We start from the raw sequence: 72,089 nt of genomic DNA, 5'->3' as shown, positions 1-72,089 counted from the left end.
TTTGTTGTTTTTTTAATGTTAATTTAACGTATTTAATGTTTGACCGTTTACGCAGAAGAATTTAAGTGCCTTATGATGATTTAAACAAAACATAAAAACCAGAAGAAATTCTTTCCAGGGGAATAAACGCTCCTTTCTGCCAAACGCCCTGAAGAAGAGAAAGAGAGAGATACAGAGAGAGAGAGCTGGGGAGGGAGAGAGGGAGAAAAGGGGGGACTGGGGGATACAAAGAGAGACAGAGAGCTGTAGAGGAAGAGAGGGAAAAAAGGTGGAGATGGTGAGAGCGAGAGAGAGACTGGGGGATACAGAGAGAGAGCTGGTGAGGGAGACAGGGAGAAAAGTGGGAGACGTGAGAGAGAGAAACAGGGTGAGGGACTGCGGGGGAACCACTTCCTCTTCCTGTCTGTCTCACAGTTTCTCCTGCTACTTCAGCTTCTTTCTTTCTTTCTTTCTTTCTTTCTTTCTTTCTTTCTTTCTTTCTTTCTTTCTGGTTTTTTGTTCTGTAACTTTCTTTCTTTCTTTCTTTCTTTCTTTCTTTCTTTCTGTTTCCTATCCTGTAACCTTCTTCTTTCTTTCTTTCTTTCTTTCTTTCTTTCTTTCTTTCTTTCTTTCTTTCTTTCTTTCTTTCTTTCTTTCTTTCTGTTTTTTATTCTGTAACTTTCTTTCTTTCTTTCTTTCTTTCTTTCTTTCTTTCTTTCTTTCTTTCTTTCTTTCTGTTTCCTATCCTGTATCCTTCTTTCTTTCGTTCCTTTTTCTTCTCACTAATTTTTTTCTTTCTCGCCCTGTGCCTGTAATTCTCGCGAGTGCTCGTGGGCGTTTGACGAGGCTTTGATGGGAAGATTTGAGGAATGTGCTGCAGATTAAACTGTACTCTCCATATGTGCAAAATGATGGAGACTAATTTGTACCCACCATCAACTCCCCAAACACCCCCATCACCCTTCCCACCCCATCACACCCCCTGGTCTTTTTCAGCTGGCCTCCAGATGACTGCAGCACAGACACACAGCGGAATCATGGGTGGTGCTGGTGGTTTAGTTTATCTATTAATAATAATCATAACGCTCCGTTTGGCTCATCTGTCACCGATGCCACCGCCGGCTTCAGCTAGTTCCTGTTTTTCTTTTCTCTTTCTTGAGACTAGCCTGGAAATCTGTCGGGTTTTAGATGTTCGCACGAAGCATTGAAATGCTGGTGGAGGAAAATATTAATGCGCATCATCAAGTCTTTCATGCTTTTTACGAATTCTATAGAAAGTGTTGTATTGTTGGTTTATTTTTCTTGAAACTAATGAAGTCTTGATGAATTCAAACCACAAGTAGACACTCGTGTCAATTTATTGTTGAATAATCAGTGTAACAGGACCCACCTGGGCAGGAAGAAGGTGTATGATGTTCATTTACATTTCTTCTTCTGAAATCTACATTATCATAACACTACTCCACCCTCCTCTCTCTTTCTTTCTTTCTTTCTTGTGTGTAGGTGATGCTTGTGCACTGAAAGACTTGGGACGGGTTCTGGTGCTACACAAGAAGATGGTCATGCCTTATGCCACCTACTCGAGGAAAAAGAAAGTCTTGAGCGAGGAGAAAGAGGTGGAGCAGTACGCAGGCCTGGTGGGCCAGAAGACTGCCGAGAAGATTCTCCTCTACCGCTCTTAGTTCATTCTCTTATTAAATAACCACTCGCATAATTTAGCCTTTAATTCCCTCCTTCCTGTGTGCATTTCTCTGTGTAAAGTGTGTTTTCTTCAGGCTTCAGGTGCTGTTCCGTAGAGATTCTGGTTAGTTATCTATAAAGCCTCGGTCTTTCCATCCTGTTTTATATCAAAGTTATAACTAATTATCCACATGTAATCGCACGTGTGTTGCATTATTTCACTGTAAATTTTAGCTGCTGCAGCTCTGCCTAAACACGTACACAGATTTGTCCCACACTGAAGAGTGTGACTGGGACAGTGTTAACAGCATGTTCACCACAATCCTGAGCTTCTAAAGACTCCGAAAGCTGACGTGTTTAAAAAAAAAAAACAGAAAAAATAACGTAGACTAAAATGTCCTTATGCCCTGCGTGCCATTCTGGAGGAACGATGTGGAATAATGCAGCGGATTGAAAGCTTTACACGTCCTCTAGATACGAAACGTAAAATATAAACAGCTGTGCTCGGTCCAAACTCATGCCGTCCATCATGTCACTGCTTTTTCTTTTGTATTCTACTGCACTCATTTCACACACCTGAATAAAAGCGTTCTGCTTGTTTGGTTGTTCTTTATGAATTCTTTTAGCAGAATATGAGGACACGAGTGAGAGCAGGAGCGATTTTTCTCCACAGTGAAACATCAGCCTGGGGGGTCCGTGTGTATCTGGGTCAGGTTCGTGTCAGTCGGTCGTGTGAGGTGGAGATGCCAGTAGGCCTGGGCTGAGCTCCAGCGCTCACCTGCTGACGCTAGCTGTACCGCCGCTGTAACTCTCGCAGCGGTCTTCGCCAGCACCCTCATTAAACTGTGGTTGAGGATCAGGCTGAAGCTGGGTGGCCTGGGTATTAAACCAAAAACAAACCAATGTTCTCCTAACCTTTCCATCACAATGGCATAGAGAAGATTTATTCCTCCTGACCTTAGCTAGTCTGACCTTATATAATTATATACCTTCTGGAAAATGAGCAGCTCTTGTAAATGAGGAATTCAATTGTTTTCCCATCCAGTGCTCCACTTAGAGTCGCTTACATTTTAGATTTACAAAAAAACCGAACTGTAAGTGCAATTTAATAGTGAATAAAAAATAAACATATACTGTGCCTTAGTGTGACTAAATATCTCATATTTCTGAATTACTGATGGTGCATTTTGTTTAATACACAGTCAGGGAATATAAAGTGACATTTTTGATAAAATAATCGAGTCCTCGTTAATCCAGTTTGTTTCATCAGAGTAACTTTCACAGCTCAGCGGTCGAATACTTGTGCAAGCAAGTTAATTTTTTTTCCAATGATAAAAAGTCATATTAAAACAACTGATTTAATCTTTTAGTGTCACTTTCAAATAAAACATCGAACCGAGTGAAATTCTAATGCACCATTTATAATTCAGTAATTACACAGAATTGCTCAGGTGTCTGAATACTTTTGCAGGGTGCTGCATGTGGCTGGTCAGATCATGAACAATAATAATGTAATGTTTAAGATGTGGAAAAATTCACCAGATCTCCATCCAGTTAAGCGTCTGTGGGACGTTCTGGACAAACATGTTCCATGGACTCATCAGTTAATGAAGGATCTGCTGCTGACGTCTTGGTGTCAGATACCACATCAGACCTTCAAAGGTTTTGTGGAGTCTAGGCACAAGAGGGATGTGATGTTATGGCTGATCGGTGTGTCTGTGTTACTCATTCCTCAAAGACAAATTGTCTCCGAGTTCAATAAGAAGAGATCCACAAAAATCTTTTCTTCATACTGAACTTCGTACAGATTTTATCACGCCGTAGTGTAGCATTTTATCCAAAACCAACCAACTGCTTCATCAGTCCTACTGATCAATAAAAGCAATTTCCAACTCTTTTTCTTTCAGCGTCTGTGCCAGCGTTGGGTTTGACTGAACCTGGCGCTTCACTGCTCCCCTGTAGTTCCTGTCATCCTGGGTTAGTCTCGCGCTCTTCTGGCAATGTTGCTTTGTGCCAACAGCCTGGAGAGGTTTTAGCCTGTAAAAACACCCCCTCCTGCTCCCTCCTCCATTTTACTGAGCATACAGACCTACACTGTCACTTACCCCAAAACAATTACTGTAATGTGCTCTAAATCGGCGCAGCCAAGCAATTTAGCGATGTAAAATACAAGCCAAAAAATGCTGTGTTTGTGTTTTGGGTAAATGGGCCTGATGGCTAGGATAATAATAAAGAAAAAGATAGAAATGTTTAAATGTAGGAATAAGCAGTGCATTTTTGAGTTTGCTGCAGAACTGCTGCTGTGATCATAAACACTGTCCTCATAACCCACGTCCTTTAACACACTCCGTTTAATTTTATAGTATAGAGTGAAATGATTTGCTGTATAATCCCCCTTTCCCATTTCACCTAGAAACCCTGAGAAGTTCTCTTTTTCACTCTGGATTTTTCCTCATGTGATATCAGTGTGGATTTTTTGTCTCGTGTACAGCAAGACGAATGTAAATCTAAAAGACGAGCAATGATGTGTTTTGTGAAACATGCAATATGAATATGAAGTGCACATGAAGGTGGTCCAGGCTGTGAGCAGGACCCACATGCTTTCAGCCAAACCACACTGGATGGTGAACTAATGTTAGTTTGTTAGCTGAGCTGAGTATCATGAGACATTTGACTTCTTGTGTTATAGCAAAGCCGCTACTAGTAGCTGGTTCTTGCTTTCAGGTGGGAATATTTAGGGGATGTGATGATTCCTCACAGCTCCTCACATTGCTGTCTGTCTGGAGTTTCACATGTTCTCCCCATGTTCTGCAAGTAGTAGGTTTCTTTTAATGCCCTTACGTGTGTGTGTGTGTGTGTGTGTGTGTGCGTGTGTGTGTGTGTGTGTTATCCTGGTGTCCTGATAAATCAGCTGTTTTGGATCTACATCATTGTATTTGCTCTTTTTCTCTCCCTCATTGTTGTTAGTTGCTATTTGTTTTCCTGACAGGCACCATGGAGGCATCTACAGTCAGTTTTTCCCACCTTGCAATGTGGAAAGTTCTAATCCACAACGCGAGCTAAACCGAATGCAGAAACAAGGCTGCACCTGTGGCAAAAAATGAGCTAAGTTAGCTTGCCATTATTAGCACAGTGCTGTATTTAAGTATCTTTACTAGCATAACTGTTCTCTAAAAACTTTACCAAAAAAGAAGACCCTCAGTTTAGTTTTTTACTTCTAATCAGGATCACTGGATCTTCTGATATCTGGTATATATTTTCCCCACTATTGTTGCTTGGCTCTTGTCATGTTTTTTTCTGAATGACTTTCCCCTGACCATTTGCTTGAACTTTAGTGTTCCACTGTATCCTGCGGATGCTGAGATCCTGAGCTCAAGCCAGTAGCCCAATTAAATACTGTGTGTACAGCAAACAAACCCCAACCACTGAACTCGGATTCATCGCCTCCACTGGGGTCAAACTGTGGACCAGAGGAGCCAGTGGTTGTTCTGTGGTGGTGTGGGTGATTTTTACCCTCTTCCAGTTCCCATCCTTTTCAGCCGAATGAGCTGCTGTGTTTGGTGAGCGAGTGCACGGTGCCGCATGGGGACTCAAACCCCCTCAGTACGGGGAAAGGAAACGGAGAGCATGAAATCGGATCGGAAAAGCCGGGTCTAAACTTTCAAACCAGATTATTGTGAGTGGACTCAATGATCTCTTTGATAACCAGAACTGTATGTGTAAGCTTAAGACCTAAATATTTTACAGGATCTATAACAGATTCCCAAAGTAAGGCCCAAGGTGATTAGTGATGGATTGTTCATCATTGATCATTCATAAACGTCTACTCTGGAAAAACATAAAAAAAATAAAAAGCAGCTTCATGTGTTTTATTAGAGAACTATTTTTTTGTATTATAGGAAATTAACGCTATCATCATTTTAATAAATTTAACTGTTTCTCAGTATACTAAAGAGCACGTTTTTCGATTTATTTATTATAAATGATGAAATCATAAGTGAGAAAACCATGAAAACTCTTTTTTAATTTTAATCTAATGTTTGTTACAATGCAACGTTTATATTTGGCCCCCGGGCATCAGTCCAGATTGGAAATAGAAAAGAATCTCCTCTGGTCCAGATTTTCCTCTTTATTTGATAAGATACAGTCATTCTGTCAGAGATCACTCCATGCATGTTCTCTCTCTTTTCCTTGTTAGAACTGAACAAACGTTCCTTTTATTCACTTCTGTTTATGAGCCTCGTCTCTGCTGTGGCCCGTGTGATCTCTCACTCAGTGTTTATCTGATCAATCACACAGCATTTAGTCTGCTCTCGTCACAGGGGCTGAAGGTAAACTCTCACAATGCCCACGCTTGTCTGTGTGTGTGTGTGTGTGTGTGTGTGTGTGTGTGTGTGTGTGTGTGTGTGTGTGTGTTTGTACAGTTACATACATGTTTGTACTGGCACCCAGGCAAAAAACCCAAGGATAATGTGAAGTGTGTGTGTGTGTGTGTGTATGTGTGTGTGTGTGTGTGTGTGTGTGTGTGTGTGTGTGTGTGTGTGTGTGTGTGTGTGTGTGAAAGAGTGTGAGATAATGCCTTGATTCAGCTGTGTGAGTTTTGTACCCTCTGACTCTATGATTTGATCAACATTTTACCCTTTCTGTGTGTGTGTGTGTGTGTGTGTGTGTGTGTGTGTGTGTGTGTGAGGCAGCGGAAGCTCCCAGGCTGGAGGAAGGGCATTGCTGTATTGTGTTCTGGGGCCCCTGCATTAGGCATATCATCGCTTAAATGCGTCTCTTTTCTCCTGGGGATTATCCTGTGGGACAGAGGGACGCCCTCCCTCGCTGAGCTCTGTCAAAAAGATTCTTCTTCCCGCTACGCTGTTGTGTGTGTGTGTGTGTGTGTGTGTGTGTGTTTTGTTTTGATGGAAGTGGTTGCTTAATGGTTCTGGGTTACGAATCAGAAGGTCAGGGTTTTAAGGCCCAACACTACCAAGCTTCCACTGTTGGGCCCTTGAGCAAGGCCCTTAACCTTTTCAGCTCCAGGGGGTGCTGTATCATGGCTGACCGTGCGCTCTGATATATGTGATAAATAAAATCCTCCTTTTTTTATATTTTCAGAGACAGGAATAGAGCAAAAAAAAAAGAAAACTCTTGCTTTTGAATTATTTTTTGTAAAAATCCCTCCATTATATGACCCCTGGTTCATCATTTTTTCATTTAAAACCCGTAAATATGCACTCTTACTTATTTAGCAGAATTATTTACAGCACATTTCTATCAACTTCATCCCACTTTTCTTTCTTCCTTTCGTCCTCCATCCTCTTGTATTCCTCTATCCTTTCTCCGGTCTCTCCAGTAAAGATGGATGAGATGGATATTCTCTTTGTCAGCTCACTCTATCTGAAGGTAAAAGATGCATAGCGCTGTCTTGACTGTAGCTCTGACATACGCACACGCCGCCTGGTTTTGCGTTAACGTTGTTCTGTGATTGACGCAAATATTGTTGTTCAGCTTGTATGTTTTACCTGAAAAGGCAACGTTTGATCAATTGGAAAGCTTTCCTGCTTGAACAGCATGCCAATAAAGACTCGTGCACTGAGAACAAATGATTCGTGATGCTTTGCAGTTGCAGCCTTTCACTTTGTGCACTGGGGGAAGTGGGGGGTCTGTGGTTATGACTATTAACTATTAAACTACAGATCAGATGGTTGTGGGTTCAAACTGCTACTACTGGACCCCTGAGACAGGCCCTTAACCCTCTCTGCTCTATCATGGCTTACTTTATATTATAATCCCAGCTGGGACACAAGAAATCCACTGTGCTGTTTTATGTGCAAAAGTTTGTGGACACCAACACCATAAAATTGGTATGTGACTCTTTAACATCTCATTCCACATTTAGTCCTTTAGTTTCTGTTATAATATCATTCACTCTTCTGGGAAGATGTACTCATTCAGCCACAATGGTGTGAGCAAAGAAAGTCTGGTAATGATATAAGTGAGAAGGTAAGGAGGCCTGGGGTGCAGTCAGCGTTCACTAGTGTTGGAGCTCTGTAGCAGGAGATCTTTCACATTTTACAACCCATGTAAAGCAGATCTACATGGAGCTGGCTTTGTGCACACATGTTCATGCTGGAACAGGTTCGGGTCTCCAGGTTCAAGTGAAGGAAGAATTTCATGCTGCTGCATCCAAAGATGTCTGTTACAATTGTGTGCCTTCTGGTTTATGGGAAAAGTTTGAGGAATAACCACATGTGGATGGAAAAATCAGGCGTCCCAATACTTTTGTTCAGATGGTGTATGTGAGACAACTCAAGGCTTTGTTTTGACGTTCTGTTCATTTTCGTTTTCTTAAATGGATTTATTTGTATTTCTAAGTATATAAAATGTGGCAATCAAATCAATGTTTTTTTGACAAACAGAAGTGTGTGTGTGTGTGTGTGTGTGTGTGTGTGTGTGTGTGTGTGTGTGTGTGTGTGTGTGTGTGTGTGTGTGTCCATCTCTCAGAATCCTGTTTATCCTAACACATGCATATCCACATCAGGATTAAAGCTCTAAATGGCGTGGTGTAAATGGTAAATGGTGGTTTGGATTTTCTCCAGGCCACATTAAAACCTTTTATTGCTTTTGTATGAACGGTAGCACTTTTAAAAATTATTATTATTATTTCTTTCTGATCTCTCACTCTTATCAAATTCACCTTCAAAATTCCCCTCTAGCAGTTGTTTCACTGTGTTGAAAGATGTAGTGGAATTCTCCTCCCTTACCTTTTCATAGTGAAGAAAAATTATTGCTCCTCCTAAAAAGCTTTCATATTAAAAACTCAGCTAGAGGTGAACGCATGCACTTTTCTGTTTTTCTCTTGAAAACAAAAAGACCATAACATGGATATTTTAAAAGCTTTAGATCTTCACCCCTGCCCTCTATAAGACGTATGTGCTGCTGTTGTTGTTGTTGAGCATATCCTCTGGCACGACATCCTGCAGAAAAAACCTGTATTTCTAAGGCCTGGCTGCAGCTCCACTGCACCAGTGTGATGTTTTAACATTCAGCAGTGAAACCAAATGATCCAGGAGGTCGTTGGTTCTAATTTGGTTAATATGTTTGTCTTTTTGCATGGTCACGGGAGCTTAGAAGAACAGCACACATACAACAGTGCAGTATTAAAAACCCTTTCTTTCTCACTTCTCTTTTTTCTCTCACTCAATTTTCCGCTGTTCATACCCCATTCGATGCTGTAAAATTGTCTAGTAAATAGTTTTTCCCCCTCACTAACGACCTGTAACAGCCTGTTGTTATCAAAAGCCGCTATTGTTCTAGGGTTGCTCTCGGTGCCTCTGTTTTCAGACGACCCAATTTTACTCTTACAGTATTTTATAAAGCATGAAAAACAGATGCAATAAAAAATAAATATATTATAATGCAAGTAAAATAATTGTAACTGGCTTAGTATAAATCTTGGACAAGATGTAGAACCCTATAAAAAAAAAAAGACTTAATTTTAACATTACACACTCAACATTTTTCAGTTCCTCCATAAACATCATTTTTATTTTTATTGTAATTTTTTTGTAGGAACGAGTCACTGGGAATGTTCACTACTGTATTCAATGTTTTTTAAGTCTTGTACAAAACTATTGCCAAGTAGGCACTTCAGACACACACACACACACACACACACACACACATACACACACACATTAACTGGCATTCGTTATTCGCTACACACAGCAACATCATAAAGCTTTGATGTGCTACAGACTCTCCACATGTCATTTATGTGTTTATATCATGTGACTTTGTGTGCATTTATTTTTTATACTTTTTTTAAAATACCTTTTCTATAATTTTATCTGTCAGGGTGTGGGCGTGCTCACGTGCCCTCTGCCCTGTTTAGGTCCTGAATAGTGCCATGTTATTTCTTGCCCAAGCAGAGCATGAAAACGTTTATTAAATAAATGAACAATCGTCTGTTCACAAGCCAAATCTCGCACCTCTACGTGCTTCAAAACCTCACGCATGGTAATTTCACTACTCGAATGAATTCTTGTTTTTCTGAGGATCCTTTTCACTTTTACTGGAAATATCTGCACTCTATCTCCATCATTATTCTTTCCTCCTTACACCTTTATTTAGATCTTTAAAGTACTTAAGACAAATCTTCTCTTCTTTACACCTGGAATGAGAGCTGTACCGGACGTGGACTAGGACATGCATTTTACTTGAATAATGCTGAATTCTCATCACATGTATCGCAGTGGAGCTCTGGAGGACGGCTTCACATGGACATCCTAAAGATATATGAGATTACTGCAGATGATTCCACTTCAAACCCTTGAAGATGACATTGGACTACGATTACATTCCAAGTGAACAGTTAATAACTAATAATAAATTTCATGGTTATAGAACACAATTATTTGTAATTTTCATTTGAAGGCTGGTTCCTCTTAAGGTTTCTTCCTCAGAAGTATTATTATTATTGGTTCAGTTAGTTCTATAGATATCTGCATGTTTTAGTTTTCTAGAATAAACATACAAATGTGTTATTTTACTTTATTTGCTGCATTAACTGATTCTATTTCACTTCTTTAGCATGGTTTTGTTTTTGCTATTGTTACGTACATTTCAAAAGCTAGTCAACTTCTAGCTAACAGTAAATTACAGGAGATTCTGCTTCTGATGACGTCCTGAGCAAAATCTAGTGTTTAATCACTTAACAAATGAGCAAAAAGAGATGTTTTCAGGAAAGTATTGAAAAGCCATTTTACTAAAGGTACTTTTCACATCACAAATACAAAACTATCTTCCATTAACTTTTAGTAATTCTTTTTTAAATACTTTCATTTTATTTGTCCTTAGGACACTTTTCATGACCACCTTTTAGAGAAAAGTTATTTATTTATTAGTTTTTCAAGCCAAAGTGCTGATGAAATCATAAATAAATGACCCCTTAACCACATTAAAGCGTAATGTCATAGTGAAATAATCTCTATTCACTCCAAACAGCACTCTAGACAAAAATATTACTGAATGTTTATTCGATGGAGCTCTTATTGTTCCGTGATCCTGCTTGTTATGAGAACTTAACGACTAAATCCAGCTCATGTTTATGCACCCAGACTCACACGTCATGGGAAAGTAGTCCTGAACAATATTTTCTAATAAGAACTTCATATTACTGAGATTATGAGTCAGTTTGTTTGGATTTGATTCTATAAAAGTTATGGGTTAATTTTCAGTGTAACGTTTTGTTGCAGGATCCACACGAGAGAATGAATTGATGTGAGTTATTATATAGAGGAGAAAAAACGGATTAATGATCTAAACTCCACTGACGCCAGAATGGTGAATTGATGTTCTGAGATGTTTCCACTCCATACAATCGTTTCTTTAATTAATTTATTGAGCACAATTTTAAGATATTTTATTATAAACCTAATTATTATAGGTATAAGACTTTTATGTCTGGGGTGCCGAAGCCTCATTCACAAATACACACTTAACATCTGGAAAATATGTTTATTTATTTGTTTGCTTTTCCAGGTGTTGCAGACAATTAACCAATCCCAGTTTTCAGGACCTGCACATTGGGGCAGGAATCTCTTTCTCACCAGGTTTTCTATATACACTGTAGTATATAATAATGGATGAGTAATGATTTCTAATCCTGTGGTCCACAGAGAAGAAGAAGATTTTAAATCAAAAGCCTGGTTCCTCTCAGGGTGACAGGATTATGACAATGGACAAACATCTCCATGTTTCATGTCACATGACTGTTAGCACTTAAATCCCATTCGTTGTTAATGAGCACATGTATGTAAGTCTTATCTCACAGTTCATTCATGGTCATCATTACTCACAGTTCAGGTTCTTGTTTCATCATCAAGGTATTTAGTGTTGTGTTTCTTTGTCTTGGTTTTGTGTGTTGCGCGGTTGCTAAAAAAAATCTGCATTACTTCTGTGTAAAGACGTCATGCTCTATTAAACCATGCCAGTGAAAGGCTCTGGGAAACCAGTGGTGCCTGTGAGGAATCATGGTTCCTCCATGTCCATCATGATCTCAGTGTTTAGACTGCATGGATATGGTCAAAAATGTACCACGTCTTCTTTTGGCTGTCCAGGAAATTAAAAACACAGAGTTCTGGAAAGTCCTGGAGAAGTTCTGAGAACTTCTTCTGTGGCTTTATAAAATACTTTAAGGGCTTCTTGTTTTGTGAAACATATATTCGCTCAGGAGGTGTAGGGTGAGTTCGATTGACAAGTTGTTTTGTATTATGGTAGAACCGTGAGAAAAATCTACCACAAAGAAGAATGAATAAAATACCACTGAAAATAAAACAGAGACAGGATGATTTCCAGGAATAAACCTGAGTGGTATCATGCTAAAGGGTCCAACAGTTGGGTTTTATTCGGTTTTCTGGCACACACTTGGGTTTGGAAATCACTAATATGAAACTTAAGCCAGTGCCGTATGATCGTCTGGTCTGTTTGCTTCAGTAGCTTTGGTTTATGAGTAAACAGGACGCTATGGTTATATTTCTGACCTGCAGCCCAGACGGACTTTAAACAACAGAGAATTTATTAATATCAGGGCAGATACATGTGAAGTCTCAATTCCTTTAGCGTTTTATTATTTTCCCACAAATTTCTCCAGAATTTACCTGCCAAATCCTTTTCCATACAACAGCTACTAACTTCCAAGACACGTGATGCCAACCAAGAGAATCTTGAAGAACTGCTGCTCGTGCTGCGTCACATGGCAGTGTAACACACTCAGTAAAGTGCTGTCTGCCATCTTATTTAAACTTCCTCTTTTGGCTTCCAGGAAATGATCGATGTTGCCAATGTATTCAATGTCTCCTGACAATGAGGCTTTATTAAGTGCACCAGTCCAGAATCTCTGTATCCTGTATGTACATGTAGATTACATGGTCTCGGTAGAGGCTCAATCCTGAACTTCTCATTTCACTTGGTTTGGATGGATGGATGGATGGATAGATGGATGAATGGATAGATAGATAGATAGATAGATAGATAGATAGATAGATAGATAGATAGATAGATAGATAGATAGATAGATAGATAGATAGATGTGTGTGTGTGTGTGTGTGTGTGTGTACATTTATCGCGTGTACATATATTTGCATATGCATTTGCACTTGTCAATTTGCATAATTGCTGGTAGATTCTGGTAGATGCTAAACTGCATTTTGTTGCTGTGTACTTGTACGATGCAATAACAATAATGTTTTATCTATCTATCTATCTATCTATCTATCTATCTATCTGTCTGTCTGTCTGTCTGTCTGTCTGTCTGTCTGTCTGTCTGTCTGTCTGTCTAAAAATGTATATGGGATATGTACAATGTACAATGTTTGTTCAAAAGTACAAACAGTACAAATGCAATACAGAGGATTTCTTTTTAATTTTATTTTATACTGTTGCTTCTAATTTTGAGTAAATCAGCACTTTGTAAAAGAGAACTCATCAGTAAAATGTGCTGACTTGAGTGCTGCATAGTGGATTAAATGACATTCAATCCTGCCTGAAGCATTTTTTCTCACTCCAAAACCCTGTTCATCAAAGAGATCTTAAATCATATGAAAAACTACACTCCCATTATATTCACATTCACCATAGTGGGGTCTAAACCATGGCATCTCGTAATCATGACCAAACCCTCAGTTCTCTCAGTACGATCGTCTCACTTTATGATGTGCTGTGGGTTCAGACCTAAAAATTAGAGTAGATTGATCCCAAACCCCTTTTCCGCTTTGGGGCTTGCATTCCACTTCCCCGGCATCTGCTTTTTTCTTTTTAGAAAGCAGCATATCGGAACTTCAAGGACCAGATTATGTGGGGATGAGTCTTGCTTTTGAGTGCGTGAGTGAGATGACTTAAGAAGCCTTCCAGCAGCTCACTCGCTGTGTTTTCCAAAGCAAAGCCTCGCGTGACAGACCTGCCAAGCTCAACAAACACTCTGCTCTGTACTGTTAGCCGTTCTTTTGTAAATAATGTTCAGATATGCCTCGATGGACCTCAGATTTTTTTCCTTGCACAAAATCAATTTCAATGCATAATAACCCTAAAACATTCAAACTTCTCCTTTTATATGGCGTTATTTCTCCGGCCGGATTTTCACGACCAAAGAGCTACACAGAGACGCCAAAAGTACCAAAAATAATTGTCTCACTTTCCCAGCAAACCTTTCTCTTTCGTGTGCCCATTTAAAGCTAATTTAAAGAGGTCAGTGTTAGTCCTAGCAGAAAAATCTTTTGCTGGCAGGCGAGCTTTCTCAGAAAATATTCTCCTCTTTGAGTAATAGAAACCTCAGCCACAAATCCTTGCCTTGGCCTAAATATTTGCTGAATGCACGAAAAAACAGTACGAGTCGAACAAAGTGAAAAGGGAGAGGGAAGAGGGGGAAAAAAGACACGGTGGCCTGCCATACAAATTAAATGCAGATTCTGTATATGACTTTTTTGTGTGCGTGTGTGTGTGTGTCATTAAAGGAGGGAAAAAAGCAAAGGATGAAAAATGGAGAGAAATAAACAGAGAGAAACTGGCAGGGGCCGATGTTTCACTTGGCGGCGAGTGGTGCAGTATGGTTACAGCCCAGCCATTACCCAGGAATTCTGAGTGAAGGAGGGAGGGAAAAAAAGTCCCTGACGCCTCTCTCTCTTTCTCTCTCTCCCTCTCCATCCCTCTCCCCCATTTTCCCTTCTCTTTTTCCATTCGTATCCAGAACTCAAAGGCGATTAAAAGGCGATTAGGATTCATTTACGAGACCTAAAAGAAACAGCCCACGATGCAGAAGGGGGACGTTTTCTGGGTGCGTGATCGAAAAACGCTTCTCCGAAACGCAGAAATCAGGGGCGAATGTAACACCACTGGCGCCGTTGCCAACGCTACGAACAAATGAATTCAAACTTTGATGCACATAGCTGAGGGCGATGCTGTGTTTTGATTCTGGTTTCTTTATATGATAATTGTATATATACTGTGCATTTTTCCCCCTCAGGATTTCCCTCCTGCTTTGGAGTATGATGAAGGCCTGCAGACTTTTAGATTTACTGTCGAGTAAACATGTCGTTGGGGGAAAAAAAACGATCAAATAGACGAAAACCGCATTTCGAGGCCCAGCCAGAACGGACTGACCCTTCTCCCTCGATCAGAAACACATGGGTACGGGTGTACCCGAGTCGCACATACTTACATACATGCTCAGATCTGTACAGATTAGGCTTCACAGAGGGTCATAAATCTCAAAGTTAACCCTCCTCCAGTAGCTCAAGCATGCCTTCCTTTTCTCCAGAACCTAATGTCATCATACTCCAAACTACTGGTAAGAAACACAGTCAGGAATGTGATTTATGTAAAACAAATGCACTAACTGTTTAATTAATAGGGTTCTTTGAAAAGTTATGGGTTTTTAAAAGCACCAGGTCCTACAAGGAACCATTGCAGGGAGTCTGGCCATAGGATTATCTTTAAAGAGTTCACTATTTTCTTCATATTAGTCAAAAACTATTGAGACAAGCTCATCATTGCATTTGTAGTGTAGAGATCGTACAGTAGCATGTAGCACATGCAGCTCAGTTGTTAATGTTCTGTGCTGGTCATCCAAAGACTGTAAGTGGAACACTGCTGATGCTCGAGTGAGACACTTAACCCTTGACCTCTCAGCCCTCAGTCTAAACTGTCTCAAGTACCAAGTTATCCAAGATAAAAATAAAAGCTGCCAGATGATGCTACTTGGTAACCTTTTTTATTGAGCAAATAAATAAAACTAGTGTGTTTTTCTATCAGAAAGTTTTCTATTTATTTATTTTGAAGAAGTGTGCAATAAAACACTATGTTATGGGTTCTAACTTCAAATAAACTCTTTAGGGTTTTAGATTCAACCCTTTATCCAAAAAAGTTGTAGAACTTGGGCACACGTTACTCATTTTCTCACTTAAATACGATTATCAACACTAAATCATTGTAAAATGTCTCATCGTTTGGTTTATTCCAACATCTTTAGCTTGATAATGACCTTGAAAATGAAATATGAAATCTCCTGATACCAAATTATTTTTCCCCCAAACCAGATTCAGATGCTGAATAATGCAGTACAGAAGCCACCACTCCCCAAACCTTGTGTTCAAAGTTTGTTCCCCTGAGCTGGTACCAGCTGTTAGCAGAAGAGATTAGCTCATCTCCTGTCAGCCGCTCTTAAGCCTTCTCTTCTATCACTTAATGGAGGTGTGCAGTGATGGAGTGATCCCGTTGGAGAGAGTCCAGACGTCCTGCATCCATCACTGCTATGTCTTTCCACCGCCTCGCCGTGTCTCGCGGTCTTGCTAAACCTTTTGATTTCATAAAAATACACCCGTAATGAATAAAGGGAAAAAAGCTGCAACCCTCTGTGCCTTTTTTATTAAGTATAGAAAACTCGCCTGACTTGATGATTTAGTTGCACATATTTTCTGGAAAGTAACATCCTTGATATTTGAAAGTGGAAAAGGATGAATGCTGAAATGAACAATCGAAGGATATTGGAATTAATAAAAGAGGTATAATGAGATATTGATGCTCATGGAACGCTTCAAGGCCTTGCATTAAGCTTAAAGCCACTTCTTAAATCCACTTATACTTCATAAAACGCCCATGCCTGTGACTTTGTGGCTGGCAGACCTATTGTTTTTACCCTCCCACAGCCAAAAGCTTTTCACAACAGTGGACAGCCTCAGCATCCGCGTGCCAAAGGCCTTGTGGCCCCAGTTTGGCTCCATTCAACTGTCCAATCTCATCAGAAAGCACATTTAACATGGTGCATTCTTCCTTTTCACTAGCGTATTGGGCCAGACAAGCCAGTTGACCGTCTAGTTTTGTTGTCTCGTCCTGGCACACAAGAGAATGAACTGAAAAAACAGGCAGAGTGCCCAGCGCTGTCGTTTGTGTTGGCCGTACTGGTGAGAAATGTCATGTACGGATAAGGATAACTGTAAACACTGCGAAATCTCATTTAGTGAGTCAGTGACTTTTTACACAAGACACACACCCTCTTTTCTTTTTTCTAAAGTGTTTATACATAAACCCCTGGTGGAAAATTGCTAAATAATAATATAAAATGTTAATAGTCATACCAGCAAATCATTGGTCGAGATGAAACAAATAGATAAAGTAACTTATGAGATTGGTTTTGTTTTTCTTGGAGGAGTTGAAAAGAGCTGAATTTTACATCACTTTAGTCAATATGATTTACATTTTTGCATACAAGAACACTATATTTATGTACATGTACAGTATATGTATATATGTGTATATATATATATATATATATATATATATATATATATATATATATATAAAATTTGTGTGTTCTAGCATTGTTCATTTCAGTAAAAGTGTCAGGGTTTGGCTGAATTCAGCACCAGAAGACTACATTTCCCATCAGCCACTGCTCTCCAGTGATTATTGTTCACACCTGGTTCAGATTTTCTGTTAATGAGCTCTAGCATTTAAATCACACCGTGCTTGTTGACTAGTTTTTTCTTTCTTGATCATTATTGTTGTTTGCCAATGGTGTTACAGAAGCTCTCAGAGTGCATTTGTTCCATTTAAAGCTTTATTTTTTTGCCATATTATTATGAGGAGTGTGCCTCTGGAAAATTTTAGTTGTTCCATTAAATCCATATGGAAATCTATGTAAAGATTTGAACACTCGGAGTGGCTGTGTCTTAAAGACCATGTATGTGAATGTGGGTGTTCTGCACATTGCAGTCAAATCCTTCTCATGCTCATTGATCTACTCAGCCATTGTTACAGAATGTACTGTTTTTGGAGAAAAAGATTCTGGAAGCTTACAGATCCAGAACAGGTCCAGAAGAGAACAATCTGTTCTGAAAAATCAGCTCTGTCTCTCATATCTATTTTCTCTCACTGTTATAGTGAACGCTTGAAGTCCTGCTTGTTAGCTGAAAATGTTCTGATTGGTCTGATTGGTTACTATCTAAAAACTGTACTTCTCTCCTGCCTAAAGGGTGACCTGATGTATCTGAACTGATATATGTGCATACATTTCCCAACAATATTCTACTGACTAAAATACTGAAATATTCCGGTCATGGCAACTCAGGAATCTCATGTTACGCAGCATTTATTTAATGATCATGTTGAATTTTTTTCTTCTTCCCCAACAAAATTTCTACACACTATAGGACACCAGGCAAAAAAAACAATAATCCTTTGTCCACTGTCATCTCCTCACGTCATTGTGATGATGATCTGAGGTGCGCTGTGGTGTTTTATTAATCGCCTGTCACTCGGTCTCAGTGACAGGCAGAAGAAGCGTGGGAATCAGTGAGGTGGGAAGATGAGGGTTTGCACAAGGCTGCAGTGGTGGGAGGAAGTTTTTATGTCTCAGATCCGGCAGATTTCTAGCACATCAGTCAGAGAGATGATGATGTTGATGATGATAATAAGCGCTGGGGAGAGGGGAGTCGATGTGTAGGAATCCCGTTGTTTGTCTCAGCCTTCCTGTGGATTCTGCATTGTCTCTCTCTCACACAGCGCATGTACGGAGATGGACTTGATTGGCAGCTCATGTAGCAGCGCTGCAATGAGAACAAAAGCGCATTAGCATTCTGATGGAGGGAATGTAACGAGACACAAAGGACTTTGGTGTTAAAATCATAGTTAATGAACTATCATGACGGAATTATTGAAATATGATGACTATCATAATGCAGTTCATGTGGAATTGAACCCTGACTTGTGTCACTGTCATTGTGGCAGATTTGATTTTAAAGCTAAAAGTCTGGAACTCAATCCAGAAGCAATCACTTATTAAACTAACGCGTTTGTAGTTTCAGTCTGATGTGATTTATATCCTTTTGCAGCTTTCACAAATTAGTGTTGCTTATTTGTAGGACTGTATGTTTTATCGATAGTAGTTTGATTATAGTTGTTTAAACGCTCAATCTTTTCCTGGACCTCTGTAGTCTTTTAATGTCTGATTGTGTAGCTGAGCCCAAACCAGATGGTTATTAAAGTGCACAGGACAGACTCCATGATGGCTGAGTAGAACTGTGTGAGCAGCTCCTGTGGTTGAACTTTTCAGTTGGCGAAGGAAGTACATCCTCTGTTGGAGCGACTGATGTGATGTGATTGTTCCACTTCAGACCCTGAAAGATGGTGGAACCTGAATGACTCCACTGCTGCCACGGTGCTGTTCATGTTATGACTGCACCACACAGCCGGCTGTTGAACCTTGCTTCTAAATTCATATTCCCCACCGTCGTTAATCAGGCCAATGACTGTAGTGCCGTCTGCAAACTTTAGGAGACAAAGGGTCTGTAGAGATGCAGTCATTGGTGAACAGGTAGAAGAGCAGCGGGGAGAGAACACACCCCTGGGGGGCACCAGTGTTGACAGTAAGGCTGATTGACATGAATTTCCCCAGTCTCACTAGCTGTTGCCTATCTGTCAGAAAGCTGGTGATCCACTGACAGGTGGAAATAGGAACCGAGAGCTGGGTTGGTTTGCAAACCAACTTTGTATCTTATTTTTTTGCACAACAATGAAAGCGACAACAATTTCCCAATGTCTGATTGATGTCTCAAAGTAGTTGCAATTTGATGAGAAATACATGTTTGATATAGCATCTTATAATTCTTTTTTATTAGAAATGATAAAAACCTTCTCCTCAATTTCCCTAGAAATTTTTAATTATCTGCAACATGTCCGACTTTAGGAATGGTTCAGTTAAAGCAAATAACATTTATGTGAATTCTGCATGAAATCTACTGAAATCTCAGGCTTCTTCTGTAGGTTCTGTTCTTATATTACACACAGTATATCTGTAGTATAAACACGTATACAGTGTCTTTCTCCTCATTATTTATTTTATTATATTTAATTCATAAAAATGAATTATGACTAGCCTGGATAACTGATGATGTTTTTAATTTTTGTCTCTGTTTGTGTCCCCGAGTTCGATCCTCTGCTGGGATTCGTTTCATGTCTGGCCCAGTGTGTGAGCTTGTCTGAGCTCGACTGTCCTCCTCTGATTATACCTACTTTCCTTCTTATTTATTTGAGAAGGTTTACTCAGCTCATGATCCAAGAATCACTGGAAAAAAAAGAAAAACACATTACAGAAATTCTATTGGTTTTCACTACAAATACCATTAAACACCAACAGCTGTTAACTATTCAAACTGTTTTCCTGTTGGTGTCCAGTAAATCGCAACATGTCTGTCGAAGATGTTCTATTGGTCTTTAATGGTATCAGACATATCAATAACAAATTACCAGTAGAGACCACAGAGCCACATGTTACATTTCCATTTAAACCATTACAATACTATGATGGTTTCTATTGGTCGATTTTTTATTTCAGCAGGGATGAGATTACGTAAAAAAACGAATAGTTTTTTACATTTCTTTTATTCTTATATTAAATGTTATTTATGTATTATTTTCTCCCTATATACTGTGTAAAGCCCAACACAGTTCCATAACAGAAATTAGAAACGACAGGTTTCTTGGAATCGCAGCACGATGTTCGAGTGAAACCAGTTCACCTCTGCACCAACACAATTTACAAGAAACACAATAAAAACAAAAGTATGTGACTTTAATAGTATTGTTGTAAATGATACTTTATTGTATCTGCGAAACAAAACAGATCCTTGTTTACTTCGATCTCAGTTTTCATATCAGATTCATTTTATTTTACAGATGAAATAATCACTGTTCACGTTTCAGGATTGCTGTTAAAAATGCAAACCTTCTTACTGCATTCATATCAATATATATCTTTTCCAGGCCTGGAAAGTGATAAATGACGATTTAAATGTTTGATAGGTGGCTTTTCTGGGCTTCCACTCTCCATTATTCTCCATTTGGTGGTGAAATCCTGTGGAAAATTGGACAAACAGAGGTTCAGCGTAAAGAGAACTGTGGACGGGGCACATTCCAGGGGAAAGCTGTGTAAATCCCGTGCATTGATTGGAGGCAGGGGGGAACCTCCTGACCCTGAGAATACATTAGCAGATTAAGCAGGCAGAGTCTCCCAGGCTGGTGGAGCTCCTATTCATGGTAGGTTTTAGTTTGGGACCCTGGTGTCACTAATCTGTGAGCCAGATATTTGTGGAGGTGTGAAATGGAGTCCAAACTTAAAAGAACGTAAAGAACTGGCCGAAAGCATCCTGTGAGTTTAAGCAAGCTGGATTTTTTGTGTGGGAATTTAGAAACGGCAACATGTGCGCTTGTGCAATAAAAAAAAAAATTGTATAAGAACAATTGGTCATCTGTGTACAAATTTCGTAACGTTGTGACTGGCGAATGGGTTGTGGCTCCATGGGACGGGGTTTTATCTCTGAGCAGCTGGAGAAGCCCTGCTGCTGGTAATAAAGAGTCTTATCAGGCGTTGCATTAACATCCAGCCCATTTTCCTGCAGTTGATTATCTAAACGTTTAGCTCATTTATCAGGACACAGGTTACATTTTACAGTCTGGCAGCAGCAGGTCAGTTTCTGGAGCTTTTCCACCTTCTTGTCAGTACACACAGGTTCATATGTCTTGCAGCCTGCAGTGGTAGTGGAAGATTTGCTCGTGCTTACAGACTATCAATAGATCGTCTGGTCACGCCTCCTCACAATTGATTAAGAGACGTGTCCTTTGAAGCTGGGAAATTCAGGCTGTCGGTTAGATGCTTTATTTGTCGACTCCCGGATCTTTGACTTTATTGTATCCTCACACAGTTCTCCAGGTCTAATCCGACCAAGCTAAACTCCTTACAAACACTCCTCACCCGGATCCTCGCTCTCATTTCCCCCCTCGTCTCTGTAGCCAAGACAGTTTTAATAGGGATTAAGGGGAATACTTCGCTCAAAAAGGCGCTAATGTCTGTAGAATGAGAGAAAGCCAATCATACCTATGTAGATATGATCTTAGTTAGGTGGTTTCTTTTGGTAGGCAAAATATTTTGGATAAAACTCATCTTGGATGGACTTTTGGCACTTTGTTTACCAGTGCATGGAGTTCTGTAAGCAGAACAAAACAATGAATATTAATACATTATTATGTACATGTGAATCTCACATGGAAAACTGTTATGGCATATTTTTATGTAAAAGCTTCTTATGCTCTCAGAAACAATGATAAAGTTCAGTAAAACTCGCATCTCGCATGTGGTTTGCTGCCTAAACAGTCATATGAATTACTGGAAACCAAAATCTACCATTAGTATAGGAAACAGGCAGAACATCAGAATCTTTTTCTGAATTTATCTCAACATGTTTTCTCTAATTAGATGGAGTTCATGGCTTCCTGGAACTCCATGGTTGCTCATCCTCAAAGTCAAAACAACAGTCCAGCTGCTTATCCATATTCAGACTCACATGGATCACTAACTATGAGAAGGTCATCACAGACATGATTCCTGACTTTCCATATCGATGAATGTGATCTTAGCGAGTGGAAATATCTTGAATATTATGGACATAAAGAAATATTGTTACTACAAAATTAAAGGCACACAATTGTACAGGGCGTTTTTTGGATGTCTAGGAGACCCGAACCTGTTTCAGCATGACCCCTGAAGATCTGCTTTTCATGGGTTGGATATGGTGGAAGATCTTCTGCTATAGATCTCCAATCCTATTGAACATCTTTAGGATGAATGTTTTACACTGACTGCATGAATCTCCACAAAATCTAGTGGAACATCTTCCAAGAAGAGCGGAGGTGATTATAACAGCTAAATGTGTGGAAAAAAGAAACACAAAGCAAACTTATGGTCAGGTGTCCACAAACTTTTGACCATACAATGATTTGAGATTTAGTGAATTATGAAATACCAAATATAAGATGAATTAAATATAAGATTATTAAATGAAGCCATTTAAAATCATTTATAGCTAAAAATAGTAACAGGCAGAAATATTGTCCAACATAAAATTTATTAATTTTTTCAATATATAATTTAAAATACAAAAAATAAAAGAAAATACAAGACTTTAACAGACACTTAATTAAAATATTTAATATATTTCCTTTTGCTAGGATACAAAATACAATGACTTGTGAATAGATAGAAGATGAGACTTTTTGAAAAAATGTTAAAAGAATTATTTTTTCTTTTTTTTAGTTTTCTTTAACATTCACTGCCTTTTTGAGATTTTTTACACACATTACGTCGATTCTGCTTTTTCTCTCGGCTGTAAATAAAAGCTAGAAATCGCTGCTACAGCGTAAAAGCTGCTGAGAGTAAATTGGTGGTAATGACAACATGGGAGTTTTTTTGGTTTGTTTGTGTTTTTTCTTGTTTTCTTTGTGGGAGATCAGAACTCTGTGAAGGCGGACAGGGGTGACAGCCTGCTTGGTCACGGCTTGGTGGTCTCGCCAGGACCTGCCCCTACATACCCTCCCTACACACACACACACACACACACACACACACACACACACACACACACACACACACACACACATGGCCCAAAAAATACTAACAGACCTACAAACTGCAGGGGCTCTCCACCTACTGACCAACCAAACCGGCACACAGATGGAACAACACGCGTACACACACACACACACACACACACACACACACACACACACACACACACACACACACACACACACACACACACACACAAAACATGTGTCCTCTAGTTTAGAGGTTACTGGCTTTTTATCAAAGCTATGTATTGTGTATTTTTACAGTTAAGTTTTTATTTTGTTTGTTTTTTTTGCTAAAGTTATTGATGTTGTGCTCCTGAAGAAGCATCGTTCCTGCCTGATGGTTTACAGTTTACTTGTCCTGCTCGATGTGTACCATGTACACAGATACATGCTGCGTGATGATGAAAGTGCTTGGCCATTTGAACACCTAATCTTCAGTCAATGCACTTTGTTCCTAACAGTTACCTAAACACTGCGAGAACTATCGTGGCTCCCAGGAACCTCTTCATTGTTTCATATCTTTGCTCTAATGGAAAACAAACAAGGCGCTTTCGCAAATTGTAGCGTGACGAACTGGGCCTTAAACAAACACAGTTTGCTGTGTGAGCTGAGGAGCGAGGGAGGAGCAGGCCAAACTTTCACACCTCTTTTAATTTATGGCTTTCCTTCTTTCAGGAGGCCTCCTCACACAGCTTCAGTGCTGGAGCTCACTAATGCTCCTGTGAGTAAATATGCAAGTCCTCACAGGCACACCACAAAACTGAGTGGAAGCCTTTCCAGAAGAGTGAAGCTTATTGTCACAGTGAAAGGGGAATAAATCAGGGATGTGATGTTCAAGGAAATGCGGGTGTGATGGCACACACACACACACACACACACACACACACACACACACACACACACACACTTTGGTATGATGATTGTGAATCACTGTTGTGGCCAGTTGTGTGATGTCACTAAATTATTTTGGCACATTGGCACATGCTGTGAAAATGGAAAGTGTGTGTGTGTATGTGTTTGTGTGCATCTATGGGTGTGTGTGTACACGTGCCAGGCTTCATTACTGAGCTCTTTAGCTCTCATTACCTCATCACACGTATGACGCCTTTAACACACTTAATTGGTATAAAAACATAATGCGTTAAACACTTCAGAACTCACTGAACCTGTTCATTTGCTGGGGTTTAATATTTAAGAGAATTTGCGACATGGTGATGATATTAGCCTCCGTTTCCCCCTGCGCCATTCTAAGACCTTTGTACGGGACAATGTGCACGAGAAACAAATCATTTTCTTTAAACATTAAACCCTTTTTTTCAATCCATTGTAATCATTAGCATTATTTCAGAATACTCTAATAAGCCTCATAAGACTTCATATGTGTTGTGTTGTGTTGTGTTGTGTTGTGAATGCTCGGGTGAAATATTACGAGCAAACGGCATTACTAGAGATTTATAGATATGGGGTTCTGCCTTTATTAGAGGAGGTCTAAGGGCATGGATTCCCAGAGGAGAAGTTCTTGCTCACATGGCCCCAGAATGTCTGTTTGTAATGATTTTCAATAAAGAGAAAAATGTCTGGTTATTGGATTACACTTGCACAAAGCACCATCCGTTTCTTCATATTTTGTATTTAAACAGACACAGAAGCCGTGAAATTAATATCAAGCGCTGGTATTTTGTCTGTCTTTCTAGAGGTCTTAATTTTATTATTCAAACACAAATGTCAGAATGGTGAGGAGGTGCAATTATTTATTCACATTTATTATAGTAAATCATTTATACGTCTGCATTTATAGTGTTTGGCAGATGCTGTTATCCAGAAAGACTGACAGTTATCTTATTTATACACTTGAGAAATTGAAGGTCCTGCTCAAGCAGCCAGCAGTGGCAGATTAGTGGTGCTGGGAACTCACAACCTTCCAGTCCCAGTCCATTTCCTCCATTACAGGTTCACCTTCAGTTCAAGTCATGGTGGATCTGAAGTCTATCCCAGGAACACTGGACTGGGTGTGAGGTGGGAATGCACCCTGGATGGGATATCTCTCCATTATACATTGTAGAACATCACACACACTCACTCATTCATAGACACGTAGAGAACATGCCAAATCCACTGTGCCTCCATTGTTCATAACCAAGACTCACACTTCTGATAGCACAAATATGAACGTTCCTGCATTATTGTGTGAATTATTCTCCAAATGAACACATGGAGGTTTAAGTGGAACAATCGAAATCCACTTCATCCACATTCCTCGAGTCAATCAGACCATATGTCAGAAAATCTGTTAAATCAATCCATGTATGATTAATAGGTCTCTGTTTTCAGATGTATCTCTTTCATAAATGTTCGTCTCCTAAATTATTTTAGGATTAAGAGATATGAAGGTGTCTTAACTCTTCACCTAGCACTTATCTGGATTATATCGTTGTTTATATCATTAATTTCAGGAGGTACTGTTAATCCTGGACCTAGTGATGATCTAGCTCTTCTGTGCTCTGGATAAAGGCGTTAAATAAAAGTTCACTTAACATTTACGTCATTTCACAGACGCACAAATCCAGCACTATTTACATTTATTTCATTTACGCCAATCAGGAATAACTTTTTGCTGCTAAAACAGTCGTGACTCATCGATCATCAACAGCATGAACTTCTTCAGCAGTTTGAGCTACAGGAGCTCGTCTGTTGGATCGGAACCACACGGACCAGCCTTCGCTCCCCACGTGCATCAGTGAGCCTCGATCACCCACGACCCTGTCGCAGGTTCACCACTGTTCCTTCCTTAGAGCACTTTTGATAGATTCGGACCACTGCAGACCAGGAACATCCCACAAGAGCTGCAGTTTTGGAGATGCTCTGATCCAGATTTCTAGATATGCCATATGTCATAATGCCGTAATGTTATACCTGATCGGTTTATATAATTTAGTACTTGAAGGTTGAGAGACTTGTCCAAGGGTCCAGCAGTGAAAGCTTGGTAGTTTTGTGATTAGAAGTCTGATCTCTGCACCACTGAGCTTCCACTTCCACTTTATCGCTGACAATACGGCCAAGCGACGCCTAGAAGTGTCTGGTCTGAAGTGTCCACAGCTCGTGAGTCAACAGACTCTTCAAAGGATTGTCTTCTATTAGTCCAACAAGTTTGGCAGGTAATAACTGATGAATGTGTGTGTGTCGTGTGGTTCCACCTTCCTCTTAAAAAACACCCATCACTTTTCTGTGTTTATACTTTAATGACATATGTTTTTAAGCCGATTTGTTTTTTAGATCTAAAAACTTAAAATAATTTCACTGATGAAGTTATAAGACATGTTCAGTGACTGTGGTGTAAGTAAGACATTAAAATAATTAAAAAAATGACCCAAAAAAAAGACGTAATAATTGTGTAAAAATGTAACATGGCAGGCAGAGTGTAAAGCGCAGGATGAAGCTACAGGACTTAATCTGCCAGACTTCTTTTTTCCCTCTCTCTCTCTCTCTCTCTCTCCCTCTCTCTCTCTCTCTCTCTCTCTCTCTCTCTCTCTCTCTCTCTCTCTATGCGAGTTCGCGTGTCGCAACATGCCAGCCGACTCACATAGGCGCCTTTTGTTAGCAGTGGTAACAAGTCCAGGTTACCAGATATTATATGGAGTGAACACATGTGGAGAAATCCCTTGTGAGCACGTCGCCTCTCCTGGTCAATTGAAGTGAGTTGTTCCTGACATCTTACACATCTGTCAGTGCTTCAGAGAAAAATGTGCGTCTCTGCGGTTGGCTGGAGTAGTTTGGATTTTTTACATTCTCTTATTTTTTATTTCCAGTAGAGGTGCAGCATGATAGCCGTGTTATTGCTTTACCACTTTAAGGTTTGATTGTGAGCTTCAAAGGGTTTCCTCTGGGTTCTCTGGTTTCCTCCAACCTCACAGAAATGTGAAATTGGGTACCTTGGAAGTTTTTAACGTGTGATTTCTCTAAACAGCAGGACCATGTTGATCATTTATTCTAATCTTTTCTAACCTACTATATTGAACTCCTGAAGGTAATAAGCTGATGAGTTTCTCTGTTCAGATTTCTGGGATGTTTTATCCTTGAGGAGTCTGAACTTGTTCATTTTCAGCTAACAGACATTATTGTGAGAAGGTTTTTAAAGTATTCTTCAGGTTATAAGGAGTTTTTAAAAAGGTGTCTGCGATTCCAGACATAAAAAGTTTAAATATTTTAGTTAAATTTTTGTCTGAGGAAAAATCTTTTTCTCTATTCCACTCTATTCTTTATTTATTTTGATTATAACCTTCAGTATAGTTGGTGTGTGTGTGTGGGTGTGTGTGTGTGTGTGTGTGTGTCAGGCTGGTCTGGGTAGAGGGAATCTGTAATACGTTACAGTAATTAATACATTAATACAGGTACCTGATGATAATATTTGAAATGTACTTTACACTAATGTATTGAAAAAGATTCATTAGGAAACAATAGAAACAGAAAACACTAATGAACTGAAGTGATGTTTTAGAGTCTCGACACACAATTATACATTATTTATCCTGAGAGGTGACTAGAACATGTAACAAAATCCCATTTTTCATAACCGGCTATAAATTAACTCCAGGCTTGTGGCTCCTTGGTGAGATGCTCCAACTGTGTGAGTAACGAGGAGATGAAGTGCAGAAACAGTCTAGGCCACCTTGGGTCAAGGTCACTGAGCTCAGGTTACACCTTCTCAACCACATTTCTTCTCCTTGTAAAGCTTTATAGTTTCAGTCACGGTCAAAACATTTAACCCCATTTCTTTTTTGTTACAGAGAGAAATCACATACACACACACACACACACACACACACACACACACACTTTTAATTTTGGCACTTCTGTCTTATTTAACTGGGACTTGATTGTAAATACAGACGTGTAAACACTCAGGTGACACTGAAGTAATACACGTGTAGATTTCTTTTCTTTTCTCCTCAGTGCTAATCATCTCATTTAGTGTTGACTTTCTTTTTTTATTCTCTTTCGAAGCACGCTGTATCCAAACATTCCTTTTATTTTTACAATAACATCTTTGACAAGCATGTCTGCTTTCAATATCTTACTCATGATACACAACAGGACCCAAGGACAAACAAGACGTCTACAGGAGAACTTTACCTACTTCATTCTGCATATTTAACCTTAAACGATCGGCTCGTATCGTCTCAAAACTCTCAGCTGTGTCAGCTGTGTCTCAACAATATCTCCATAGTCTTTTTCTATGGAGGTATTGTCAGTGAGATGAATTCAGTCAAAACCTTCATTCAGCAAACCTTTATACAGACCTTTAAACAGATTGATGTGCAGCTCTTATGCTGTAATATATAACTGTATTCATATCAGTAACACAGTACATTTATTGACCTCCATGATTTAAAGCTTGTGCATGGAGTTTGCATGTTCTTCTCATGCTTCGAGGTTTCCTTCGGGTACACCGGTTTCCTTCCCCAGTCCAAAGACATGCATTGTAGATTGGCATTTATGTAGTGTGTGTGTGTATGTGTGTGTGTGTGTGTGTGTGTGTGTGTGTGTGTGTGTGTGTGTGTGTGTGTGTGATTTTGACATGTGATAAGTTGGAAATTGAATTTTTGGTGCAAATTCAATGCCAGAGATTCAATCAAACTAAAAGTATCTTCCATTTTTCAGGATTTAAAGGAAACTATTTGAAGCAAATGATGCGAGTCAGAACCTGTGGATCAATCACATTAATGCGTTACACATCACAGCGTACCTTCCAAGCAGAGGTTTCTGTAGTTAACCGAACATCGTTTCTTTAATATTGTTTATGGAGCAATTCCATTTAAAGCTGTAATCCTGGCATCCACTTGTGTTCGGAGATGAAGAGTAACAGAATAGAACTATTGCTCTATAATAATACCATTGTAGTCATTCTGGGCCGTTCTGATGATTTAAAAATAAGACTTTTGTGTGTACAAGTACATTAAAATATTAGAAGTTGAACACTGTCATTAAAATGACATCAAACTATTTTCTTTGTCTTTTTACGCAGCATGATCAAAGTCACCGGGTTTAAAATGTAGAACAATAAAACAACTTTCTTTGATCAAATATTTCATCCAGCAGTTTCAGAGTCTCACTGATTCGTGTGAAACTGGGTCACCTGACAACATGTCCACTTCTCTCATATAACATTTCTCAGATGTGTTGTGATCTTCCTGCTTATGTAATAGACATATACCAGCTCTCTCTCTTTCTTTCTCTCTCTCTCTCTCTCTCTCTCTCTCTCTCTCTCTCTCTCTCTCTCTCTCAATCCCGCCAAGCGAGTCGTCTTGTCCCTGCCTGATTCACCTCAGACGTTAAAGAGAAAAAAAAAGTGAAAATGTGTCTCTGGAGTGCTGATGTTCTCATACAGGCCTTTGAATTCCATTAAACAGGCCTTGCATATGGAGCTGCTGAAGCTGGAGATGGAGAGGAACGTTTTAGAGGTGATGTGGAGATTTCAGTTTGATGGTGCATTAGGGATAAATTGTTGGGGCTGTTGAAGGCGAAGTAGAGCGTAAGAGAGTTTTAGAAGTTTGCACTGAGAATTCTGTTGATGCTTCTTGTTGGGAAAAGATGTATTCAGTAAGAGTGTGTGTGTGTGTGTGTTTGTGTGTGTGTTAAGCCACATGACTGGGCTCCTGTAGAGTAAAATGAAGTGTGATTTGTTTAAACATGTTCAGTGTATTTTTTTGAAAATGTAAAAAAAATAGGAAAAAACTTTGCTGGAAAGTTGCTGGAAAATGTTTAACTTTGTTGGTGATAAAACAGACACGTGGGTCCACACTGTCAGCACTAATGTTTGACTTCTTCAACACAGCACAATCAGCACATCCCTCACATACTCCAGCTATTAACCAGAACCAATATTGATAGAAGAAATGTGTGAATATTGATAAACATTGTTTTCCCTATTTGTTTCATCATATCTTTGCGGTCAATGGTGAGTGAAGCACATTGTGTCATTTTCCGTGTTGTCGTACCACATTTATCAATTTCACAAACCTCTGTGTCTTTTACAAGTGAACATTAAAATGAAACCAGTCTCACCATTGAGACGAGTTCCACATCAAATCTTTTATTTATGGATGATTAAAATAACAGATGTACAGAGCACATCTGTAATTGTGACAAATACTTTTTGACTCAAGTGTCCATCAGTGATAACGAATAGATATTTGTTGTCACCCAGATAAGAATGGAATCCCTTTTGAGTCTGGTTTCTCTTAAGGTTTCATCCTCATATCATCTCAAGGAGTTTTTCCCTCACCCCCATTGCCACTTGATCACTCACTTATAGAGACCAATTCATGAATGTACAAAATCTAAATTTATTTAATTCTGTGACCATGTCCACTGATAAAAGGTTTATACAAATCAAATTTAACTTCATGTCATCTGGTAAACAGTAGAGAATCATCGTGCCACCAACAGACTCCACAACAGTTTCTTCCCCGAGGCAGTCAGATTACTCAACACCCTGCTGCCTTCCAAATCGCACCTGAGCTCATCAAACACCAAACCCAGTGTGACTGAAAAACACTGCACACCTGCACTTTACAGAGCTGCAGCAGACACTTTATTCTTATAAAGCTCATCTTCCTGATACTCTTACTGCGGATAAACTATTCAGTCATTTCCTCAATAGAAAAACCTGTGCTCTATATATTCTTTTTCTGTAAAAACCGTTGTTTCTACTCTCTTGCACTTTTCTTTCCTGTAGTCCTGTGTGCTGTCAGGGTCCAGGAGAGATGACATTTATAAACTGTATTTAGGAACATCTATAAAAACCCACTTGAATTGACACGACTGCTGTATTTTTATGGTCTGACATCCAGTCTATATGCATGAACACTGCCGGCAAAAGTCCAAAGTCACTGCATCATACATTCACACTGCAGAAACACATAGAAATTGATATAATTACAAAATAACCCTCTAAATTTAATACACTATATTTAAATTTTTAAGTTGATCTTTTTGTCGAGGTCTAAAATAGAAATCCATCACTTTGTTTACATCCTTCGAAGTAAAAAATATTTCGAGCAGTTTTGACGCCTTGGGCTCAAACATTTAATGACAATGGTGGCAACCACACCCCCCACACCCCCACACCCCCGCCTCATACCTGTGAACTACTCAAGAAAGGGAGTCTGGGGAGTGTTCATGACGCTGGAAGAACCAATGAAGTTAAAAACATCTTCATTACAAAACCAATCATTCTTAGTTGACATTAATGGCTTGTTTAAGTCACAATGACTCATTGGCCTGAATCTTTGGTCACGCCTCAAATAGCACCAGGTTCCTGATTACTAGTGAATACTACATGTGGTATGTGCTGAAATATTAGGTTTCTACCTGTATGTGTTGTTGTACTGAGAAAATCCTGGCCTTAGCTTCATTGTCTTTTGGTTTGTAAATAAACTATAGCACTTGTAGACTGAATTCTGCTTCATTTGTTTGGACGGAGTTATGATAAAAATGATTATTTTCAGGATTATGGACTGGGACTATGTTTTCCACAACACACTGCACTTGCACCCATTATTATTATTACATGAGTCTTACTAACAAACTAATTAAAACCAGATGATATTAATTATCCACACTCCTCTCACGGTCAAAAATAACTTTTTCCCTCTGTTGCAATACAGTTGCCTGTAAATCCACAACCCTTCAGTTCCCTTCACCACTGATTACAGTAAATTACCATCCAATCTCTAATATTGTGTATATATTTTTATACTTTACATTATCACCACACTTTATTCCATATTTGAGGGAATATATGGATTATAAGGTGAGGTGGGAATCTGCATAAATGATGCATAAATCGATTACAATATACTGTACATGATCGATATATTTATATATTGCTGTATATAATATGTATGATAGTTAGTATATAACGGAACATTTTTTGGTTCTGTAAGAGTAACTCTATCTCATCGACTGTGGCTGAAAATAGCACTGAAACACTGCCTCCACTTCCTTCCAACATACAGTACGTCCACAATCCCTTTATGGTTCATATTAGAGCCTGAGGCATGCGTTTTATACACACACACACACACACACACACACACACAAATACACACATACCAGTTCACATTTGTTTCGTATTCGGCACAGGATGTGACTTATCCGCTTCTGATGTTTTAATTATAACCTGGCAAAAATCTGTTAACAGACAAGAATCCCTTGGGAGATTCAGGAAGTCGGAAATTTAGACGGATCAAAAATAAAGAATGCTATTAGCTACGAATGATTGTTGCAAAAGTCAGGTTTTAACATCAAGATGTTAAAGAAATACAGTTTTTAATCTGGATGCTTGATGACATCTTAATGCTCTCTACTGATGTAGATACTGCACATGTGATACCAGTAGAGAGATGCTACATGCACCATTACAGTTTCCATTAAACCCAATACAATTCCAGTTATAAAAATGTAATCCATTAAAAATTCTAAGATTTCCTTTTTTATGTCTTTATTAATACACATTCTGTAAAGCTGTTTTGAAGCAATGTTCATTGTGAAAAGCGCAATAGAAATAAACTTGATTTTGTATCTTGTAACAAATACTTTCGAACCATAAAGCGTAAAATTCCAGGAAATCATCCTGATCTGTTAACATGCTTCGTTTGTTTTATGCGACTTGCCTTAAATGTGTTATACAGTTAACAGGTTTACTGACCAAAAACAAAGCAGAAGCACTGGTCTTTTCAGCCCTACAATAACACCCTGATCATGTCACTGTATGGCTCCAGTTTCCTATTATATGCTTAATAGTCTCTTTTCACCCATGGCCTTACAAACATTTGACATTTCTTTGTAGCATTTTCTAACCACAAGCTTCAGAATATTGAAGAAAATCATTTCAACATGGAATTTTTACTTTACATTTTTCATAATTTTGAAATCACAGTGTCATACATAACCTGCCTACCGGAAACGTCCTACGTACTAGTTCTAGTACTTCCTTCTACAGGCCTCATCAGAAGGTCAATCATCAGAATCATATTGTAACATTAGTACCTGATGTTTCGAGCACAACAGAAGGTGGGCGTGTGACATAGTTGGCAGCAATTTTCAGCTTTAATGCCAAAGAGTCACGTTCACTGCCAAGGCAAGAAAGAGGTGTCCATATTTTAGCTAAACAAAGCGTTCTTATATTTCTACAGTGAAATAAAGCATTGCTTAGTAGCACAATGGTTCGCTTGTGCTTATGGGAATGGGGAAAAATGCTTTTATTAGGTAGGAAAGCTTCAGTGGGTAAGTGGTAAAGTCCAATGCAGCACACAATAAACTTATGCAAGTACATGTTTAACAATTTGTTTAAATAAATGCAATCATACATGTGTATTTTATTTCTTTATTTGTTTGTTTGCAACATTACAAACCATTAAAGGATTAACAAATGGTTTCCATTATGTTTTGTCTGGAATCTGGATGCTTAATAACATCCTAATGGTCCCACTAAACATAACATTTTAATAAAACAATAGAAGGCAACAAATGACCAGTAGATACCCTACATACACCATTACAGTTTCCATTAAATTCAATGCAATTCCTTTTATTTTATTAGATTTATTTAGATCAGCGCTCTATAGGAGATCTTCCATTCCAACTCATGGAAAGCAGATCTTCATGGAGTTGGCTTTGTGCACAGGGGCATTACCATGCTGGAACAGGTTTGGGTCTTCTAGGTCGAATAAAGGAAAAAATGTATGCTCCTGCATCCAAAGATGTTCGATACAATTGTGTGTCTTCAACTTTGTGGTAACAGTTTGGAGAAAAAACACATATGGCTGGAAAAGTCTGGTGTCCCAATACTAGTGTATTTTATCTTATTATACAAGTACATTACTTACACATGTTTACACATATTAGTTGTTTTTCAGCTACAACATTGTACTTTATTATGTATCTGTATTATAACATACAAATGCATGTGTGAGACTATTACAGGATTTCATGTTTTTCCAAACTTTCCTTTAAAATAAATGTATTCAAAACCCATCTCTGAAAAACGTTTCCACAGTCTTTTTCTTTTCAAAGTGGTAAAATGAACCACATGCAGGAGAATACACGATTGGAACCTTCTCAACCACTAATGCTACCAGTAAAACATTGGAAAATACCACTTCCCTTAACAAGGCCCAATCCACCATTGGGATAGTTCATTTCACCACAGTTTCCTCGGTTTGTTCTGCCACCCGTACGCACTCTTAATACCCCTTAATACCCAGGAGAGAAAACCCTTCGTGTGCATTAGGATCTGTCTCCATTCTGCCATTTCCTGAATTTGGTTTCAGAAATATTTTACAGGGAAGCTGAAATAAATTCTTGTATTTTGTCACTAACCTCTAAAATAAACAGAATTTGATCAGCACTTCAGGAGGTGTTGTTTTTACTGTATAACCGACTTAACAAATGGCAGCTATAAATCAAAAGTCCTGTCAGGAGACAGACTGAAGACAAATGGTGTTCTGGTCTTGGGCCTCCCTCAGTCACTTCAGTGGGAATGAAATAATAAAAAACCCTGCAAATAAATCAGCCTTTGTTAAAAACTAATAGTTGGTAAAAAAGAAAAGTCTTGCAAATTATCATTTATTTATTTAATGAATAATAAACAAAATATAATTGCATTTGATATTAATTATATAATTTAAAATTTATTCTATATTTTATCGTATAATTTATTTATAATCATATTTATTGTTTTATTTTTAATCCCACAGATTTTTTTTTGCAGTTACAGTAGTTACTGTTCGCAACACTGTACATGATGATGTACTGCACTGTCAATATTTAGCTTGTAATTTTACAGTAATTTACAGGCAGCAGTGTTTTTTTTAACAACATCCTTCTTGTATTCTTTAAATAGTGAAAAATATTATTTTTTCACCAGATCAAATATTGTAAACAGGGATATCATTTACATTTCTGAACATTGTAAACATTACAATAAAAAATGTAAAACAGTGAATGCAGAATTTATTCTTTCACAAAAAGAATATATCAAATTTTACATGTAAGAAATTGTAAAAATAGATTAAGAATATAAACATCAGAGACTGACTCGTTTAAAAATACGTAATCTTATCTAATCTGTATTGTCCTGTATAGTATAAAATAAATGTATAGTGTTTTTTATGTCTGTACTTTTGAGAGTCACCAACAGCTGAAAAGGTGCTTTTGCTAGCTAGGTCATGCTAGCTAGGTCATGCTAGCTAGGTTATGCTAGCTAGGTTATGCTAGCTAGGAGCTTATTTCCTAGCAATATCTCAGATGAAAAAAAAAAAATTACACAAAATTTCTGACTACAATTTAATTTAATTATTTAATACATTTTCAATAAAATAATTAATTAAATAAATAAATAAGTCATTGCAAATATGCCAAATTATAGAGAGAGTTCAGTGGAGCTTCACTGGTTATGAAAGTCATTTGCGCTAAACAAAAAAACCAAATTGCCATGTTTGGGTCCTTTGAGCAAAACTTTTACACTTCATGTGAATTGTGAGAGCTTCTCTTATAGAGCTAGATATATTGTATTATGGAATATTGTATTGTATTGTGTGAATACGTTACGTAAATTATTAAGGAATTGTAATGTTAATAAATAAATTGGATAAAAATTACGGATGTGCTCAAATTTAAGGGGTCATGTTTTGTGTTCATTTCTTCATCAGTGAATAGCAGTTGGTTATGAGGGCCATGCAGGCTGTTCTGATCACTAAACAAACTGTGCAAGATACGTGATGATTTGGTTTGTTATGATATAAATGAATTTCACACATTTATAACTTCAAACATTTGCTGCGATTTTTATGACAGTTTGAAGACAGAACATATTTCGTATGTAGTTCCACAGTGATTACTGAATTTATCATAGTTCACCTTTACTCCAGAAAAACACACAGAAAATCCTGCAGAACATCGAGAATGTGGTGAAAAAGCAGACGTAGGATTAACTCACGTGATAAAATATTCACACTTTACTCAAAATATTTGTCACATTTCTCATCCTTTAGACTTGTTTTTTCATGAAAGACTCCTTTACGTAAAGAAAATGAGAGAAGAGAAGAACGAGTGAGGACGACAATAGTCCTTTGAAAGAGATGTGACCTGGATCTGTTCTCCTCTCTGCATGTCTTCATGGCCCCCCTGCAGAACTTCCGTCCTGTCCAACTCTGAGAAAACTAGCATGAGTGCTGCGTAAATCAGGTTTGGACAGGCGATGGGGGACAAAAAAAGGACCCATCTCTTTCTTATTGCTCTCCTCTAAACCTGTGACTCCCCTCTATTCACTCTGCCTGCTTTCCAATTCCAACCCGAACTGTCACCTTTTCTAGGGAGCCTCAGATGGTCTTACTGAGCAAGCAAGGGTGAGAAAATAGAGGGGGAAAAAGGGGGAAAAAGCGGGTGAGAAAGAAAGAAAGACTGAGAAAACACAGATAGACAGCTCCATTGACACAGCACTCTTGCATTTTCTTTAACAGCCTTATTAGCCGGCCTGTTCCGAGTGAAAGAGGACGTTTCCTTTCTTAGCGGAAAAAGAGGCAAGCAGCCAGTCTTTCTTCGAGAGGGGGAGAACTGGAGAAACAGCAGAGGTGAAAGCATATTAGATGGTTCTCCCTCCCCTTTGGAAGGGGGTCACTGATGGGGGAGGGAAAATGGATCCTTAAAGAAGCTTTAACCGATGGAAGAGACGGCTTGGTGAAGGAAAAGGGATGAACGTATTGCATGGTTGGAGGCATCTCTGTTTTTCTGATGTTTTACTGAGATGTCTTCTTCCTCTGAAAGGTGAAGGCTCATGAACACTTTGCAGGATACAAACACTCCATTGCAGTCGTGCTGCTCCATATTGCGAGTTTGTGATATAAAATAAGTTCACACACACTCAAGTTTTGGTCAGTGGGATTACTGAGGGTGCGCTCGGTCCATCCTGCACATTCAGTCTGTTTTAGGAGAAGGACCTGCCGTGGTTGGCATCCCATATCATGCACATGTTCATTTAAGAATAATGCAATAACTATCAGTAGTGCACTGGTGCAAGCGAACACGTAGTGTTCAATCATTTATATCTGAAAGGTACAAAGAAAAAGCAACATATACAATATAGTGGTGTTTTTCCACAGACTGTATCTCTAGATGAAGTGAAGTTACTTGTAAATTCTCATCTACAACTGGGAAAAGCTACGAAAGCACCCAACCTCTAACTCGCATACGTGTTCCTTTCACGTATCAACGTGGCTGCTCACATGGTGAACAATGTTGTCTCACGTTTCAAAGAAGTTGATAGCAGTATTGGATTTAGATCTGTTAATATACATACAGAGAACTTGGGTACATCCATAACATTGACACTGATCAACGTTATGAGAAATTTACTGACGTTATCCAGCTGACACGTTACACGCTACATGAATCATTAATTATAATGGAAAAAGTAATAATAGTCACTCAGGACAACTAAGCAAAAGGTTGTGGAAAAAACTCTTCAAACTCTTTTTGATGTCACGCCCTGCCACTTTCTGCCATTGCATTGTGGGAAATGTAGGAAAATGTAGGGAAAGTTTAAAAAGAGTTTAAATCTACAGCAGAATGTTATAGATGTGGTGTAACATTCAGAATTCTCCTGAAATCTTGACCTAGATTTTTATTGCAAAGAAGAAAATGTTGTTATTTCACCCGCTCAAGTTCATTGTGTCTCACTCGCTGGCTAACTCTTCTCCTTTAATCGTACAATCAAATCAAATTTTATTTGTATAGGTATAATCTTATAAGGAACAAACTAATAGGCACTAAACATTCCAATTTCATAACCTCATTATCTCCGTGAAGCTGCTTTGGGACCATGTTAAAAACGCTATGCAAATAAAACTGATTTGAACTGATTTTGATATGAAGTCTCTCAGAAAGCAGGGATGGAGCGAGCACATGCTTTCTTAAAGGAACTCTGGAGAAAGCACTATTGGATCTCTTTTGTCTGCTCGAACCCACAAACGCTTGTGATTGGCTAGTGTCGCTGTGAGTGAAAGGGAAGAGAGTGTTTACACGCTCCAATCAGAGTTCTGTTGGCTCTGATCATTTGTCATCAGAAATTATTTTAGCATCAGATTTCTTAAAACAAGAGCATCCAGAAATATTTGACCACACCAGTGTTACAGTAAGTGAAATCTAATCAGTGGTGAAGCACTTAAATAATAATAATAATAATAAAAAGTTGGAAGTCACAATGGATGCTCTAAATATCCAGTTGTTTTGGGAAGATTCTTTTCTTTCTTTTCTTTCTTTCTCTGTGCTCTTTTGAAGGTTTGAAGGTAAAACAGAATTAAGACAAGGCAAGAAAAACCCACAACAACAACAACAACAAGCCTTGAATAGATCTTTTTAAAGCGTATTTGTCCTTGTGGGAAACTCCAACCCAATATGAAATGAGCAGGAGGAAATCACTAATTGGATGTGTAATACATGTCACCACTAGGCGGCGTTGATCTAATGAGATAGGATTTTAGGATGCCAGTGGGGCTTGCAGGAGGAGGAGGAAAGGAGGTGGAGGTGGAGGAGGTCGGGCAGAGTTTGCAGTCTGGCTTCTGCTCCACTCAGTCCTCTGAGCTCCACCACTGCACTCTGACTCTCCATCACGCCTGCTCTGGCTGATGGACTCTGTAGGAGCACTGCTGAGGGGTGCTGGACTTCTCTGAGGTTTTTCATTGGCGCACTGGAGGCCACAAGCTCCAGTCAGGAAACGTGTCAAGTTTCAGGGAGCGGGTGGGGGAGTGACATTTCTTCAGGGAGAGAGAGCGAGCGAGCGAGAGAGAGAGAGAGAGAGAGAGAAAGCGCGTAAGAGGAAGGAGGAGGAAAAAAAACCTGACAAAAGCGTATGAGAAGAAGCCTGAGGTCCTCGGAGACTGAGAAGAGCTTTGGCGCTCAGTGACCGGACTGATCTCCTCGTGCTAGCGTGTAATGCGTGTTTACTGTGCGTGCGCGCGCTGCTTTAACTTTGTTGCACGTTTTCAAAGGAGTTCTTCTTCTTCTTCTTCATAGCTGATCCTGGACGAGCGCAGTTTGCGGACCATCTAAGAAGTCCAGGAGGATCTTACATCGGGCAAGAACCCGAATGAGTCTAAAGGAGAGGAAAAACGCCGCATCGCTCTGCTTTCTGCAAAACTATTTGGACGGATAATAAAAACAATCATAAATGAATAAATAATAATCAAAACTAAAATTCCAGAGGAGGTTTTGTTGCGACGCTCCCATCCGGCGCTTCTGCTCTCCGAGAAGGATCACTGATTGGTTCCTCCACTTTTTTGTTTGTTTTGTTTATTTATTTATTTGCTTTTTGACGACTTGTGGAATTTGGAATAGTGAACTTTTTTCGAGAAGTTTGGAAGAAAAAGTAAAAAAAAAGAGAGAAGTCGTTTGTTTCACTCGTTCATGCGGATTAAGAAGATCAGCGACCCGGGCCGCAGGAGTGAGTGTCCAATCTGTGTGTGTGTGTGTGTGTGTGTGTGTGTGTGTGTGTGATTTATACAAAAGAAAAGAGAGAGAGAGAGAGAGAGAGAGAGAGAGAGAGAAAGTCTAACCTCGCAGTTTGAAAGTTGCGTTTGATTAAATTTTTTTATTCAACTCTTGACACTGTTTGTGTGTGTGTGTGTGTGTGTGTGTGTGTGTGTGTGTGTGTGTGTTTAGAAGAATATGTTAATATTGAGCATTTGAAAGACTTCACTGTCCTGTAGGAGAAAACTGGTGTGTTGGGAAAGTCAGAGCGCGCATTTGGATTTAATTAGTGTGTGTGAGTGTGAGTGTGTGAGTGTGTGTGAGTGTGTGTTGAACTGCTGAAAAAAAAATAAACCCGACATTCAAAAAGTGCTTGACGTAATAAAATAGTGAAGGTGTAGGTTTTTTTATTTGCGGGTTTATTTACAAATACAAAACATAATTACAAAAATAATATAAACTCGGTTACAGTTTCGTGCGCTGCTTGTTTTTCACGTTGGAATTGACTGTTAAATTGTTTATATAATGAAATCAAATGAATAAATAGTGCTGGTTCTAGAGTTCTGTAAGTGCAGTGATCATGAGAGAAAGCTGGAGATGAATGCATGCTCTCTCTGATTGTGTGCATGGAGGAAAATCGTAAATCTCTTGAGCGCATTCAGTGAGATTTTATTGTGCAAATGTAAAGTGATTAGAATGTGAAAGCAGCGCTGTTGATGGTCTGTGAGCTCGAGACTGCTTCACTCCATTGTATGCAAAAAAACAACAAAAATCAATTGTCGTCATTAACTTGCTGCCGATAAGTGCGTTACGGTGACGGGGTTTTCTTTGAGAGTGTAATTATTTGCAAACACGACTGATGTGTGTGTGTTAGAGAGAGAGAGATAGAGAGAGAGAGAGAGAGAGAGAGAGAGAGAGAGAGAATTGCATGACTTTTTCTTTACTTGGATTTGGATGAACTATTGAGTAGCTGTAGTTTTGTGTAGTTTGAACGCAAGCTGCTTCTCCCTCTAACTGCCCAATTCCACATGATCTAACACCCTTTAAGATGTTTCTGGGGGGCAGATCGCCACATTTGCCCCGACTGCGCAGTAAAAAGCCTGAGAGTAAACATCTAATAAATGACGCGCAGCTGGACGCGTGCGCGCGCGTTCGGGAACCGCAGCTGTTGCGCGTCCCCGCGGATCTCACTTTCAAAGAAGAGAGAAAGAAATACTCCCTTTCAGGCCACGTGTATGAACCTACCAGCGGTGTGTCATGAATACTGCTGTACTACAGCGTTTTATTTGTTGTTGTTGTTGTTGTTGTTGTTGTTGTTTACTGCCATCATTTTCTAGCAGCTGCGTCAGATTTTGGAATCAGAAAACAAACAAACAAACAAAAGCATCTTACTGTTGTGTGCAAGGTGTGTGACTATAAAACAATAGGGAGATTAGTGCTCTATAGTATGAGTACTCTGGTATGTGTGTTTTTGTGTGTGTGTGTGTGTGTGTGTGTGTGTGTGTGTGTGTGTGGTGCAGCTTGTTTGACAGCATTTAGCTACATGGGACTTGTACCTACACACACCTCCAATTGTTGCTGACACGTTTCAGTGATGAACCTGTAAAGCGTAAATGAATTGTAAAACGCTCAGCCTGATCCCAGAACAGGTCTCATAAATAGTTACTGCAGCAATCACGGTTCTGATTCTGCCTCTTGTTTTCCTGCAGGTGATCGGATCCTTCCAGTGAGCTTCAGTTCATGAGCAGCCGTCTGCAGTTCATGGTTGGGTGGAGGTCATCAGATGGGATCAGTGTCCAGGGGGAGGTGGAGGAAAGGAGGATGGGGAGGTGTGTCCGCCACTGACGCCATGCCCACCTGGCCATGGCTCACGGTTCTGCTTCTGCTCGTGAGTCTGGCATCAGCTGTCCGGGCTCGGCCGCCCATCGTTCCCAGCGAAGAGGAGGAGGCCACGATTGCTGACGGTGAGTACAGCCAGACGTCTCAAAAGACAGATTTCAGTAGTGACTCCAATGGCTTTATGAACATGGAAAAGAAGCGAAAGTTCTCAACACACCAGGTTTGGACTTGACCAACTCTGTTCTTGTGTCAGGTTAGTTTCATTTGTATGGAATGTGGAGGAAAGCAACACTTGCTGTGAGAACGTCTCATTTGTGGACCAGGACTGATTTTGTTGGAAATTGTGCTGAGACTTTTGGTTCTGCCAGAAGAGCTTTCAGACGGTTTAATAAAAAAAACCCGATATATTTCCATTCTTTACTTCGGTCAGCTCAAACTGAGAGCGGTGTGACTTCTGCGGTTTGACACCATTCCCTTTCAACCAGATTCAACCTGTCTGGCTTTTCAATTAGCCGAAATACCTGGGACTTGTTTTCAGAACAGCTTGTGGTTTATTTGTTTTTTTTCTTCTCTGAGGCTCCACTTGTGATGTGTTTGTCTTTTCTTGTCTTATTTTCTTTCCCAGCGTTGCACTAAATTTAATGACGTTTGGAGCCGTGGACCACACACACGCTCCTGCTAGCTGGCATGCATGCTCGCAGCTCATAGTTTGTTTGGGAGAAAAATAAAGCATGTTTGATCTCAGAAGGGAGTGATGTTGAGACAAGAATATATATTCTTACCTTCCTCAAAGCACAATATTGTTTGTCTAAGACTGAAGACTGAAGGATCGGTAACAAGAACCGCTGTCAAGAGTTCATTCGCTCCAACACGTATTTCCCAGCAGGTGATTATAGGTGTGATTATAGCTGTTGTGTTGGTTAAGTGAATTCTTAGCGCTTTAATTACAGTGTTAATTATAAGGAGGTCTGACAAAGACATTGTAAGAAACCCCGCCCCTCGCACCAGAACTAACCTCACTGTTCTTTGCACTAAGTGCTATAAAAGTTCAGTCTGTAATTTCTCAGCACTTCTTTCCCCTGTGATGTGAGGTGGGTCGTATGATGAAGCTGAAATATCCACTAAGAAAGATCATGTGCTGTAGAGGCTTTTCCTACAAGCTGCTCAGTTCTCCTTCAACACTCACCCATAATCCTCAAGGAGTTTAAAAGGAGTATAAAAAAATTTGAACCCAAGTGGAAAAAATGCAGTTTAGTGTGTAATTGCTTGTACACGTAAAAAAATCTTTTCACAATGTCTGTGAGTTTCATGTGAATAGTTAAGAACTGTGTTAGTCGATCACACACACACACACACACACACACACACACACACACACACACACACAGCATGGAAAGAAAAACTTCTAGTCTAGTAACAGGTCTCGGAAGAACCCTTCCCTCCCTCTGGCTACGTCCAGTGGAGTTTCCCTGGGAGATCATGTATTGGCACTGCCTTCTTCACGTATTCAGATGTGCTCCTGCTTTGCATTTTCTGCTGAGAGTGTAGTAGTAGAGGCTCGTCAGATTCATTTAAGTTGTGTGTCAGGATTGCCTGCTGCTCTCAAGCTGTTTCCTCTTCAAGTTTCTTTCTTTCTTTTTCTTACTGTCATTTTTTTTTTTTTCCAACTTTGAGGTTTATGGCGAATAATCCGTGTCATGTGTTAGTCGTTGAAGAAGGAGAAGAAGAAGAGCTCAGTGTTGAAGTGTGGGAATATGAAAATAGCTAAAACGCACACATCTAACAAGGTCTGGAGTACATCAGGATCAAAGTTTCTCCCTGTTCATCTCAGTGTCCTGGTTCTTCTGATTGAAAGCACCATTGCCAAAACCATGGCGTGAAAAGATTTGGTTGAAATCAACACCTTGGATTTGGTGATCAATTTAATACAGCGACCAGAGTTGTTTTGCTGCGTCTGAATGAATTATCGGCTCAGACAGAAGAAGACAAAGTCAACCATTTGGTATAAATTCTGGGTTGGAAATCCTTCAGACCTACAAACCTCCCCCTTCTTCTTCCCATCCTCCGCATTTTACCCCTGCAGGTCTGTATTTAACTCCTCCCCCCTGTGGAACCTGAATGTTCCTGCTAGAAAGCTCAGAACCTGTAACACCAGTGCACGTGTAGGGGGAGTGCATGGAGATGTAATGAGAGACTCTGATTACCGCTTCGCCTTTCACAAAGGAATCGAGAGAAGAATTTAAAGATCATTAAATCATATCTTTTGTACATTTTATAAAAATATTTTATTTGGTTTTAAAAAATGTTTGCTATAATCTGTTGCTGGCAGGTTTAGATCTGGATTTATTTCCTTTTTCTGATTCAAATCACCAGAAGTTGAATCAGAAGTCTTCTGAGCTTCTCGGCTTTAAGGAGAAGAGTGAGAAAGAAACCCTGAGTATCACATGATAAGAGATTATGACTGGAGGTCCTGTTGCAGGAACTGGTGGTGTGTTAATCCCAAACACCATTTCATTCTTACACTTTGGATGCTCCTATAAAAAAATCTGCTCACATTCCAATTTCTTATGTGAACTCTGGTGAACGTGAATGCACGCTCTGGAACCGAACCACTGAAAACGCTGGACAGCTGCAGTTTGGTAGCCGTGGACGAGGATGATATTAGTGAACGTTGTTGTCTGGTGGCGTGTTGATCCTCGAGTTGTATTTGGAATTACTGGTATTTGTGTGTGTGTGTGTGTGTGTGTATGAGTGAGACACCTGGCTCCATTAAATGTGTTGCCCGTGTTTTCTGGGCACAACTGGCAGATGTTGTGGAGGGGCTATCACTGGAAGTTGAAGGCTTTAATAATGTGTAAGACGGAAAGTTTTGCGCTGTTGAGAAAAAAACAAAACAGCAATTTTTCCAAATATTTCTCACAATATAGCAAATGATTATATAAATGGGAAAATTTGTTTAAAAAAAAAAAAAGCTAATAAGACGCTCGAGATTATGGTCTGGATACCGGTTGCCGTGGACGCCCCTGAGAGATTTGTGCCCTTTGGTTGTGTGCGCATTGTCATGACGATAAAGCCGCCAAAAATTAGAATTTGAAAAGATCAGAATAAAGAAGTCAGGATGGAAGGGGGAGAGAAAAGTTTTCAGTGGCCTGTTTGAGAAAAAAGAAAGGGTGAGAAAATGAGGAAGGAGGAGACTGGAAACAGGAACTGGAGGCGGATGGGACGGTGTGTGTGTGTGTGTGTGTGTGTGTGTGTGTGTGTGTGTGTGTGTTTAACCGCTCTCGTATATTGACGGTTTACGATTTTGTTATCAGTGATGTGGGAATGAATTTGAGGAATACGGCATGAGGTGTTATCCGACGCTGATTTCACCACTCTGCTTCCCCCGAACGTGTCACATTCGCTCGATTCTCAATCATAACACGTGCATCCTGGTGCCTAGTGGTGGAGGTCGATGTGAGAATTGGATGACGGACCTTGTCTGGGGGAAGCGTCAGTGATGTGCCGCTTCAGAGGTGCAAATCAGAAACCAAGCTGCGTGAAAGCAAACTTTTCGTTCCACCTGTCGGACTGATTTGTACCGACTTGCTGTTGTGCACATTTTTTCTTTTGAACTTCCTGTGAGAATGGGATTTTTTTTTACCACAGTTCAGGTTTGGTATTAAACGAGGGTCTGTTTAAAGGTATGGACGTTTACTTGTGTTTTTCCCATGAAGAACCAGAAAATCAGAGGATGGCAGGGGGTCCAGGCTGGATGCGGGTCAGGGTCATGGGGTCACCAGGGCAGGGGTGAGAGGTGAGAGAAGGATAAGAGGAGGTGTTGATGGCATTGAACAGATGTGATGACCTGAAAACAGGAAGCAGACACGAGGCTGACAAAAGTTTGATTTTTTTATTCCAGCACATGTTTATTTTTATGGTTGGTTCTTTCTCAATATGAACCCAGTAAATATTTTCAGAAGTCTTTTGCCCAGAGCTCGTCTCACCTGCGTCGCTTGTGATTATACCTGTGATTATTCCTCCCTTTATCTCCTCTCTATTACATTGAAAGGCATTCGTCTGTTTTCAAGCTTCTCTTTTACTAAGAAACAGATTGGCCTTTTTTTTTTTTTTTTTACAGCGATCCGAATATTCAAAAAGTCTCAAGGCATGTGGAAGAGGCTTCCTCTCTCACCTGGATTAATGTCTTCAAGGTTCACGTGTGACATGTGACCAGACTATTGAATCCTGGAATAATGAGTCTCAGGTTGGAACAGACGTTGTGTACTCACGCCGCACTCTTTTCTTTTTCCAGATTAGGCTTTGTGCACACAATAGATAGAAACACACAGCGAATAACAGTTCGCTAACTGCTCACCATACACAGGCCTCCGGAAACATAAGGCGCTGAATACAGTTCCCATCAATCAACTGCCACATGACCGTGCAGTTAAAAAAAAGAAGGACTTAATTATTTCCGGAATGAAGGAAAGCAAAGGGAAAGGGCTAGGGAAGCGGGGGGGCAAAAAAAAGGAACAATAAAGCGACTGTACCTGTGTAGGGCAATTATGGCTGGAAGGTTGGGATTGTCATGCACGCTCCCGGGCCCCCTTCAGCCCTGTGTGTGAAGTGATCCGGCTTTCCCCTCTTTTTCTGTGAAAGCAGTTATGGCTCGTATAATAGTGCAGGAATGTGCTGAAGGAAAGCGGTGTACAGGGAAGCCTGGGAATGCTGCTGCACTTTAATTATTGCACTCTCTCATCAAACTCAAACTTTCTGGCAAGTTCTTCCATGCTTTTTTTTTGCCTCTGCTGCAGGATTATATTCTCATTTATACTTTTTTAAAACTACACAATCTTTCTCTGTTGGGCAGAAACATATGTATATATATATATATATATATATATACACACACACACACATATATATATATATATATATATATATATATATATATATATATATATCTCCTATAAAACACACCTTTCTTGCTCAAAACGCATTCGCTTTAATTTCCTTACTTTTGTTTTGCGCTGTAGACACGATGGGAAAAAAGTTTGTTGTGTGTTTCTGTGTTTCCTGAATTCTGCATTGTTCAATGCTGCATTAATGGCCGTGATGGATAGCAGAACCGTTATAAGCTGTTATTATAGATTTTTTTTGTGTTTGTCTTATGCAGACTTTAAATGAAGAACAGATGTTGGAGGACAATCTGATTTCCTGTCTTTTTTTTTTTAACTCTACAAGCAGAAATTGCACATAATTGGTCACATGAATACATTGTATTATGGACTACATTTGGGGCCTGAGTGAAATAGACAAGAGGGAAAAAATGAAGGACAGTCTTAATTGTAGAGGAATAAATTTGTGCAAAAATCATTAATGCTACTGCAGCTGCTCACACAGTCCATCTCTTTGTGTAAATATACACACTATACAGGTGTTAGTGAAGTCAGGTAGTGATGTAGGTGAGGAGGTGAGGAGGCCTGTGGTGAGGCAGTCAGTGTTCACATTTATCTCAAAGGTGTTCAATAGGGTTGGAGCTCTATAGCAGGAGATCTTCCACTCCAACACACCGAAAGCAGATCTTCATTGAGCTGGATTTGTGCACAGGAGCACTGTCTAACAGTATTTTGGGGAAGAACCACGTATGGTTGGAAATGTCAAGTGTCCCAATTTTTGTCGATATATATATGACTGCATTCTTTAAAAATCTTCTTAATGGAGTGAAATAAGATTCCGGTTTGAGATCCCGTACGGAATTCTTTGGCAGGACAAAAGTTGCCTCTTTTTTGAGACTTTCCTGTGAACACAGCAGTGTTTGGTTTATTGATTTAAAAAATTGAGTTAGTTGTAGACTTTGTCCTGTGCTTGGAAAATCAATTCAATTTATTAAGCATTGATGGGTGAGCTTTCATTTTATTCTTTTTTTGCTTCTATCTTTCACACAAATAATTTAAAAAGCCATTGCTGGGTCATTATGGTGTTCTCTCATGCTTTCGCTCTCATGTTTTCTCTGTTCTGTCACTCGGACTTTACCTATGCACCCTGTCTCACCGCTTTCTCTTCTCTCGCTCGTCCCTTCCCTGCCCTTGCTCTGCAGAGCCTCCCATCATTTCCGAGAGCACAAAGGCCACCGTGTGCTCAGTGCACCCAGGAGACATTGTGAAGCTCAACTGCCCGCTGCCCGAGGCAGCTGCCATCGTGTGGACCAAAGACGGCACGTCGCTTATACCGGACAACCGTACGCTCATTGAGCGCGAGCAGCTGCACATCCGCCATGCCGCACCAACCGACTCGGGCCTGTACGCATGCCAGGCCATGGGCACTAAGGCCATTGATCCCATTTGCTTCATTGTTAATGTCACAGGTGAGACGCCACGCCCGAAAGAGAACCTGCACCGCCCACCTACGCTTTAAATTGGCGACGCGATTTTGTGTAGGATTCAGCCGAGTGTGTGTTTATCTTTTTGGCCGGTCCAAACCTCTATTTAGTGTCAAGGAGAAGTGTCACGATTTTTTGAAACAATAAAAAGTACATAAAACACCTTTGTTTGAAAAGCTGGGCTTTAGTCACATTCTTGTATTTCGGAGTTTGGATGTTGTGGTGTCGGATGTTGATGATTGCGAGTGATGAAAGGGTGGAGTGGTTTGTTTCCAACATGGGAATGCTAACGTTATTGTTTGTTGTCTTTAGCTATTTCTGGACTTTCCTCTCTAGACTAAACATTATATCTGCAATATAAATAGCTTTCAAACACCTTTTTTTTTTTTTTTTTTTAAGTTGCAGTAGTTGTTCAGTAGAAACAATCATGCTAATGCTTACATTCCCAAATTGTGTCTTGATTTAAGTAGCTGTAGAAGTATTGCATGAATATAGAGCTATGAAAGACGGAGTGAAAGCAGGAAGGTTACAGTTTTGCCGGTGCTCTTGCAGATACCATCTCATCCGGTGACGATCAGGACGACGCTGAGCGGTCAGATGATGTCGGGGCAGACACCGAACAGATGCGTGAGTATCTGAAAAAATCAGCGTGGGGGCATTTACTGAGCGCTGGTGTCTAGAATATTATTTGACTAGGAGTTAGTTTTGGGGCAGGGGGTAAATCAGCGTTGACTAGAAGATTCTGAGGAAGGTGGCGCCTTAAGTAAAACCTGTAACCTTAAACGGCGTTAGGAGTCCTGCACTGTGTCTCATCTCAGTGTCGTTCCATGTTGGGATTTTACTGTGAAACTGCTGGATAAACAAAATCATGAATCGTCTGTTTATAATACACATTGTTGTAGTGTATATTTAAAATTGTCCTTTTTATTTCAGGCAGATTTTCTCTCCTAAGAGAACTCTGGTTATTTTCCTAAGAGGTATTTTTTGTCATCTTAGTCACAAATTCATCATTTTTGTTGCCTCTAAAGCATGGTGGGTCTGTTGAGAGAAGAGCGTTTCAGTGCAGTTTTGCTTGTCAAGTGATTGTCACCAAGCTTTTTAGGCTTGTATAGAGCTCTGTGCAGTGTCAGCGCAGACACATTCCTGGCATTGCTCCAGTCTTCTTTTCTCCTTTCTCATACTCGTTTTCACTCAGGTAGCTCGGTCGAGAGGCGCCCGTAAGTCAAACCTGTCCATTACTGAGGAAGAGAGAGAGAGAGAGAGAGAGAGAGAGAGAGATAGAGACCACTCGTCTGGTCTGCTTATTTACCTGAACAGAGATGTGTTTTGAATCAGGCACGGCTAAAAGAGCGCATCTAGAAAGTTACGAGCTGGTGTGGTCTGCCTTGATGTATATCGTGTACGGGATCGAAAGCAGGAGAAATAAAAAATACGGTTTAATCTGTTAGAATTTTGTGGTTGAAATGCTGAAACTTGTAAATGTTGCTTTAAGGCTAAAAAAAACAAGGAGAGAATATTGATTGGGTTCGGTGACAGAGAAAAACAAGCAGAATCTGTTCTGGCACCACGCAAGTTTGCCGTCTTTCACTGATTAAGAAAAAAAAAAGGGAGGAGGGTGGGAAAGAAAGAAAGAAAGAAGGAATGAAGCTATAAGGTTTTTAACTAGCGAGCTCTGGTTTGGATCAGGACCAGTACTTGTCTGTGTGCGCTGTGTTGATCTGGCCTTTGGCGGAGGATGGAAGTGGTAGTGAATGGGGCAGGGGGGATTGCAGGAGGATGGGGGAAGTTTGGCGGTGTTTAACAGTGTGCTTGAGGCAGTTTTTGGGCTCAATGGTTTGGAAGCGTGCCTAGCCGAACCACTAAGAACTCTTTCTTCGCAGAGTGGGCCTCAGCAACACACTACACGCTAGCATATCTTCTTCCTCTTTCAACATCATGCTTCTTTTTTTTTGTGTGTTTGGCCACTTTGGATGTATTGGAGCAGACATCCCGGAGCAAAAAGCTTTTTTGCAGACTTTTCCGTTTTTTTCTTGTGAAGCGTGAGCAACGGTGGTGAGATCTGTGAGGTCTCCAAACCTTTCTTTTAATCTGTTGTCTGACAGGTTGGTAAAGTGAACAAACCCCAGTGCTGGATTAGAGGGTGGTTTTAGTGGGAAGCTTTCTCTGGGGTTTGGGAGGGCAGCTGCTTTGAAATGTAGCATGTCTGGGCAGGGGCCATGGGAATGCAATCCTACCACCCTTCTTGCCCAAGGGTCATCCTGTACATCTTGTTCATCTTTGACCACTAAGAAACGAGAGCCAGTCCAAGGAACATACTGACAGAAAGATACCAGGTGTCCTGTTGTTCAGACAGGTCAGGAGGGTCAGAGGGTTAAAAGGAAAAAAAGACAAAAATGAGGTGAGAACGGGAGAATCCTGCAGTGCTAATGAGAACTTGAGGAAGGAAGCACAAATGGGATTGCATGCGGAGAGGAGAAAGATTTCTCTATCATCAGACAGAGAGTGAGAGTGAAGGAAAACCAATTTGCATGCCTTCATGCTACAAGGAAGACCTCTGTTTACATGTTTGCTATCAAGTTATGCTGAAACTTTCCGGTTCAGACACACACCAAAAATCAACTGGAGATCAACCATATATGGAGAAATGTAGTAATTAGGAGCGTTTCATATGAGGCAAGCATGCTGCTATGTAATAGTGCTATTATTCATGTTTTAAACTTAATGGTTTGAGAAACATCTCACTGCTCTGTGAGATCTTCCTGTTTCTCCTTTCAGAGGGAAAAAAACACTCTTTGGTTCTTGAGAGAATATGACTCCAGAGAAGGAGGCAAAAAAAAGGTGACTAAAGTGAATCCAGAATTTTGAAGTAGAAGCGAGGAATATGTGAAGTTTATTCCAGTGTTTGGTTTCAAGTCCTGATGGGGTCCCTGAAAGGAATGTGGACGCTGAATTTCATCAAAACCACATGTCCTTCCCAAAACGTTCCCTGTTAGTCCCGACTAACCCCCTCACCATCTATACTCCAAACAGGAGCCACAGTTATAATGAGCTAAATAAAGAAAAGTGAAGGAAATCAGACTGGATGGTCTCGTTCTTCTTGGCCAGCCTCGAATTTCTTACACTCTCCATTTCCTCCAGGTATTTTTGTTCTCTTCTTTCTCTGTATATTGTGTTCTAGAGGGAAAGCAAATATGGCTTTATTTAAGGTGCTTGGTGTGAATTGCACGGTGACGTTCGCTACAATGGGCTGTGTTGTTAAGCTGATCCCGGAGTGTGAATAACAGTTTGGGATTTGCCTTCTTGTCCCCCTTGGCTTTGGCTTCTGGTCTCTGGTGCTTCTGCTGAGCTAATTGGAGCAAACGAAATGGAGCTGAGTGCATCATGTGTTCTGGCACTTTTAGAGATTGTTGGCAAAAATTTCTGATAAGCTGGATGCTAATCTGTGCTGTAATTTATTGACAATGGATAGAATCCATCTAAAATAATAAAATCTAAAATGTCCACCAGAGGAACTGCAAACTAAAAGACATTTGGTCTCCCATTGGATGTCTACCTAAAACGCATCCTTTTATAAAATGATTTCTCAGTGAGCGATGCTAGCGAGCGATCGTTAACACCTTTTTTTTTTTTGGTCTTTAGGGGCACCGCGCTGGACCTCGCCAGAAAAGATGGAGAAAAGGCTCCACGCTGTACCGGCAGCCAACACGGTGAAATTCCGATGTGCAGCGGTGGGAAACCCAAACCCGACACTACACTGGCTCAAAAACGGCAGACCGTTCAAGCCAGAAGACCGCATGGGTGGCTACAGGGTAAGAGTTTTTCCGTGCTTCTACTAGTACAAAAAAAAACTGTTTTCATTTTTGTCACTATTCCAAAGCACAAGCCTCACATACATAATTTAAAAAGGTTGTGAAATCAGAAACGTTGATAAGAAATCAGCGTTGAAATGTTAGTGAGTGTTATTTGTTTCCATTTAATTTAAGTTCTGACTAAACATTCCTCTGAGTGTACCCAAGGTGAGGTCACTGGTATTAACAAACAGTCCCAAGCAGCGTTCTGGTGTCTGGCCCCGACTCGACCCCTTCAGTTAATGTTTAATAGATTTAACTGGAACTCTTTGTTGGCCGCTGCACCTCAACCAGCGATCGTTTGTGCTTGCGGGGATTTTGCTCTGAAGTTTTCACAGCATTACAGAAAAAAACAAAACCTCCACGAAACTGCTTTGAATCAGAATGACAAGTTTTATACATATGAATATTTTCAGAATGTGTTGCTGTAATGCGTCGTAGTAAAACTTTACAGCGTCGTGCAATCAAAGGTTTCAATATGTCTTTTATTGATTCGCCTTTGAAACGACCTCAGTGATGGAAATCCCGAATAGCACAAGATGGAGTTTTTAGCAAGATCTTTGATGTTCCTTCAGCTGAGCTGCACAAATACCTTTTTAGAGGAATCCTGCGGTATAGACGATTGTGGAGTCTTTTTAATATCGAGAACGTTCTTTGGGTTTTGGAAGGACAGGATAAACTTTAGTGAAACACCAAAAGCGAGAGCAGGAAAAGAGCGAACGGGATGCAGGTTGGATTTAGAGCAGTGGTCTGCAGTCACGAGAGTCGCATTCCTGAGGTGGGGGTTCACGCTCTGAGCTGTCTGTCAGTACGCTGCTATTGCTTTTCCCATGATGCTCTTGGCTGGAAACAGGCAGGCTCAGAGTGTCTACACCCCCCCACACACTTTCCCCATTAATTTGCTCCCTTTTGCAGTTTCACTAATAATAATAATAATAATGGTAGGAATCTTTATTTTTCCATGGAATTCATGTCTGTAAAAAACACATGAAGTTTCTGGTACTGGTACAATAGAGTTAATCCTGACTGAGTTCAGCACTCTGAGTACTGGAATTTTAAAGACTGGAAACTTTCTATGGGAATGGACAGGAATTAGTGGATATAAACTGGGAATTAAATTTTTAAAATAAAAATGTAGATAATTTTTTCTTTATTTTAAAGATACTGGGAGCAAACAAAAACAGTACTGAACATCTTGGATAACAGGAGCATGAACTCTTAGTACTGAGAATTAGTACTGACTCCAAGTATCGATTATTCAGTCGTTAGAACTCAGTCCTGATTCAGTTTTTTTTTTTTTCGTGCAGGTCCGACACCAGCACTGGACTTTGATCATGGAGAGTGTGGTTCCTTCTGATAAAGGCAACTACACCTGCGTAGTGGAGAACAAATATGGCTCGATCAACCACACCTATACCCTGGATGTAGTTGGTGAGTACATATGTGTGTGTCTGAGCGTTTGTGTGTTCCTCTTTCCGAGGTTTATTATACAGGTGCACATGGCTCGATTGTATGTGTATCAGGCAGGTGCAGGTGGGCTGCATCTCACAGAAGGGAATGTTGTTACATCGGTGCTGATTGCGAAATAAAGAGGTTGAGAAGTGTGTGTGTGTGTGTGTGTGTGTGTGTGTGTGTGTGTGTGTGTGTGTGTGTGTGTGTGAGAGCAAGTGAGTGATTGTGTGTGTGATGTTTGAATGGGCAAATCTTTGGCCGTAACATAAAACAACTCCTGTACTTTTTTGTATTTGTGGTTGATGCTGTTTCTTTTTGTTATTACTTTGAGAAATTAGTGGTCGTCTGCTGTCTATCACGGCGAGACATCACTAGTGCAGTTTGCAGTATTTACTAGGAGGCTAACATTCTCAGATATATGGGATAGCTTGTAAAACAAAAGAGGAAGAGCCCCTTCTCTCAAGCTCAAAGTCATATGAGTGAGAAATCCTTTGTAGAAGTAATTAGCAAACATTGGACTCCCGAGTGCTTTTACTGATATATGCTATTGTTTGAGCGGGTTGTTGAATGGCATTGTGGTTTTAATTTTGTTAAACAATATGAAAATTTACCATGTTGAAAAGAAAAATCCATTTGACCCAGACAGAATTCAAGGGATAAACAAGCTCACTGAAGAATTTCCTCTGTGTTTAATGTCTGGCCTGTATTTTTTCCAAAACCTCCAGAGTGTTTTTATAGATCAGTGTCCATACCAGTACCATACACTGGCAATCCAAAGCTGAGACGAGTAACCCGTCCCTATTCAGAGACATAAAGGAGCAGCCTTTCAAACCGCATTGCGGCTGTTTTACTGGCCGACTGTAAATGTATTTATTTTTGACCGATCTCCAGCTTGTCCTCGAAAACATATCCAGAAAAGGATGGACAGCAAGAAGAGCAGTGTGAGCAATCAACGAGTGAGTGACCAGGAAGAGAGACAGAATATGAGTTAGAGGTCACAGAACAGCCCACTATGAATTCCCTGACGTTCGCTTTGGTTTTAAAGAGGTTGCTTGAATCCAAATCCATTAAGAAGTACAGTAGGAGTCGGTTCGACCCTGACAAAGTGGAACTCCCTGGCGATTTTGCAGTGTGCATCGATAATAAAAGAAGAAAGACAGAGAGGAGGAGACACACACACACACACACACACACACACAGAGAGTGTTTTTGGTGGAATTTGACTCGTAGCGAGTGATGTAAGAGCCTGAACTGGCTGGAACATCAAAGCCAGGCTGAGTCCAAAGTACTGGAGCTTCTCAAATGTAACCAAAGCAGCCTAATTATATCTGTTTATAGTGGCCTTCTGCCAGAGTGCAAGCTCACTGCATCATCCTCTATAAGCAATCCCACCTACTGTTTGTGTATTCCCACTCTATACATAAAGGTCCAAGAGTCTGACCTCACTACTGCTAAACGTTTCCCTCGATTCAGATGGAATCATTCTCAAGCTCAGAGAACATCCTTATTTGTTATTGACATCGTTATGAAAGCAGAACTGTGTTTTTGGAGTTCTAGATTTCGAATACTTTGCGTGATTTAGGTCAAGAAATACAGATCTCACAAGTGCATTTGCATATACCTCCACATCATTTCTTCATAACCTACAGACACGCAGGACACAATGACGAAGATTTGTGCCATTCGGCTTCATCCGCCCCGTCTCTGAAAATCTCTGGTCCAATGGCGCTGACCGCTTTTCAACCCTGCTCAGGGCCAAACTTCACGGGTTAATCAGAGTTCAGTGGTCTCGCTTGGACACACTGGGCCGGCCTGCGCATGCTTGAATAAAGATCATTGATAGACGGTGATTTGTGGGTGAGTGGGTACTCGAGTAAAAATGAGCCGTTTTTTCTTACTGTCTTTAGGGCTACGTTTTTTAGAGCAATCGTGAATGTAGACTGTGTTGAGAAAATTGTTCTGTTGCACACTGCAGGCTTTTTTTCCTCCAGACGGCTAATACACACTCGTCGTTTCCGTTTTCGGTGCCTTGGGTGGAGCATCAAATTCCACCGTATGTTGGGACAAGCCGAAGATTTTCGTCTCCTCGTTTACATACAAAGATGTAATTAGTGTGAGCGAGTGTGTGAGCGTCAGCATTTGTGAACCGAAGAGAGATTCAGGGGAACCACGGTTTCTGGTTTACTCGTGACTTTAAAATTAAGCGGTATAAAAATGCAAGCGTTGATTGGGTTCCAGCCGCTTGCAGGTCAGATTTGTTTCTTTTGTTTCTCGTCAAGTGAAAAAAGGCGAGTGAGTCTGAAACACCAACAGATGAGCAATAAAAAAAAGTGTTCTCGACCCCCCACAATTCCCTCCTCCCTCCTCATTCTCTGTTTAACCTCATCTTTCTTTTCACTCCCCATCTGCTGAGAGCCCTTTAGCCTTTCCCTTCTCTGACCCCCATCCCCCTCTCTTTACTTTTTTCTTTCTCTCCTTCTTTCCCTCTCTTTTTACACTCTTTTGTTGGCCTTTCTTCTGTCTTCACTGCTTCTTCACAAAGCTCAATTCCAGAATTATCCGCTTCTCCCCCAAACCACTGAACACACACATTAAACACAGCGACGGATTAATGCTCTCAGGCCGAGCGTTCACTGAAAATGAAGGGAAGACAGGAAAAAGAAAGAGATTGGAGATGTTTTTCAAAAAGTTGCACTGCATTACAGAGTGCAGAAAAAGTGCTTTATGAGCAGCGTGGCAGGAAGGATTGAGCGTGAACGCAGTGGAGCTCCACCTTAGAGGTTTTCTCCTGCTGCCGTGTGGATGCCACACACACACACACACACACACACACACACACACACACACACACACACACACACACACACAGTACAGCATCAATGTCCTTTTCTTTTCCTCTCCAGGCACTGGTTTTTGTTTTGCCCTTATCTCCAGAGATAAAGTTGTGGCTTTTTTTGTTTTTGTGCAGAAGAATCTTAACAGCATGCTGATATCAGAACAGGACCTGTGCCAGGAACGGCTTTGAGCCATGGAACATTTATTCACACCTTTCTTGCAGCGGGTGTTTTACACAACTGCAGTTTCTAATGCAGGGTTTCTGTGGGGTATTAAAAAGTAAAAAAAGTCTATAAATAAAATTTCCGGCTCTTAGAAAAATCTAAAATTCTGTTTTAGGTCTTAAATTATTTTAAACAGGTCTTAATTAACTGATTTCCATGTAACGCTGCCTCTGATGCGCAATGAAATTGCTCTTCATTGTGTTACGAATGCAAATGAGACCAACAAGCAACAGCCAATCAGCTTTCTGTTTTTGGAGCGAATCTCTCGGATTGAACCACAATATAATAATTACTATAACCGTATTGTTATAGTAAATTACATTTATCTCCCATGTTTCTGTCAGAACGTTCTCCACACCGGCCCATTCTCCAGGCAGGTCTGCCTGCTAACGCCACGGTACACGTGGGAGAAGAGGTTCGCTTTGTGTGTAAGGTGTACAGTGACGCCCAGCCGCACATCCAGTGGCTCCATCACATCACGAAGAACGGAAGCCACTACGCTCCTAACGGAGACCCATACGTCCGGGTCCTCAAGGTACGTCCTGTTAAATGATCACAGCTTGGATCTGGTGCAGAACACATTACATCCGATGCCTGGTGGCTACTTATTTTTAAAGGAAACAAACAAGGCTTTGTTTTTTTTTTCTCTCAATCAACGTTACATTATAATATAAACAGGTATCTACAAAACATTTTTTTGTCCTGGTGGTGGGAACCTCCTCCCTCTTCTCCCCCGTATCCACACGTATCATTAAAGAAAACGAGGTTTTAACAGGCTACTGTATGTGTTTTTTCACCCCGTGCTACTGCCACTTTGGCCTGTCGTGGTATCCACTAGAGCTCAGGCATAAACAGCACCGACGTGGAGGTGCTCATTCTGCGCAACGTTTCTATGGATGATGCGGGTGAATACACGTGCCACGTCTCCAATTACATTGGGCGGGTCAACCAGTCAGGTTGGCTCACTGTCCTACCAGGTAAAAAGAACAGCCTCTGCGAGTTTTATCCTCCTTCCCGACGTTCCCTTTTGGTGTTTTGGGTTGATTTGTTTATTTTTTTGGTCTCCTCGTGGTGCGTGGTGATCCCGGGACCTTTCCTTGGAGTGTGCTTTGTGTTATTTTTGAGACAGGTGATCCTAACTGTCCTACAAGAGGCCATGGAAACAAGAGACTCTTCATCCTACTTCTTAATGTTCTGCTTTTCTTTTATCAGTTAGAAATTTTTGGCTTGTTCTCCATGGTTCTCCTTGTTGGCTGCATGTTTTCTGAAGGACTTCTGAGCCACCTGTTTATTGTTGGACCATACTTTTTCTACCCCTTCTCCTTCTTTATCCTCTCTCTGGACAAAAGGGTCACTTTTTTGTGGTGCATCTTTTGAGTATATCCCTATCTAACTCCAGGTTCATCTACGACAATGATCATGAGTAGATGATGTATTTTTATTATTATTATTTGTAACAAAAAACTTCCCAGTTCTGCTCTTTTCTTGGTATTATGGGTTTCATTTTTTTTTCATTCCTTTCTCGTCCTCTTTTCTCTCGATCACACCCCCTCCCTCCTCATTGTTTCCCCTCTCTCTTTGGCTTCCCTTTTGGTTCCTCTGTCCTTCTTCTCCTTCTTTCTCTCAGACGGCAGGTGTAAACACTACGGATAAAGAGATTGAGGTCCTCTTCTTGCCCAACGTTACTTTCCAGGATGCTGGTGAATATACGTGCTTGGCGGGTAACTCTATTGGGATCTCCTTTCACTCTGCTTGGTTGACGGTTCTTCCAGGTATACACTCCTCTACAACAGCTTCTCCGTTTGTTCTTCTTCTCAGGGTTTTATTTTGTGTATGAAAGAAGTGGTTGGAGAAGACTGGGAGACACTTGGGATTCAATAAGGCCAGATTTTAAGGCCAGAGTGACTCCCTCTCTCTCTCCATCCATTCATTTTTACTAACTTTTCTGATTGCATGCTTGACCAGTGGGTTTCAAATGTGCATGTGTGATGTTTTCCTCAGGCTCTAATAATTGCTGTTGAATTTTTTAAATCTTGGAATCTGGAGACACTAATCTCTTTCTCTGTACATCTGAGAAAGATCAATTATTAGAGCCAACCCATTGTGTGTCTGGTGCCTTGAATGTGTTATGATGGCTGATGATCATGATCAGCATGTCTAATGCTTGGCTAAGCCGTGCTGCAGGAACTCTGTTACACATCAGGAAAGAGTGCAGGATGTGTGTTTAGATTAAGATGGAGCGAATTACACATTGAGCTTCTCGGTTCTGATTCTGTAAATGTCTCTAAAACCCTGCTTCAGCCGACAGGAGCATTGCCGAGCCAGAATATCCTCCGGACTACGTCGAGATCGCTATCTACTGCATCGGCGTGTTCCTCATCACCTGCATGGTGGTGATCGTGATCGTCTGCCGAATGCGCACTTCTATCAAGAAGCCTGATTTCGGAGGCCAACCTGCTGTGCACAAGCTCACCAAGCAGATCCCACTGCGCCGCCAGGTAACAGAAAGTAGATAAAGAGTTCCAAAACCCCTACTACACACCAACACACTGACACGTGAACGTATATTTTATAGTGCTCAACGTTATGTAGATGTACGTTTTAAACATTTGGAATCATTTAAAACGTTAAATTGTGAATAGATGATTATTCACAATACAGCAACTCTAATACTAGAACTGTTTTATTTAGTTTCCAGTAGAACTTTGTCTTGTTCTAGTAGAGCTTTTTTATTTATAGGAGAACGTTTTTTTATTTTATTTTGCTAGTAGAACTTTTTTTCTTTCTAGTAGAGATCCATTTGAGTTCTGATAGAAATGTATCCGGTTATAGTAGAACTTTTTCGTTATAGTAGATATTTAAAAAAAGAAATGGTAATGAAATTGTAATTATTTGTACATAATGGAATATTTGGAAATGAACATTAAGGGAATGAAGGGAACCTCATGTCAGGTCAGAGGTTCCCTTGGTGAAGACCTCCAGCCTGGATGGTGGGTAAAGGTAAGGTATTCCTCTATCATGGACGTTAGAACAGTGTTGCGATGGCCAACACGGAAAGAGTAATTGCTCAGAAAGCTAAACACCCAATCAGACACATATGTCTACTACTAATAAAAATAAAATAATCACACTGATGACAGTATTTCAGCATGCAGCATCATTCAGCAGTATAAAAAAACAGCAATTAATTGAGTCAATTAAACGCACACAATCAGACACTTAAACAGGGGTTCTACGTGTTCTGCTCATTGCCCAAGGCTCAGGTGATCAGCCATTCCTTTTTTTCCATGCAGGTTTCGGCCGACTCGAGCTCCTCCATGAGCTCCAGCACGCCGCTGGTGAGAATCACGACACGCAGGAGCTCTGATCACGAGCACATCATTCCCGAGTACGAGCTCCCCGAAGATCCACGCTGGGAATTCTCCAGAGACAAGTGAGCAGTCTGTGTGTTAGTCTAGCACAAGTGTGTCGAGTCCATGCTTGTGTTCATACAATAAGACTCGTGTATCTGCTGCTAGGCAACATATCTTTGTTTATACACTGAGTCAGATTGAGGCAGGCTGTTGGCGCGATCAGCAACTTCACACGAGTTACGCCATAATCGGACTACCTCATCGCACTGTCTAGCCCTAACGATTTAATTTGAGTAATGTTGCTGTACAGAACTATTAATCATTTATGATACAATTCAACACTGCATCTGTTATCACCCTGTTATTCACTGACCGGCTGACATTCTTTCTATATATATATATATACATATACTTGGCTTTTAGATATCACTGCTTTGTCTCTCCTCCTGATTAGCTTTGATTAGGCATAGAGAAATGTGTAGCTCATGCCAGTCTCGATCTGTGCAATTAGATTAAGTAGCTGCATGAAGAGAAGCAGCTGTAAGTTCAGTTGTCAGTGATGAAGAGGAAGGCGAGAGCATAACATAATTTTTTATTAAAAGTCTTTAAGAGTTGATGGAAGGAAAAAACAGGACAGTAACAAAAAGTAAAGTCACTACACGGCATGATTAACGGTGTTTCGCTTATGCACTTTGAGGAAAACTTTGTGCTCCCCTAGTGGACAGAAAAGATTGAAAGTTAATCCAAAATGTTTATTAAAATCCGTTATGCCGCTCTGTATAATGCGACTTTACATAGTCTTTTGTTTTTCTCTGTCTGGCTCATGGTGCCTGTGTGGAATGTTAACATTTAGCATGGTCAGGGAAAAAAAAAAAAACAACATCGATTATCTGTAAAACATAACATTGATTATGTGGGGCAGACTCGGGCCAGACACAGGCGGCCTCTGAGAGGCACAGAAGGGCGATTGTGTTACACAGTGTTTACACAGGGAGGCGGAGGCGGAGCAAGCACCTGTCAATCAAAAAACCTCAACTGGAAGGGCTGAGGGTGGAGGGGGTGTAAGAGTGGTATGAGGTCGTAAAGTCAAGGCGGCAGTGAGATTGAAATGAAGTGGTCTTCAAGCTGTATAAAATCCCAACAAGATTAACTCTGAGATTTCATTGTGCTCGGAGAGAACGTTGGGATCACCACGAAAACCTTGTCGCTCACCTTGGAGAGCTGTAATGTGAGATTTTTTGCTCTTTTACGCTTTCTTTGTGGATAATATGTCAAACGTATGCTTTGCCACCGATGATAAAAGGAACCCACTTAATGTCTGTGAATTGGGTAAACACTATTATAGCATGATAGTACTGCATACACACACACACACACACACACACTAGTTGCTCTCAGGTTTTAGTTTAGCCTTTTTTATTTGGTATCAGTATTCCATAAACACAAGTGTTCTTGGTTTGACTGGTTTCCTTTTTGATTTTTCCACTTCGTTGTGATAGAACTGAATGCATTTTACTAAGCTGAAGCTCCATGCGTTGATCTTGCAGCTCTAAAAGATCTTGCACTTTCCTGCAGGCTGACGCTGGGCAAGCCGCTCGGGGAAGGCTGTTTCGGCCAGGTGGTGATGGCAGAAGCTCTGGGCATCGATAAGGACAAACCCAAAGAAGCCTTAACTGTAGCAGTCAAGATGTTGAAAGGTAACTGTGAATTTAATTACCTGATATGAACATGAGAACATTATGTGATGTAAGAAAGTCAGCGTGAATGGAGATTTATTAGGTTTATTAGCTCTATAGATTTTTTGGGGTGGGGCTTCCAGGTGTTACAAAAGCAAAAGAATTAGTAAAGATACAGTCACTGACACCAGGCAGCTTCTGGGAGCTTGTGTATGCAGAAGAGGGTTGATAGCACTTTTTTTCGAGTCATGGAGCTCTTTTCGGTTTGTAGCTGTTGACAAAATGTGACTTTGTCCTCCATACACTTGGGTCATGTTTAAACCTGCGCCTGCTTGGTACCTCCACGTTTCCATGTGGAAAAACAACAGAAGCAATTCCAATGAGCTGATTTAGAAAAACAGGGTTTGTTCATTAAGACAGGTAGAAAGGCTGAGAAAGAGTGAGAGTAAAGGAAAGAGGACGAGTTTGAAGTGGATGGTCTGGGGGCCGAGAGGAGAAAGAGGCCACTTAAAGGTTATTTGCTGGTGCTGAATGATTCTCAGGTCAGCAGGCCACATAGTTGCCTCTCTCTCTCTCTCTCTCTCTCTCTCTCTCTCTCTTTCTTTCTCTACCTCTCTCTCTCTCTCTGTCTCTTTCTCTGTCTCAGGCAGCTGTAGCAGCTTGTCTTTTCACCTGCATGCGCACACACCCAACACACACACACACACACACATACACACACAAGTTGGGAAGGGGCCTTGGTTTAAAATGACATCTTAAACCGAGTGGGGGGTTTTGGGTGTTGGGTGTGGGGTGTGGGTGTGTGGGGGGTGTGTGTGTGTTTGGGTTGACCCTGTGACCCTTTGAATAGAAAACTGTCTACAACAAAGAAATCCTTAAACTTTAACTTTTGGAAATCGATCACTTACAACATCCTTCAAACCAATATTTATTTAAATGATTTATTCAAATGATAGTTTTATTGATTTCTTATTGAAACTTAACAAAAAAAACACAACAGAGACTCTCAGTTCACACACACACACACTCAGTTCACACACACACTCAGTTCACACACACAGCATGCATTTAAATGAGTTAATAATAATACTATAACAACAATGTGCTGTTAATATGATCATGGAATGTCAAAGCTACTTTAAAGAGTTCTGATCCAAAATGCTTGAAACAAGTCAGAAAATGTAAACGAAAGGTAAACGAGTGAGAAATGTGGGAGAGGAATTCCCGCCATGCGTCCACGCCGATCAGAGGCATGATAATGAAAAGCCGACTGTCCTGAAGGTAATTACTCCGAATCGGACGAAGCCGTTTTAATTTCGGAGGTAGTGAAAGAGCGTCTGTGTAGCACGTCACTCGGTGTAATCCGATACTGCTGAAGTGAACCTTCATGGAGTCCAGGCTGTTCTGGATATTTCTAAAGGTAATAAATAGTGTTTCACTATTCAGGACGATTAAACCGATATCACTTCCTTTAACAGCTCGAAAAATGCGCCTAGAATTAATAAACCTTTTAAAATCCATGGTACTCTATTTACATAGTTTTTTGGTTCTATCTGTTAACTTTAGGTTAAGTTGACCTAAAGATAACTTTGCCCAGAAAACTAATTCAAGAAGCTGCATTTCCCTTTTTTCCAGACGACGCGACCGAAAAGGACCTCTCAGACCTGGTGTCAGAGATGGAGATGATGAAGATGATTGGCCGGCATAAAAACATCATCAACTTGCTGGGAGCGTGTACGCAAGACGGTGAGCCGCAAGTCAGGAAAACTTCCCACGTCTTTCCTGCAACACTCGTGCAGCCCATGGCTTTAACACAGAACATGCTTCCATTCCTCAGGTCCTCTGTACGTCATAGTGGAATACGCATCCAAAGGGAACCTGAGGGAGTTCCTGAGGGCCAGAAGACCCCCGGGGATGGAGTACTCGTACGACATCGCTCGTGTTTCTGAAGAACCTCTTACCTTTAAAGATCTGGTCTCCTGCACTTATCAGGTGGCTCGCGGCATGGAGTACCTCGCCTCGCAGAAGGTAGATGGGTTTAATAAATGCACACACTCACGTATGTGTATCACGTATACGTATAGAATTAAAACTTTATCTGTAATAACTGGCAACAGGGTTATAAGATGATGATCTACATCACGATGGTGTCTCCTGAAGTATCCTGATCTGCAGGATTTATATATACAGTACAAGAAGAAGGACATTTTTATGGCCAAAATGTTATTTCTTCATCATCATCATCATCATCATCATGATGTTTCTTTTTTCCCCTCCCTCTCCCACTACCTCTCCATGTCAGTGCATACACCGAGACCTAGCTGCCAGAAACGTGTTGGTCACCGAGAGCAACGTGATGAAGATCGCAGACTTCGGTTTGGCCAGGGACGTCCACAACATCGATTACTATAAAAAGACCACCAACGTGAGTTTTTCTTTTTTCACTTCCTTTTTCAATCGAACTCAAATCCACACTTCAACAGCAACATGCAAATTCATCCCTCTTTAGTAGAACACCTTCTTTCTGTTATTGCGCATCTCCTCCTTACGCTTGAACTCGTATTCTCATTCTCGGACTTGGCAGGATTCGCAGATTCCCAGGCAGCGAGCACGTGAAGTGACTCTAGTGTTCTTCACTCGTTCAATCTCCACGTCTCTCCCTCTTTCTCTCTCGCTCGTTTTTTTTCACGAAGCTCTGTTGTCTAAACAGGCTATGAGAAAGCGAGGGGGGGAATTTGCGCATTAGCCATAAACCTAAACACATTAGTCTAGCTTTTCCTGCTGGGGTTTTTTCCCACCACTTCACTAACACTCGGTGTCTCAGTGCTGTTTACAACGTGGCTCACAAACCGCTCCGATTTTATTTGTAAAGTAATTATAAAGGATTTAATTGATATAATTGTTAAATTGTTAGTCGTAGTAAAAACTCATTTGTTTGTGTTAAAAATCATAACCAGACATTTTCACCCGTTCCGAGGTTTGGCCTGTGAGATTTGTTTTAGACGATCTATAATCATGAGGCTTAAGGAATAATAATGACTGATGGATGCGTTTTGTGTTAGACCGGTTCCACACTGTCTGGCTGGCAGGCATCCTGAGAAACTGAAAAAATATCCTTTTTGGCATTATAGATGGGTAGAGAGAGAGATAGATCACTTTATTCATCCACTTGAGACAAGAACTTTAAATGAGCCACTTTAGGTTTCAGTTCTCCTCTACAGAGCTACTGGGTGTGAATGAATGTGTGAATCTGTGAAGCCCTTTGTGAACGCTTGTTAGGAATCCTCGCACCTTTATAGACCTTCTCGCTCGGGGTGGATTCAAATTCCTGCTTAATGAGCACGAGCAGGAAGATCTCGCTGCTGATTTTTCTAAGAAAAAAGAAACAACCCTGGGGGGACGTTTCGGCCGGGAATGCCTCGTGTCACTCGTTTTGACCTCTTGTCCATAAAGCTTTGTGTGTGTGTGTGTGTGTGTTTGTTCGCAGGGTCGCTTGCCGGTGAAGTGGATGGCTCCCGAGGCGCTTTTCGACCGCGTGTACACACACCAGAGCGATGTGTAAGTAGCGAATTTAATACAAGTTATAAACACTGCACTTTTTAATACCATTTGTTGCGACGAACGAACTTCCCAGGTAGATGAATCGGAAATATACATAATCCTGAAACCCGAACCAAAGAGTTGCACCTGAAAGGAAGAAGAACTTCTTGTTTTGTACATGTTTTGGATTCTGAAAGAGAAAAAAGGAGAGTGAAAATTCAGTGTTTTTATTGGGAGAATGAAGGAGAGTGTTGAGGGCCAGTGCTGTGGAGCAAAAAAAAAGAAACCAAAAAAGATTTTACGCTCGAGTTGAGGCCAATGCTGTGTTACTAATCTGGCCGGCTTCAAAGCTCCTTAGACAGGCCGAGCTCTCACCTCACCGAGGACCTTACGGAAGTGAAGTAACCCCTTCCTCCCTTCTCTCATTCCATCACTTTACACACATCCTCCTGGGCAAACGGTTTTTTTTTCGTTGTTGTTGTTCAAAGAATGATATAATCCTGCTGATTAAACACTTTCTTTTCTTCTCCTCCGAATGAGCCGTGTGATTGAAAGGGTTCGGATCTCAGGCACAGATAGCATATGGACATTAAAAGAGCGTGACGTGTCCAGAGGAGGAGAAAAAGTGCACGTCTGCATGTTAGTGTGATGGCTGAAGTGTGTGGGCTGGTGTTTGGAGTTTGCTCTGACATTCATATTCACTGGACCGTGAACTTGGGTTTAATGGATTATTATGTGCAGCAGAGTAAAATGTGTGTGTGTGTGTGTGTGTGTGTGTGTGTGTGTGTGTCTTGGTCAATCAATGCAGATTAGAGAGGAATCTCAGTCCTTGTTAACAGCTTTTATGTTGCTCGCATTACTAATTAGGCGTGATCGCGCTCTCTAATTGGCCGTCTTTTTGGCCTGAGCAGGATAACAGGGACATGACATCAGACTGTTTTATTGCATAAATGAGAAGAACAAAGAAAAACAAACTCGCTGTTTTGATGAGTCGTTGGTTAGGAAACCTGCTGAGGTTGCTGGAATTGGTGTGTGTGTAATGGTTTTTTCGACTGCTGTTGATTATTAATTCTGGGGGAAAAAATCTTGCCTTGTTAGCACCTGAATCTACATGACGGTCCAAAATTTAAAAAAGGTTTTCGTGACCTTTTGGAGCGAGTTCGTCTGCGCCGTGTTCGGCTGATTGATCACGGTGAGGTTGCCCTCGAGCTTACAAAGTGATGCTGATGGATCGCCAGATGTGTGAAAAGATACACCGTGTGATAAAAGAGAAGACAAACAAAGCGGGCGAGGAGGTGAAGAAGCGGTCGGGTGATGGGGAGAAAACTCTGCCTGTGTGTTGAAGGTCATATGAAAGACACTTGTGTATGTGTAAGGTGTTTTTTGGTAGAATTACTGATGATGCACGTTTTCCCAGGTAGTTCTATACATCGGATCAGAGCTTCTTCTTTAACTTGGTTAAAGTTCCCAAATCACTGATGTTCTTTTTTTTTTTTTTTGGAACAAGAACAAACATTTCGTGATCATGGCATTATCTAGATCTCAATATTTCTATTTAAGTCGTCCTTTATATCCCAAGATGATGTAAGACAGATCTGTTCTTCCTGCCTTACAGCGGTTTGTTTCCTGTGGGTCTAAACTGATGTTTGTTTTGGCTTGAACAGTGTGTGTCATTGTGGCCGTCCAACAAGGACAAAGGCCAGCTTTTAGTCCCCTTGAGGCCGGTGTCCACTTGCTTCAGGCATGGTCTCATGGGGTGGAACCCCCAGGAGAAAGGCTTCATTTAAGTCTTCTACAGTCTTTGCTTTGTTAGTACTGTATAATGATGCTGTAAAAATGTGCAGTTCCTTAGTGTGAATGAAAAGCTCAGTATCTGCGACTCGAGCAGTTTTTGTTTCTTATTTAAGTTGATTCATTGTGATTTCTTTGTAATAAAATCTGCTGTTATAAATCAACACACGTACACATCCATACAGAGTACCACATGTAGTCAAATGTTTTTTTTTACGTCTGTCCAACATGTAAATAAAAATAAATATAAAATAAAAAAATAAAGTATAAGAAGTATAATAAATTTATACGTATAAAAATAGGGATAAAAACAATACATATTATATACTTTAAAATACACACACCCCTTTTTGTTTTTATTCTTATAAATATATATATATATATATAATATAGATACGGACAGTAGTCCAGATTTTAGGTGTGTATGATATATTGTTTGTTCACAGTGTAAATATACACAACGTTGTTTATAAAAAAGTCCTGAAATAACATGATGATTAAATGTGTGAATTCGGCGTGTTATTAGATGGTCGTTCGGGGTGCTGATGTGGGAGATCTTCACATTGGGTGGCTCACCGTATCCCGGAATTCCTGTGGAAGAGCTCTTCAAACTCCTAAAGGAGGGACATCGCATGGACAAACCAGCCAACTGCACCAACGATCTGTGAGTCCATGTCCTGCATGACAAAGTGGACATTAAACTTTAATAAAATCATGTTTTAGAAATGGATTTAATGAGTAAATGCACTAGCAGGGCTGACAATCGCACATTTCTGGTTAGGAACCGTACCTGAGTGATGCAGTTGAGGCTGAGGAACATCAGAGCTTGAATTCAGAGATATACAATGTTGGCTGAAAGTTTAATCTCTGGTTATTATTCTATGGTTTATTGGTCCCAGTGTTTAAAGAAAAAAATGTAAACCTGATCGACTGCTCAGAAATCGCATTAAGTAAAAAGAACTATAAAAAATAAGATATAATATATCAGATTAAGATAAAGTGGAAGTTAAAAGTAAAGGAATGGAAAAGCTTTCAGGTTTAGGCCACGCCCACATACAGATACAGCTAGTGTTATTGTGTTACTCCACTAGTAAGCTGCATGGTTTTTATTTAAATTTAGCCAGTAAATGACATTTTCGGAGTGTAAACAGGCTCGCGATGTGCCGTCGTGTTTCCATCGGGTGTTCTCCGGTGATTTGTGCTCGGTTTGATGTCGAGACTCGGCTCTTTGTTTTCTGCCAGCGTATTATCCCCGACGACGTTATAAAACACATTTCTCAGGCAGATTACATTTCTTTTCCGTATTTAGATCTAATTCCTGCTTTTCAACACGCGGCGTTAATCATCACCGCATAGCGAGTGACACATGATCACGACTCTGTTTGCGTCTCTACGACCTTCGGAGAGAAATTCGAAATAAAACGAATTGTTTTATTAGTAATACAAGATTTTTTATTTACTAAAACTCTTGGCGGCACTCAGTAGTTACTCAGTAGTTACTCTATTCTCCCTGTATTGTGGAGTTTCTGTTGGATCGTTGTAACGCGTCACGGTTTTGGGTCTGGTTGTTGTGGGATGTCAGGGTGTGATATCAGCTGTTGCTCTCTCACACTGTTCTCTGGTTTACAGGTACATGATGATGAAAGACTGTTGGCACGCGATCTCTTCACACAGGCCCACGTTCAAGCAGCTGGTGGAGGATTTGGACCGCATTCTCACGCTGGCGAGCCAAGAGGTGAGGCGGATGGACACACACACACACACACACACACACACACACACACACACACACACACACGGAAATACACAACACGTATTCTGTACATGTGAGCTGCTCACACGTCTTCCTGCAGTCCTGGAATTTATCGGTCTATCAGAAGTCTTTTCCTGGCTTCAGCCTGCAAGATTGAGCAAGAATCAGGGATCAGGGAGGGAAACAAGAGACAGAGACAATAAAAGAGAGAGAGAGAGAGAGAGAGAGAGATTGAGAGAGGGGAAGAAATCCTACAATGATTTTTACAGCAGAGCTCAGGGTCAAGAGTTACACGAGCCCTGATTTGCTCCCGGCCTCAACCCCTGCTCTGAGATCGCTAAATTCCTGGCCACATCTCTCCCAAACTGAGCGCCAGCCCCGATTCTTTCCATCCCCGAGCTGTCATCCGACATCTCCGCACGCCCGAGTGTGGCACGGCGCAGGGTGGAAATCTGTCAGGACTTGTAGGTTTAGTAGGATTTGGATCTGCGAATGAGCGCCAACAACCCCTGCCTCTCTCCATGTTTTTTATTTTTTGTTTTTAATGCAATAAGTGGCTTTTGCATGTTCTTTCTTTCTCCTGCTCCCTCCTTCCATCTCTTCCTCCCCTGTCTAACTCTCTCAACTCCAAACCTCTCAAACTGCTCACAGATGTGAAGGTCTTTAGTAACGTGAGCCGCCTTGCGTTGAAGTGGGGGAGTCCAAACCAAACGCTCCAGACACCAAAACCTCTTCCTTCGCCTGAAAGAATTTCTGTAGAAGCCACAAAAAAAGGAGAGGGAAATGGTTCGAGTTAACTAGAGGGAAAAAAGCTCACTCTTTCCTACAAAAAAAAAAAAAAAAGAAGTATATGTGAAAGATCTTTGAAATACTTTAGCGTGTAGTGAATTTCACCGGACGGTTTAGTCGTAAACACACGGCAGATAAAACGAAGTCTGAGGCGAAACTATTCGCGCTTTATGGTTTCAAATAAAAGGTCATTTACAAAAAAGATTGTTTTTGCGAATGATCTTATTAACCTACAGAAATCCGTGTCAGTGCTTCGCTTTGGTTCATAATAAACTGCATTGAATGAAACATCATTTGTTTTTTGGTGTGATGATGGAAGTAAACAGTGAGCCGCTCACATTACAGTCAGAATAAAGACGTGTTCATGGGAAGTTCTTTTGCATTATGTGTGGATTTTAAAGTCTTGCTGTGTTTCCTGTAGGAATACATTGACCTGTGCACTCCAACAGAACAGTACTCGCCGTGTTTCCCAGACACTCGCAGCTCCTGCTCATCCGGAGACGACTCTGTGTTTTCTCACGAGCCTTTACCAGACGAGCCGTGCCTTCCGAAATACCAGCACATCAACGGTGGCATCAAAACATGAGGCTTCCTGGAAGCAAATCCACAACTCCTCAAACTCTTGTCTTCCTTGACTTTCCTTCTCTCGCTGCTCCTGCTGGACTTCCGGAGCACATGATGCAGGGATTCCCGGCGATGCTGCTGTCCTTTACCATGAACTAGTGAATAAAATACATGACCAAGCTCTTAAACAGAGATCGAGGACCCTTTAAAACTCGTTATTTTGACTGAAAGACTGTCGTTCCTCAGGGGGTCCTCGCTCTGAATGTTTTTTTTTTTGTTTTTTTTTCATTCAGCTGTGTGTTCTCGACGTTCTTCAGCGCTCTGGCCAGTGATTTCCACTTTGCAGCTCGCCATTTTACTTAAACTCTCTCCGTTACTGAGAGAGGAACAAAAAAAGGAAAAGGACCACGTCAAACACAACGAGCAGGAGACTAAAACGAAAAACAGGAAACTTGTTAAAAAAAAAAGAAAAACTCCAACTAGCACATAAAAGGACATGAAAGAAAATAAAAACACTGCGTACGCTCTATTTTTCGAAAGATTTTTTCTTTTTACATTCCGTTTTTATATTGATAACGCAGTTATCAAAATTAAAGCCCATGCAGTTATTCTTAAAGGATAAAAAATTACATGGTATATAATTTTGGGTATATTTGTAAATATATTAAAAATGTGTAAAATATACAAATTTATATATAAATATTATATTTACAGTGAATTATTTTTTGTATGGACTCCTGAATAATTCCTCTTTTTTCCTGTTCACTTTTGTCAAGTGGACAAATATCTTGGATTTTTTTTTTTTTTTTACATGATGTATTGTTTTTTTTTTCTATTCGACAGCATTCCCAGCATATGTTCACACACACACACACACACACACACACACACACACACACACACACACACACACACACACACACACACACACTTGCTGACACAGCATTGGCTTTCAGGGAAAGAGATCGCATGTTAATTTATTTTGTAAAATTATACAAAAAAAAGTAAAGAATGAAAATATGAATGAATTACATCAGAAGAAATTATTCATAATGAATGTTTTTTTTTTTTTTTAACTTAAAGAGATTTCATTGACGCAATGGTACAAAGAATGACTTTTGTTGTAGTGGGTACTCAGCACATTAATGCTTCCAATGGTTTTTATATACACAAATGTGAATGTTAAGTTAAATATAAAATAACGTACATTTTTATAGCCAGCTAATCCCTTTTTATTTTTATTTTTATTTTTTTTGTAGAGGATCTTGTTTTTAACCAGCTAATTTTACTCTGTGCCAAGAATTTTGCATTTGAATGTGATCAATTCAGGATATTTGTTGTTGTTTTGCAGAAACACAGAATGTTAGGCTTTGGTTGATCGATTAGCAGGTACAACATAGTTTTTTGGAATCATTAAAACACACCTACACACACACACACACACACACACACACACACACACACACACACGCACATACGCACACGTGTTTGTGCGCAAAAAAGTATTACAGTTTCTTTACATTATCTACCTGACAGCTGAGATGATGATGTTCTCGACAAGTGTTCCTGATAGATTTGCAAAATTAAAGTAAAAAAAACCCGAAAAGTGGCTTTTTTTTGTTATTTTTACGCACCAAAACATTTACATTTTTACTTTTCATAAAACTCGTTCCTGAACTTTCTGCTTCAGTTTAAACAGTTTATCATTGGAATTGAATGCTACAGATTTCTACACGGTTCAAAGTTTACTCTTTTCCATTTGAACAGTGTTTGTACGCTTTATGTTTACGTAGTAAAAATAAAGCGTGTGATTCATAATCGCAGTTTTAGTAGCAGTAATAACTGGTATTTCTCAGTAATAGTTGTAGTAGTTGTAGAAGTAACAGAAATTGGGATATTCATATTGTTCATTATTTGTTTTATTATTGTTTATTATTATTATTAATATTAGTAGTAGTATTGGTGGTATTAGTAGTAAAAGTGGTAGTTGTAGTGAAAGTAGTTGTAGTAGTAGTAATAGTAGCTGTAGAAGAAGTAAGTCGGAGGAATCATCTGCATTGTTTTTTTTTTACCGCACCTCCGTTTCGCTGTTTTTCATTTTGCTGCCATTTTGCAGCTTAATCTCAGAAAAAATGCCTTTTGGTCCCCACCCACTTTTTAGACATGTCTTCTCACGTCATGCTGGAGAACCTGACAATGTCCCGCTCTTTGTCTTCTCCTGGGAAGAAGAAAGGAGCACAAAACCTACTATTACAGAAATGAGCCTTCATAAGTCTTCAGACACTGATCCTAGTATTACGCATTGAGTGAGATTAAAGTGGTTTCTCTGTCAGTTGTCAGGGGGCAACATTTACTGAAGCAAGACGTACATCACAGCCTGGTGAAAACTGGATTAAAATGCAGTTATGCTTTAGTTGCAAGTTTGGAT

At 40.2% G+C, this 72,089-nt stretch overlaps 2 protein-coding genes across 11 annotated transcripts in view; both read left to right on the top strand.

The window, feature by feature from the left end:
- The window catches only part of LOC124401206 (arginyl-tRNA--protein transferase 1), a 59,491-nt gene extending 57,234 nt beyond the window's left edge, over nucleotides 1–2,257 (top strand). For 4 of the 5 annotated variants that reach the window (XM_046873311.1, XM_046873302.1, XM_046873292.1 and 1 more), the window contains one exon: nucleotides 1,483–2,257. In XM_046873311.1, coding sequence (XP_046729267.1) covers nucleotides 1,483–1,661 — 179 coding nt within the window. In that variant the 3' untranslated portion in view covers nucleotides 1,662–2,257. Of the gene's footprint in view, nucleotides 114–1,482 lie in introns of those variants that run through there. The other variant, XM_046873328.1, reaches the window with a different exon arrangement.
- A 36,503-nt stretch (nucleotides 2,258–38,760) lies between these two features.
- Nucleotides 38,761–71,261, top strand: fgfr2 (fibroblast growth factor receptor 2). Of its 6 annotated transcripts, none has more exons than XM_046864216.1 (18): nucleotides 38,761–39,607; nucleotides 41,343–41,597; nucleotides 47,555–47,821; nucleotides 48,389–48,463; nucleotides 51,476–51,645; nucleotides 52,992–53,115; nucleotides 56,540–56,730; nucleotides 57,823–57,967; nucleotides 58,497–58,693; nucleotides 59,489–59,628; nucleotides 61,124–61,245; nucleotides 62,860–62,970; nucleotides 63,062–63,252; nucleotides 63,527–63,649; nucleotides 64,712–64,782; nucleotides 67,082–67,219; nucleotides 68,185–68,290; nucleotides 69,519–71,261. In XM_046864216.1, exons 2-18 carry the CDS (start codon nucleotides 41,417–41,419, stop codon nucleotides 69,681–69,683), a joined length of 2,517 nt encoding a protein of 838 aa, XP_046720172.1. In that variant the 5' UTR covers nucleotides 38,761–39,607; nucleotides 41,343–41,416; the 3' UTR covers nucleotides 69,684–71,261. The 6 variants fall into 6 exon arrangements, with proteins under 6 accessions (XP_046720172.1, XP_046720190.1, XP_046720181.1 ...); XM_046864234.1 differs by lacking the exon at nucleotides 57,823–57,967 and adding an exon at nucleotides 57,034–57,172; XM_046864225.1 differs by lacking the exon at nucleotides 57,823–57,967 and adding an exon at nucleotides 57,034–57,172 and having other exon boundaries at nucleotides 58,497–58,699.
- Nucleotides 71,262–72,089: the final 828 nt, after the last annotated feature.

Source organism: Silurus meridionalis, chromosome 2, assembly GCF_014805685.1.
Source record: "Silurus meridionalis isolate SWU-2019-XX chromosome 2, ASM1480568v1, whole genome shotgun sequence".
NCBI classification, from domain to species: domain Eukaryota; kingdom Metazoa; phylum Chordata; class Actinopteri; order Siluriformes; family Siluridae; genus Silurus; species Silurus meridionalis.
The sequence above is the reverse complement of the archived record's forward strand: the minus strand, read 5'-3'. Positions and strand labels throughout refer to the sequence as shown.

What these genes read in the sequence shown, in the direction of transcription:
- fgfr2 (XM_046864208.1), top strand. Translation starts at nt 41,417, where the DNA reads ATGGGATCAGTGTCCAGGGGGAGGTGGAGGAAAGGAGGATGGGGAGGT. An exon ending in CTATACCCTGGATGTAGTTG is followed by an intron (nt 53,116 to 56,539) that starts GTGAGTACATAT and finishes TGTTTCTGTCAG; the next exon opens with AACGTTCTCCACACCGGCCC. An exon ending in AGTACCTCGCCTCGCAGAAG is followed by an intron (nt 63,253 to 63,526) that starts GTAGATGGGTTT and finishes TCTCCATGTCAG; the next exon opens with TGCATACACCGAGACCTAGC.